Source organism: Toxorhynchites rutilus, chromosome 2 (assembly GCF_029784135.1).
Source record: "Toxorhynchites rutilus septentrionalis strain SRP chromosome 2, ASM2978413v1, whole genome shotgun sequence".
Taxonomy (NCBI): domain Eukaryota; kingdom Metazoa; phylum Arthropoda; class Insecta; order Diptera; family Culicidae; genus Toxorhynchites; species Toxorhynchites rutilus.
In genome coordinates this window covers 292,595,160-292,653,322 of record NC_073745.1, presented here as the reverse complement: position 1 = coordinate 292,653,322, position 58,163 = coordinate 292,595,160, and the positions used below count along the sequence as shown (strand labels likewise).

General features: G+C 39.9%; 1 protein-coding gene across 2 annotated transcripts; it reads right to left on the bottom strand.

The window, feature by feature from the left end:
* Positions 1-14,004: 14,004 nt before the first annotated feature.
* On the bottom strand, positions 14,005-51,160 carry LOC129771827 (protein anachronism). 2 transcript variants are annotated; one of them, XR_008742484.1, is made up of 7 exons: positions 50,569-51,160; positions 23,505-23,732; positions 23,321-23,448; positions 23,036-23,260; positions 21,564-21,642; positions 21,024-21,496; positions 14,005-14,854 (listed from the first exon to the last, which is right to left on the bottom strand). XR_008742484.1 is itself a non-coding variant. In XM_055775896.1 (6 exons), exons 1-6 carry the CDS (start codon positions 50,883-50,885, stop codon positions 21,100-21,102), a joined length of 1,374 nt encoding a protein of 457 aa, XP_055631871.1. In that variant the 5' UTR covers positions 50,886-51,160; the 3' UTR covers positions 14,005-21,099. The 2 variants fall into 2 exon arrangements, 1 of the variants encoding a protein (XP_055631871.1); XM_055775896.1 differs by having other exon boundaries at positions 14,005-21,496.
* Positions 51,161-58,163: the final 7,003 nt, after the last annotated feature.

Genomic DNA, 58,163 nt, shown 5'->3' with positions numbered 1-58,163 from the left:
AATCCCATAGAGAACCTATGGAGAATCTTGGCCGAGATGGTCTATGCAAACGGATGACAATTTGACAACATTTCCAGTCTCAAGGCAGTAATTCAGGAATATTGGGCTATAATCAATACGACAACACTTTAAAAGCTGTCTGACTCGATGCCAAATCGAGTTTTCAAAGTGATCCGAAATGGAGGTGGACATAATAAATATTAGCTACCGATTGAACTCGAAATTTGCCGCACAAATTTTCTTTTTTTGAAATTTTAGGATGCGGCTAAACGAATGTCCACCCTGATTCCGCATATTTGAATTACTTAGAAAACAAAAAGTGAATTTATACTTTTTTTAGAATGAAATCGATGAAAATAAACAATAATCGTCTTTTATGAGCAAAACTGTACATAGAATTGACTTATTTTTAAAAATATTGAGGAAAAATAGGGTGCGGCCAAACGAATGTCTACCACTGTATGACACAAAAAATCGAACAGATTGTGAATCTCAGAATCTAGGACGATACCAAGGTCCTTGATAATCATAACGCGGTTCAATGGGATATTGCGTATTTTATACGAAAATGTAACAGGCAATCGTTTCCGCGTGAACGATATGACTGAACATTTTGCTGGATTCAAAACCATTCTATTGGTCTCGCACCATTCAGAGAAAATATCGAGTTGTTGCTGGAGGAATATCGCATCATTGTCACTATTGACTGTGTGAAACAATTTAAACTCGTCCGCGTATGCAAATATGTGACACTTCACGCAAAAATTAATATCATTGAGATGAAGAAGGAATATGTAAAGACCGAGATGACTTCCTTGAGGTACGCCCGATGTGACCCGAAAAGAAGTTGAAACGGTATCGCCGATTTTCACTGACATCACACGATCAGTAAGATATGAGTGTGACCATTTTGAAAGAAATCTATGGAACCCAATGCGTTGGAGTTTTGCGACAGCGATGTAATGATTAATTTTATCGAACACGGCTGAGAAATCTGTTTAAACAGCATCGATTTGGTTACGAGACTGAAGAGAGCGGGCGATGAACGATAAGTACAACACCAGATTTGTGGAAGTAGACCTTTTAGGCACGAAACCGTTTTGTTGGTTGGAGATGTAACTGCTGCAGGCATGAGAGATAGTATCCAAAACTATTATTTCAAGTAATTCGGAGATATAACAAAGGCAAGCGATACCCTCTATAGTTGCTGACGTCCTTTTTACTGCCCTTTTTAAAAACAGGGTAAACGAAAAAAAATTTCCAAGCCTTCGGGAAAACTCCGCAGCGTAGTGAGCGATTAAACAATAAACTTAGCGGTGGAGATAGACTGCTGGACCACTTTTTCAATATTGTTACGGAATTTACGGGTACTCTCTGTGTGAACTAATTTATAATGAGAAGATGTATTCGTAGGGGAAGAAAAAGATAGACGTTAATAAAAGTCAGTCGATTATTGAATAGCAAACGAAGCTACACGTGTTTACTCCGTCGTAAAAAGATTCATAAAACGTGGTATAATCCCAACTTCAGTATTCCGTTTTGTCTGTGGACACACAGGTTATTCGCACCTGTGATTGGAGAAACGAAAAACCAATAAAGTGTCGAAGGTGACATCCTCAAAGCTATTGAAGTAATGTTCACCGAGAAGCAGAAGAAGGATGACGAGGACAGAAGGAATCTTATACAGAAGTTCGAGGAACTTAATGCGTCGGTTTCATCATCAGTCAATGATTTGCGAAAAGAAGTGTGCTCGTTCACTTCAGGAGTATGGAGTGGAATTGGATCACCTGCGAAATCAAATGAATGCATTGTCAGCATTAAAAGATTTCAGTGTAGCGTTAAACGCTATGCAATTCACCGGGAATCCGATAGGTCAAAGCTCTCCTCAGCCCACTCGACGTGAAAGCGTCCCCATTTTGGTGCAAATACTTCTGCAATGCCGGGTTTCAGTGGCAACGGTGATCAAACAGCCGAGCATAGAGAAATCACGGATGCAGTTGCAACTAACGTACGAACCGAAATACCATCACATGTAAAAATTACTCCGGACATATACGATGGAAGTAAAAATTGGTCTGATTACGTTCTATCGTTCGAGATGGGAGCCGATATCAACGAATGGTCTATGGAGCTTCGAGCAAAATATTTAGCCGCGATGCTGAGAGGCCCTGCACTCGAGGTCCTCCGAAATATCGCGCCAGAGATTCGTAACGATTATTATGTTCTCAAAACTACTCTAAATCAACGCTTCGGAGATGAGTTTTGAAGAGGACTACAGCTGCGGTCAAGGCAACAGCAACGATCACGAACTATTCCGATGCTGTCAAAAGACTTGTATCTTCGGCTTACCATATTTGTCCTAATGATCTTGATGATGCTCTTTTATCGACGGTTTAATCGATCCTCTTGTCCAAGACCGAGTTCGGCTAGCCAACGTTAAAAAACTCGACGAAGCGGTTCAAATGGCTCTGCAAATAGAATATAACCGAAATGCGACCAGATCGGCCCAAAAAGCTGTCAGATTAGTAGCATCAGCTACAACCGAAAGCGAACAATCGTTCAGTGATGCATCGCCTCAGGAAAATGTGATCGCGTCCTAAGCAAGAGCTGTAGGTACACAAACCAGACCATTTCGTACCAATACAAAACTAAAAATCGATCGGGAAACGATCGTTCGCCGGCTTAGTGGGGCATAGGTCGGCAGAAACTTAAGCTCCATCCAGCATCTATTACGTTCACACTTTAACGCGACATCATGGCAGTTATCTCGCTTTAATTAGTATAGGAGGTAAACCGTGCGAAGCAATTGTTGATAGTGGAACAGCAAAAACTCTCATCAGCCGAAATTTCTATGAGAAACTGGGACAATTGATCACTAGTGTTAACAAAAAGTTCATACGGACCGTATCTGGACAATTAATACCAGTTTTGGCAGAAATCACAGTAACTTTCGCGATCGGACACCTTAATGTTGACCACACAGCTTGGGTCGTTGACCTTCCAGAAGACTGTATCCTAGGGAGTGATTTCTTGGCCAAAAATGCTTGTAAAATGGATTTCGTGCGAGGAACGTTACAATTCCTGGAGACTGGTTCAATTCCGCAGACGCGATACAGCATAGATGAAAGATCCTTCCCAGCTGTGCTCCTAAGAGACGGAAAAATCCCAGCCAACTGCGAATTCATTGCTCCTGCTAACTGTGTTGTGGTCCACAAACGCTCATGGTTGAAGAAAAGATAAATAACTCAGAACTCGTCATCGCGAGGACGATTTCCGACGCAGCACATGAAATCGTTCTTATTCGGATGCTAAACACTTCAACGTCTCCTGTCATTTTAAAAGCCGGAACAATCGACGGCGAGTGCCACCCGGTTTCACCTTCGAACGTCTTATGGATCTGGTGCTAAAAGGAGTCCCTTGGTGTACATGGACGACCTAATTGTACACTCAGAAAACTTCGAAGGTCACCTTGAAAACTTGGCTGCAATCTTTAAAAGATTGCGTATCGCTAATCTGAAGCTAAATCCAAATAAGTGTACCTTGCTTGAGCACACGGTGAGATTCCTGGGACATACTGTTTCTTCGGGCAATCCTCGAATGGTCACGTCCAAAAGACAAAACGAAACTGCGAAGTTTCATTGGAATCTGCGCTTACTATAGGACATTCGTGAAGGATTTTTCTCCATAGCGAAGCCACTACATCAATTAACTGAACCCAAAATGAAATACGCCTGGAGCCCAAGCAGCGAAGAAGCCTTCGTGAAATTGAAGCAACTACTAACAACAGCTCCGGTCTTAACATTTCCCGACGGACAATCATCCTTTATTCTCGATACCGACGCAAGTTGTTACGGAATAGGAGCGGTTTTGTCCCAGATGCAAGATGGGAAAGAGAAAGTCATCGCCTACTACAGTAAATGTTTGTCAAACGTAACGTAACGGAACGTAATAACTGCGTGACCAGAAAAGTACTTCTTGCTGTTGTGAAATCGGTAAATCATTTTCATCATTACTTTTATGGACGGCAATTTCTACTCAGGACCGACCACGCTGCCTTACAATGGCTCCGCAATTTCAAATGTTTGGAAGGGCAGTTGGCGCGCTGGGTGGAACGCCTATCAGAGTACGATTTTCGATGTGTGCATAGACCTGGACTGAAGCATCGCAACGCTGATGCACTCTCAAGGAGACCCTGTTACGATACCAGCTGCCACCATTGTGATAAATTAAAATCGAAAAATCAGAACGAGCTGGAGGATTGTCGAGTGATTTACAATGGAGGACGTGACTTATCAGCAGTTCAATTAGCCGATGTCGATTTAAAATTAGTTGTCGGATGGGTGAAGGCAGGACACTGAAAGCGGACGATATTGTTGGAATTTCTACTATTTGCAAGTCTTATTGGAAAAACTTCGAAGTCCTGGGAATCGTAAATGAAGTCTTGATCAGTAGATTTCATAAATCAAATGGAACATTCTTTTAGACAGTTTTACCAAAAACTTTGGTACCTGAAATTCTAACAAACATACACAACGGTTTGACTGGTGGCCATTACGGTGTCAATGAGACTACATCGAAGGTTAAAGAAAGATTCTATTGGCCTGGAATGTCTCGTGACACAAAATTATGGTGCATGCAGTGTACAATTTGTGCGGCTAGGAAAGGTCCTCCAAAACCGATTGCGAGGAAACTTAGAACCATCACTTGTCGGGGAACCATTTGAAAGACTCGGTATAGACGTTCTAGGTCCATTGCCTGCCTCTTCTATCGGAAACAGATACATTCTGGTAATCTGTGATTATTTCACCAAATGGCCAGAAGCTGTAGCTCTCCCGACTCAAACTGCCGAAAGCGTTGCTGAGGCTCTGGTAGCAACTGTTGTTTCGAGATTTGGCGTGCCTCGTAGCATACATTCGGATCAAGGAAGAAATTTCGAATCAGATGTCTTCAGAGGTATCTTAAAGCTTCTAGGTGTTGATAACACTCGTACTACAGCCTTACATCCACAATCTGACGGTTTAGTAGAAAGGATGAACATAACGCTTCTGGACTATCTCGCGAAATTTGTCGATAAGGACCAACACAACTGGGATAAGCTTCTACCCTTTACGCTAATGAGTTATAGATTACAAACCACATCATTAAAATGGCTATAACTCGGTAAATAATGGGATTTTAGAAAACGTTATTTCCAAGATATATTCTCGATTGCCTCAAAATCAGAAATATAAAGAAAAAAAAATGATTTTTCTCAAATTTCTAGACTAGAATACTGCCTTAATGTATCTCGAATATCGAGTGAATCTACCGAATCATGATTTTGTCATGGCTGGAAAACATAAGTTTATTCCGTCCGTTACCGCTGGATGCAAAATAAAGCTAAGGCCAGAGCTCTGCATAGTCATAGTCAACTGAGGATAGTCAGTTGACTATCTGACTGACTATATCCGTATTCAGTTAGTAGTGACTTTTGGCTTCTTCACGCAGTTTCTCCGCCAGAACGACTAAACAGTCAGCCGGGCGTTTAGTCGCTATCTCCCTCTTCCGACTCGACTATATCATTTCATTTTTCCCTCAAAACGAATTCGTTCCTCTCTTTCTCTCTACCATGTACGTGTGCATGCATCGATGTTCGAGTTCAACGTGGTTTGACATACGCTACAGGTGAACTAGATTATTTTGTATCGGACACGAAAATTACTCACACGAATGAAATAGTGTGCAGAGTATGTGCGCTATTTTACTTGCTATTCACTAATACTAACGCGAAAATCTTTATAGCATACTTGATAAATGTCTAAGTTCGTTGGTTTGAATTCACGATGGGTAGACAATAAACCTTCTCTTTAGCATCAGAAATGATGTTTTCGCTCCTCTTTATATGGACGTAAAAATAAGATTGCGTTCGCGGGTATAAAATTTGTGTCAGGGGGAAATGGAGGTGGGGATTGAAGCCAGCTAATTGAAGTGGTAGATTTGTATTCATTAGTCGCGTCAGTTAAAATGACCACTGACTGGACTAGTTCACCAGTCATCCTCGCTAGTCAACGCTAGTCAATTAATTCTTTTGTCAAGTCACTTTTTGTTGGCGGCGACTACCGAAGCAGTTCTAGTCGAAGCGAAGCTACGGAGAGTAGAGTCGGTCTTCATTTTTCACCTTCGAAGATATCGGGCCCTGGTACCAAGTTAAAAATATTAACATCAAACAAGGAGAGCTTTTTTGGCATATAACAAGAGGAGCGCTATCGCGATCCCCCGTATTCAAGGGGTTAAAAAAGATTTTGAATTTCACCCACCTTTTTCACCAACCTAATATTTTCTGATCAATTAGATCGTTTTAAGGGAAAGACAAATTTCTTAACAACACCAAGCCAACCCACATCTTTATGCTCTACGATCTGATGTGTATCATACTGTCACGTACTATATCGTTTCAAAGCGAAAAGTGAAATCTTGTACCGAAGAAGAATTGGAGAACTATATGAATTGAACACGAAGAAGTAAGTACACTCAACTTCTTATCCTGTGGTGTGCTTAGAGATGGAAGGTCCGAATATTTTATCAATCAATGAAAATTTCTTGTTGGCAAGCGTTAGCGGTTGGTTGCTATTTATCAGATCGTAGTTTCCCTGGATAATGGGTAAAATCACCTCCTGTGCCTCAAAATATGCACGAAACAAACTTTAGCAGAATCCGCAGCTCTCAAGAAATAGACCGATCAATACTGGGGCTAAGCAGATGACCAAAGATGATTTACTTTTAACACGTTGAACCCAGCGTCGGTCCCTAGGGGACTAACGGTGACAAACCGTTGCATTTGATAATGCAAGCGATCTCTTCTGGCCCGTGTTCAGTATTCACCAATATTCACTCGGATGCAGTAGAAACCGATACGCGTTGACCATCGAGGCACCCCGGGAATAACTTTTAGCTGCTAGTCGACGTGGTTCATGAATTAAAAAAGAAAAAAGGGGCCAAATCAGAAGTTCTTTTTCTGACATGTTCAAAAATAGTGGTCCTATTTCCAACCGAATATTTCCAACACCCACGGCTCAAAGCCCGAAGCGATGTAGCCACCTTCCCCCCGATATTTTAATAAGCGTATCCGGCGGACTCAGAGTACTTGACGATGTCCACTTTCTTCTCAACGGGATGGAGCACCCATTATGCACAAACCGCAGTTGCTTTAGTGTTTTTGCCATAACTTCCGCAGTTCAACTGAAAGCGCTGTCAAATTTTGTTTCAAAGCTCATGAGATTACAATGATTGACGATGCACAAGTGGTCTCATCACCAAGTGTTAAGGTGAACACATGAAAAATTGGTATAATTTGTCCTTTTTAATGCAAGCGTTATTATAGAATGTCAGAAATTAAAGAATGTTATTACTATCTGATTCACCACTGCAAACACATGTCCTACCTTCATTCATTCATTTTATACTTCAACTATATGTGTTATTAAAACAATCGGGTTCAATGTTTCTGATAACAATACAATTTTATTCCAAATATTTTTAGTTCAGTAGTAGTATAGCGTATAGCTTCAAGCTGGAAATCAAATTCGTTTACAATTTGGTTACATATAAATAGTGATATAATTACAATAACAGTGCATATCAACCAATCTCGATCTCTAAATTCCGGCTTCGAATGAGTTTCTTTGAATTACAAACGACGCGTACGTCGTTCAACGTCCGATTTTCAAATATGTTATTTTTCACTATAACAGTCGCTACGGTTACATTTTCAAGTGCAGGTTTGCTGCGATCGTGGCAACATTCCCCTCCTCGTGAGGCTGAATGGAACCCTCAGGCTCACTACAACTAGCTACGTCCAGCACAGCCAGTTCGAAAACCGGCAGTCGAAACAATCCACCGTATGTTTGAATTAGTGCTTGCCTAAACCTTTCATCTTTCTCTGTTGTCACCTCCAAGACGCGTTCACGTAAGTATCCATTCCTTCTGGTTTCGTCATAGAGCAACTTGGTACGCCTCTTTGGAAACTGCAGATACTTCGAAACCCACTGCCTCTGATGTTGGACTAAAGCCCAAGTTAACCAAATTATTTCAGTTTTCATCTTCACCATTACATGTTTGATCAAAGTTGAACTTCCCATGATGCAGTAATACGGAGTCAGTGCCTCATGATTCAGGGAATCCAACGACAGATCAGTTGATCGAGAATCGACAGTCGCTTCGCCTTCAACCACTAACGTTTGCACTTTTATTAGGCTGTCAAAAAAGTCCTGCGGTATTTTTTTTGAATTTTCATTTGTTCATAAAATTAGTTACAATCATCTGTTTTAAGTCAAATATGCGCCGTTTTGTTCGATGACTTGTTCCCAACGAGATGCCAACTTCATTATACCCCTGTTATAGAAGCTCGCTTCCTTATTGGCAAAAAACTCGGATAGCCAATTTTCACAGGCCTCTTTTGTGGCTAACTTCTGACTACCTAGCTCGTTCGCCATGGACAAAAACAGGTGGTAGTCACTTGGTGCAAGATCCGGACTATACGGCGGATGCAAAAGAACGTCCCATCCGAGCTCCCGGAGCTTCTGGCGCGTCACCAAAGAAGTGTGTGGCCTGGCGTTGTCCTGATGGAAGACAATGCGGCCTCTGTTTATCAAAGATGGTCTCTTCTTCATGAGTGCTACCTTCAAGCGGTCCAGTTGTTGGCAGTACAGGTACGAATTGAGCGTTTGGCCATAGGCAAGCAGCTCAGCATAAATTTTATTGGCAGCTTGAGATGCATTTTTGCCTTTGTCATAGTAGTACTGTAAAATATGTCGGATTTTCTCTTTATTTTGCTCCATATTTGCGACACTATAACTCACGAACGACTTAACCAAACAAAACACTGTCAAGGACTATATTATAGCGCGCAAAAATACCTTTCCAACAAGCTATAGTATGACTCGATACAATGAATACAACTAGAACTACGCGCTTACAACGACACCTCGCGGAAATACCGCAGGACTTTTTTGACAGCCTAATATTTTTTTTGTCTGACCATCGACTTGCTGAGTACTTTGCTCATCGATCGTTGGTGTTACTCTACACAGTGAGTTTGGTTCTCGAATTTCAAGTGATCGTCCGCTGGTATCGTTCGGTTGTTTATTGTTGTTGTCTTTTCATTGCAATCTGCCTTCGAAAGGGTGAGTTTCTGTATCTCTTTTCGCGCTAAGTGTGCACCACTGCTACCTCCAGATTTCTTGCGCATCAAACTGTATGCAAAACGGATCGCAGTTTTGGATCTGCTTTATGCGATGTTGAGATTCGATCTCGACGATACTTCATGGTGGCCAACAGCTTCATCAGCAAGCGACTCCTCCAGCTCATATTTCTCTCGGGTATGCTTTTTCTGCAGCGCTAATTGCCTCTGTTCCAACTCTAACTGCTTCTGCTCCAATTCCTGCTGTTCGGCCAGGCGTTTGCGTTGCAAATCTGCCCTCCGACTTGACGTAGTCGTTCGCATCGAAACTGGCATCAGCGGTGATGAACAACGAGGACAAATCCAATCTTTTTTTTTTTTTATAAATTCGTTTATTTTCATAAATGTTCGGCTCAGTTACATAAGTTTAAAGGAGCCGAAATCTTAAATATATTTTTAAAACTATATATATATATGAACAATTTTCTTAAATCTATGGTTAGTAATGTGGGAAACCGATTACTCGTGGTGGACTCGAGATTAAAATAAAAATAAAAGGGTGACATTTTCTCAGGAAAAGGATGGGGTATAAGGAAATTATTACAATGTTGATAATCACACACACTCAATTCTTAAATCTATTCGTACATCTGTTGTGAATTTACATTTCATTCTCCTGTTTATAGCAAGCGGACCAATTACTCACAAAGGAAGAAATGGAGGGTATAAGGATATAAGGATAATCACACACGAACATCGATAGATTTAAGGAAAACATATATTTGGGGCATGTAATCAAGGTCTAACCGAGCCAACACATCTCTCACCGGCACATTGGGCTGCCTTCCTCTAGCCCGAAGGGAGTTCTCTAAATTCGATCTGGCAACAAGATACACCTCACACGACCAAACAACGTGTTCGATGTCGTGGTAACCTCGGCCACAAACGCAGATATTGCTGCCGGCCAGATTGAAACGAAAGAGTAGCGCGTCTAACGAACAGTGATTGGACATGAGTCGGGAGAAGGTGCGAATAAAGTCCCGACTCAAGTCCAGACTTTTGAACCATGGTTTGAGGCTAACATTAGGGATAATCGAGTGAAGCCACCGGCCCAATTCATCTTCGTTCCATTTGCGTTGCCAGTTAGCGATGGTATTTTTACGGACTAAAGAGTAAAATTCATTGAAGGCGATTTGACGCTGATAAATATCGCCTTCAATCGCACCTACCTTTGCTAATGAGTCAACCCTCTCATTACCCGGAATTGAGCAATGAGAAGGGACCCACACAAAGGTAATGACATAATAGCGTCTGGATAAAGCACTCAAAAATTTTCGTATTCTCTCAAGGAAGTACGGCGAGTGCTTTTCCGGCCTCACTGAACGGATAGCTTCGACAGAGCTAAGACTATCCGTTACAATGTAACAGTGTTCAACAGGTCATGAGGCGACGCTGTCCAGCGCCCAATGAATTGCTGCCAATTCAGCAATATACACTGAGCAAGGATTCTGAAGACTGTGTGAGGTGCTAAAAAATTCGTTGAACACTCCAAATACTGTGGACTCTTTTATAGTGGACCCATCAGTAAAGTACATATTATCACAATTGATACCCCTATATTTTTCATCGAAGATCGTTGGAGCGATCCTCGATCGTTGGTAATCTGAATATCCATGGATATCTTGCTTCATGGACAGATCAAAATGCACAGAGGAATTGATGTAGTCAGGGAAACAAACACGGTTGGGAATATACGAAGAAGGATCAACCTGCATGGAGATGAATTCATGATATGAACTCATGAATCCGGAGTGAAAATTTAGCTCGATCAGCCGCTCAAAATTTCCGATCACCAATAGGTTCATGACCTTACACCGGATGAAGAACCGAAGAGATAATAAATTGAAGCGATCTTTTAGTGGGAGTAGGCCTGCCAAAACCTCGAGACTCATGGTATGCGTTGAGGGCATACATCCCAACGCAATACGGAGACAAAGATACTGAATTCGCTCGAGTTTAATTAAGTGTGTTTTGGCAGCTGATTGAAAACAGAAACTGCCATACTCCATCACTGAGAGAATAGTTGTTCGATACAACATTATAAGATCTTCGGGATGGGCTCCTCACCAGGTGCCGGTAATTGTACGGAGAAAATTTATTCTTTGTTGGCATTTTTTACTCAGATACCTAATATGGGCCCCCCAAGTACATTTGGAGTCGAACCAGACCCCAAGATACTTGAATGACATAGCATGAGTGATCGGTTTACCCAAAAGTTGAAGCTTTGGTTTTGCTGGTCTATGCTTCCTAGAAAAAACCACCATCTCTGTTTTCTCCGTGGAGAATTCGATCCCTAGCCCAATGGCCCAGGTTGAAAAATTGTTCAAAGTATCTTGTAAGGGTTCTTGTAGGTCGGATTCTGTTGATCCTACGACAGAGACCACTCCATCATCTGCAAGTTGTCTTAGGCTGCAATTTTGTGTAAGGCAATTTTCGATGTCGCATACATAGAAGTTGTACAAAAGGGGGCTTAAACATGTGCCCTGGGGGAGGCCCATGTAAGAGACCCGACTTACTGCCGAATCTCCGTGAGAAAAGTTCAAATGCTTCTCACAAAGCAAGTTATATAACATATTATTCAATAGAGGCGGCAGACCCCGAGAGTGTAATTTGTCTGTCAAAACCTCTATTGAAACAGAATCAAAGGCCCCCTTTATGTCCAAGAATACTGAAGCCATTTGTTTTTTTCCGGCGTAAGCCATTTGAATTTCTGAAGAAAGCAACGCAAGACAATCATTCGTCCCCTTGCCCCTGCGGAACCCATATTGTGTATCTGAGAGTAGGCCATTCGTTTCAACCCATCGATCAAGGCGACACAAGATGATTTTCTCCAACAATTTCCGTATACAAGACAGCATTGCTATTGGGCGGTACGAATTGAAGTCGGACGCGGGTTTTCCGGGTTTTTGAATAGCTATAATGCGCACTTGTCTCCAATCATCTGGAACAATATTATGCTCCAGAAACCGATTGAATAAATTCAACAAGCGATGTTTCGCCACATCAGGGAGGTTTTTTAACAAGTTGAACTTAATTCGATCCGATCCCGGAGCAGAATTGTTACATGAAAGAAGAGCAAGAGAGAATTCTACCATCGAAAACTCGGAATCAAGATCGCACCTATGTTGTGGTATATCTCGAACAATTTTTTGCACAGGAGCGGAATCAGGACAAACCTTCCGTGCAAAATTAAAAATCCATCGATGTGAATATTCCTCGCTTTCATTTGTTGAAGAGCGATTTCTCATGTTTCGAGCCACTTTCCATAATTTTTTCATTGACGTTTCTCGTGACAAACCTCCCACGAAATTTCGCCAATAAGCTCGTTTTTTTCCATTGATCAAGTTTTTAAATTGATTTTCAAGGTCCAAATACGATTGAAAATTTTCAATGGTTCCACGTTTCCGAAATGCTTTGAATTCGATTTATCCTGATAAAGCTTGTAACATTGGCTATCCCACCATGGATTGGGAGGCCTCCGACGAATAGTGGAGCCTGGGATGGGTTTCGTTTGAGCGCGAACCGCGCTGTCATAGATCAAACGAGAAATGAAGTTATACTCCTCCAATGGAGGCAAACCATCTCTGGAATTGATGGCTAGAGCAATCGCGTCCGCATATTTTTTTCCAGTCAATGTGTCTTGTGAGGTCATATGTCATGTTTATAGATTCAGAAGAATTAGACCCAATGGTGATGGAAATTTTGATTGGCAAGTGATCACTACCGTTGGGGTCCTGGATTACATTCCACTTGCAATCTAACGATAGTGAATTCGAGCAAAGCGAGAGGTCAAGAGCACTTGGGTTAGCAGGAGGTTTAGGTACACGTGTTGTTTCCCCAGTGTTCAAAAGTGTCATATTGAAGCTGTTACAAAGATCATATATCAACAGTGAACGATTGTCGTCGTACTGTTCCCCCCAGGCAGTTCCGTGAGAGTTGAAGTCTCCCAAGATCAATCGTGGCTCAGGAAGGAGTGAGGACAAAACCCAATCTTTATTCGCTATAGTTGCATCGACTCTGGCACACAGGAAACACCACCATCGATCACATTTGTCGCATGCAACATAATTCGTTCCATCCGCTGTTTTACAAACAACACAAATACTGACTTCTGTGTGTTCATCGTTTTCACGGGATGCGTCGAATAAAGATTTATTCGAGGCCATTGAGGTTGTTTTATCTTGAAGATTTGTTATTAACACGTTGATTGCCAACTACGAGATAACTCGTAGATTGCGATCTTTTTAAGGACGCCAACTACGAGTTATCTCGTCCTATGTTTACGTACCACTTTAATGAAAAAAGCAACAAAATTTTTTTTTTTATGATGTTCCTGATAGCAATACAATTTTAATCCAAATATTTTTAGTTCAGTAGTAGTATAGCGTATAGCTTCAAGCTGGAAATCATGGAAATCAAATTCGTTTACAATTTGGTTACATATAAATAGTGGTATAATTACAATAACAGTGCATATCAACCAATCTCGATCTCTAAATTCCGGCTTCGAATGAGTTTCTTTGAATTACAAACGACGCGTACGTCGTTCAACGTCCGATTTTCAAATATGTTATTTTTCACTATAACAGTCGCTATGATTACATTTTCAAGTGCTGGTTTGCTGCGATCGTGGCAACAATATGTAAAAAATACAAGTAAGTATACCTACCTCGTCGTTTCACTCAACTGTTTAATGTAAAATTCCTGCTAAATGTTACTCCAGTTTTCTCATTATCATCAGGTGCTGTGAGGTTCAATAGTAATGCAAACGCCAAGAATATTATTCAGTAAAAATGTTATTTCCGATTGCCGATACACAACTCTTATGTATGTGAATAACTCATATCTTACTGGCTAATGCCTTAAGCTTGATTAAAGCGTACCTAACACTACAGATCAGCACTGATGAAGATTTGCCTTACACATCAAGTATTTACATTTATTCGATACGTCACGTCTGCTTACTGATTAAAATATGACAGCTGGAAATAAATAATTAACAACTAAGAGATTTAACACTGGGTGCATTGTTCTGTATATACAAAAAAGTGTGTGCTTTTCCTGCGAGAATAAAAATAGATCCCTAAAACTAGAACGTTAAAGCTCATACTTGCGCATATTTTTCTTTCATATACCGTAATCAATGTAGATTGGAAAGCGGAAAGGATTCCTCAGCACAAAAATAAATTAATCTCCTAATCTATAGTGGAAACATAGGGGCTAGCTGATCATTCCAATCGATCTCCTTCCTCACTTATAAGCCTTCGCTTTCCGGGGAGAAAACCCAAAGCGTGTGCGTTTTCATTATTAGCTTCCCCTTCTAAAGGGATAAACATTGGCTGCGCTTACATCTATCGCGATAGTCTAACACTGTTTAAGTACATATTCTATGGAGCTCAGGAACTCTAACCCTAGGATCTACTCTGCTATTATATGCATATTATAATTTTCATTTTTCATATTCTCTCACTCATATCCTCCTTCGTGGAATACTTCGCACTCGTGTTCTTAACGTTTAATGCTCATGGTCATTTTTAACTTAATCAGCTTAACGATAGGAGTTTACAACTAAAATACACAACTGGAAGGAACTAGAAAATACTCTTTCGCTCAACGCTTGCACCACTTCAACGAAGCCTAAAGAGAATGAGAAAAAAAAACAATATTCCGATTGGTCCAGGTACTGAAGATGACTCTCGAAGCTGTTCTAATGTTTGCAATATTATTAACATCTCACACTAGGCGTTGCTGCTTTGGAACGATGTTCGATCAAAATGTCATGACCATGACGTATTTAACACATCACTAAAAAAGACGTCGTCAGTGAGAAGCACTGACTTTGGCGAGAGGAGAAAAAGGTAGAGGTCATTCCCTCGAGAGCTTCACAGTTTAAAGGGTTCAGGGGGCAGACTGCGTTCCCAATCATATGCTGCATGACAATCAGTCTTGTGTTGCCATAAGCCGTATGCGTAAAATTGTATTATAATCCTATCGGCATCAGGTGAATATATTTCCAAGAAGGGGCTTGAGGTAATTCGGGGAAGTGATTTGAATTTCGTTATAAAGCAGCGTTGGTGTTCTTGAGGATCTATTTGTGTTTCTCGGAAGAAATTCTGATTTACCAAGGATTCACGGAACTAACAACAGAAGATACAGAGATGCGAAAATGTTGAATGTTCCAAAACAAAATTGAAAAATGTCTTTTTCCCAAGCAAGCAAATTACCGAACATGAAACTATGAATACTTTAATTGGAACGTTCCTCAAATAAACAGAATCAACTTATGACATAAACTGATAATAATATCTGTATTTTCGTCAAACTTGTAGCATCGTTGCGTTGCGATTCACGTGATCTGTATTTTAACGGAAAAACTGTCTTCAAACTTTTCTCAAAAGTGAAGTAGAGCAATAACGAAAGACGACTCCATAATCACTATGACGGTTGTTGTTTGTAGTGTGTGTTTTCATAGAATCACAAAAACTCATGCGAACAGTTAAGGCTGATCGCGTGTACTGTTTTGATAACTGCGATCGAATACTCTACATACGATTCTCCGAATCATCTGCGGCTGGAGCAACTGCAAAAAAGGAAAATGCTGCTTCGAAGTATTTCTATTTCGAACTACTTGCCTGTATATTTGCAAAGCGGATTCCTACAGGTACATTAATTTGGAAGTTCGTGTTAGGGAAACACAGCTCAGTGGGGAAAAATACCCCCGACTTGCATGTTTTGACGAAGCGGATTCCCCCAGGCACCTTGATTTTGAAGTCCGTGTTAGGGAAACACAGCTCGGTGGGAACAAAAATACCTCCAACTTGCATGTTTATTTGCAAAACGGATTTCCACAGGTACATCGATTTAGAAGTCTGTGTTGGGGAAACCGTAAATAGGGCCAATCAAAGCTTGGCAGTTAGGGTGTTTAGATAACGCTTGACATTTTACAGTTATTCAATTGTTCATCTCATAAAAAATAAAATTTTATCAATTTTGATAGACGCGCAGAAATATTTCCTATCACTTTATGCAAACATCTTTCCAATCTGTTAAGAAATGTTCGAGTTATAAGCATTCGAAATACGGGTAGGGTTAGCACACAGATCGGCAGAACATATGTATGGGAAAAAGGAAGTTCTTCCAGTTTTCATGAATTTAAACCGTTTAGAGATTAGCGAATTGTAATGTATAGCATTTCAAACAAATCTTAGAGAATTTCCGATTCGATTGGTATGCTGTGGTAATGAGAATTCGTCCACAGGGAAAATAGTTATTAACGTTAACTTTATTTCATAAAAACGTGACCTGTTTTCAGATTTGCCACCCTTCCTGAAAGACGTAGTTCTACGTCAAAACAAATGTGTCGAAGCTGAATGTTTCAGTGAACAAGGCTTTGCCTCAGTTATTTTCCGACCTCAAGAAGGATATTGGTACTGTGATTCGCGGAACCAACACTCATGTTTCCAGCAGTAGCAATCCTCAGCGCACCTATGCAGACATAATTGGTAGTACTACGAAGCCGAGTCGAGAGGGTAATGAATCTGATCCCAACAGAAGCAAACATACAAATGGTTTCCCAACAAAAAGTCGAGGCAGCAATCTAGACTGAGGAAATTGTCGAAGGTAGCGAAATCCGATGAACGGAAGAAATATTTCATCAGGTGAACAGAGCCGTCTCGCTCCAGCAATAACAAACCTGTGAAGCTTTAGCAGTAAGTTAAATTATGTCACTTATTCGCAGAGAAAGTTATAATGAAAACTTGGTCAGATGCGAAGCACACAACAAAGTAGCCAATCTGTGCTAACCCGCTACTTTCGAATAGATACTTCATTAGGGTTCTGAGACCTCTTAGACCCAGAATGAAATAAATTTAAAACTTTAAAAGACAAAATGATCATCCAGATATTAATGCGGTCAAATTATTAGACTGGTGGAAAACGTTAACGAATCATCGAACCCTATGAGCGCTGTGATTGAGACCGATTCTCGGATGATTAAAATGCTAATGTAGCTGAGGACGGTCAACGTCAGGTGGGATCTCTGTAGGATTATAGAGAAAGTGAACATCCTCCGTTGTATCTACTGCTCTGAATACCGACCTAAAGCCTAACCGTGTCCTAACCTCTCGTTTTGTCCCAGATGTGCGGAGGGCCGTTAGGTCAACGAGGAAACTTCAGAATACAGAAAAAATGCATCCTTCGCGATAAACGGAACAGATGTCAACGTTTTCCTGAAAATAATTCGTTAGACATCTCGTATGCATCGTGTAGCTTGCGTGCCTTATTTATCAGAAAAGGTAGAGAAACGCAAAGCAGCAAATCGAGTAGCATCATCCTCTTCTTGCCATTCCAGGGATTCCGATACATACTTCTTTGTTGCGTTTACTCCAGGTAAGTTTTACAATGCCGAGGCTGACAACGAGATTTCATCGCGTCAAATCTTCGGACAGTAATACCAAGTATATTGTAAGGAACGTGATCCCGCACGCTCTGGTAATACTATAGGGGGAGGGGTGTCCCGAGGAATGAAGGTATAGAACAGGTTTCGATTATTATCGACACAGGATTTATTCGGAAAATTTACGTAGAATTTACGTAGCCGTTTATATTCTTTCAGACCATGCAGGGAATGCCAGCAACATTAGTAAGTTTGTTGAATCGGTTGACAAAGTTTTGGGTTCTAATCAAAACCCAGACGACCCAGACAAAACCCAGACGACCCAGAAGGCACAAGTCTAGACATACTTGAGAGAGTTCGCTACTGCTTTGGACTACAGCATACAGAACTGCGTTCCGTTCAGATGATTCTGATTCGATAGGATTCCACAATGAGGGAGAATAGCAAACTGATGCATTCTGAAGCGGAGCAAGATGTCTTTCTGTAGAACTTGTTCCACTATGAACGCCTGATTCAGTGAAAATCAACAGCCCGTTCAACAAGATGCGTCAAAAACGGTCGGCAATTTGGGAGGATTATATGGATACACCAGGAGTGGCCAAAGCGTAGCTCGTGTGCTACGCTTGAATGCTAGAATGATTTGCTACTCTTAAGCGCCATTCCGTGTGTTCTTTGTGCAATTTCGCTGGTTCAGGTCAATCGCGGAGATCAACTACGAAATGTACAGTCTACGCAAGCTCAAGCTCAAGCAGAAGCTCACATGTGAATTTTCAAACCATCTGGTAGACGGTTTCTAATGCAAACGCTAGTGAACAATCGTCACGCAGACCGTCAAAATTTCTTGTCTAGTGTGTGCTGGTTAAATGGACTACAAAAGAATTTGAGTGAATTTGCAAGACCTTCCCAAGTATTGGCGACTACAAGACATGAAGGAATAAGCTGATATTTAATCTATCGTACCCTATGGAGAGGGAGGAAGCCAGGCATCATCGAAATGAGCAACAAGCCTGGTCGTCCTCGCAGTGTTCGAACCCCAGAATTAAATCAGTACGAGAACGGAAACGCCAAAATCGTTGGCACTATGCGAATAAAATGGTCAATCAGCCACAACCACCGAGAATGTAATGCTTGACTTTATGGGACTCAGACAGTTTGAAAATCGTAAAATGGACGACTCACGGAAGAAAACAAGAAGAACAGGGTTACCGAATGTAAGGAGCTCCTCCGCCGACACTGTGATTCGCTGATTCTTTCATAAGATGAAAACAAATCGTGTTGTAGCAAAGTCTCAATCCACATAATGAAAGAATCTACGCAGCACTAATCCAGCAGATCCCATCATCAGCCTAAGCAGTTCCGGTTTGTGGTGTGATACTTTCGACAGTGTTTCTTCCTCTACTTTTTATAGAGAAAGCGGTTGAAATCAACGCCAATTACGACATTAACAACGAGCATAATGCAAGAAAAGCTCAAGCAAATTGGAATTGAATTATTTGACATAGAACTTGAACTGAAATAACGCATATGATACCATGTTGAGACAGCGAAGTTCCTCTAGGAACCTTAGGGCCATTGAAGAAGAAGAAGTCACAAAAGGTGTTTGCTATGAATTGTTCATCGTTCATCGCGATGTTCTTAAGAACTGGTTTCTCGTGGTCCAATTTGACGAATCCTTTTTAACATTTTTAAAAAGAAGCTCGAAGTTAAGTTCCATACCCGAAAGCAAATCCATCGGTCCTGGTTCATAGAACTTGGTATCGACCAATATGACTACGGATGAAATTCATCAATAGGGCGATTCCACAGTGTTCGCTGGAAGCTCTCACAGGTAATGCACGGGTAATCCGTGCTACGACAACGTATACGAACGCTAACAGCATGATACAACACGACGAAAGTGCTTCCAACAGCTCCAATTTTTAGGCGACGAAGCGACGAAGTTTTATCATTTGTAAAATTGTTTCGTGATAAGGCTCGGAAGGGCGTCTCCATCAGGGCTAAAAAACAAGATGATCGCGGTTTGTGGTAGTAGGTATGCTGTAACTGGTACCAACGAAAATGGTGGATACGATGCCTGTTTGGGCCGATGTTGAAGACCATTGAAGACCAATTGTGTTGACGATCTTGTGAATATACCGTGAGACGTGACTATGAGGGATGGTTTGATAGGCTGGACTGGTCATCCTAAAACGAGTGGTCTAAGTGGACTAAACTGCACAGGTGTGTAGTTTCGACTGATTTGACGAGCGATCTTGCGAAGGTTGGTAGAGTACAGCGTGATGCATCTGGTACTATACTCTGCAAGCACCAATAGGGTCTGGGAAAGTGGGACAAGGAGAAGCAATTGGTGCACAGGTATTTGTTATTAGAAATGTTGGGCTATCGACAACAACTGGAAAAACGCGGGCCCGAGAGCTAGATGATTAAGTGCTGCCTAAATTCAACGGATGCATTTTTATGAACGATTTAACATATGTTAAATTGGGCTTCAAAAAGCTTCCGGGACTGAGGTTTCTTGTAGCCAGAAACCGCGGAGATGTTCCCCAGAAATATAAATTTGTTAATACTAACAAGTTTGCCGGTAAACTGATGATCTTGGAAGGAATCTGAAACTGTGGTCGGGAGACTCTTGGAAGACGGAAGACGATTTTCATTACAACCAATAATATGAACAGGCACCTGTACATCAACGAATGCCTGAAAAAAACATGTGTTGCTGTTTATTAGGTCCCACCGATGTATCATTAAAGTTAAACTGAAGAAGGGTGGTAGAATAACTAAAAATGCTACTTCAATAGCCAGATACTCGAAAAAGCAGCCGAGAAGATTGACCAGCAACTTGTGCAGAAGTTGATGGCATGTATTGAGCCCAAAAATCGGATTTTCATTCGAAAAGACCAAACATCGGAAAATTCAGATTGTATGTTTAAATTACAGTACATACAGAACATTCACTTCTAATAAATGTTTGCTCTATATGTCATACGGATTCTGAGATATGTCCCATTGAGAGCGTTCCAACTCTAAATTGGCATGGTTTTATGAATAAAACTTTTTAAACAATTCTATGAGACTCGGTCGAAGAGAAACGAGCTGCCGTTTTTATTTTAAGAGAAATGCAGGAGTCTAGCCACGCAATACCCCAAACTGTGAAGCTATGAGGAAATATTTCGGAAACAGTACTGATTTCAACTTTAAAAAAAAACTGCACTCAACACCGACCATAAACAATCCATAATCACACACACAAGCTCACAACCGACAAAACAAAACACAAACACTAGACTATAAAATAATCGAATGGAATTAAACCTACACTGCTACATCTCTAATGGGGGAGGACGCCAAACGTTACGGGTTTGCAATTCCGGCCGACCAATGAATCGAGCATCTCTAATACTAGCTACTAACCGCTCTACACTCCACGCGACTCCACTCGGACCGCGGTTGCTGTTACCGCAGACGCACCATCTTTCGTTCCAGAACTTCAGATCTTCCGCTCCTCGAGGGAAGCCGAGGAGAAGTCATCCTCCTCGTCGCTGCCCTCCGCCGAGTCAGCAAACAAGCGGTGGTGGGTCAGATGGCGCTTCTTGTGTGGCTTGGTTAGCGAATGGTGCGAGTGAACCGACGGATGCTGCTTGATTTCGACCTCTTCCGTTTCGTACGAGTTGCCGGAGTTGGTCGCGGTCGAAGCGGCGGTTCCTACTGGATCGAACCGATAGCGAACGTTGTAAGCGGGAGCAGAGGGGGCGCCGGCTGATCCGTAATGGAACTTCGGACGGAAGACGCGATGGTGCGCGGGGCGCTGCTGGTGATAGTGATGGCTGGCGAAGTAGTGGTGCTGGGGGAACGACTTGTGCATCATGACGTCTATACGGGGGACGCTGAAAAAAGAGGAGCGATCAGCGATTGAGTTCTTGGGGGACGAGAGATGCTCCGGTTGATACTTACTGTGGCACATCGTCCATTTCATCAGAGGACCATGAGAGTGAGTTTCGGAAAAAGTTCCATGGAAGTACGGCTGCTGTTGCTGGAAGATTAGAAATAGTAATGATTAGTTCAAATGTAATTCAATGAGAGCGAACAATTAACTAGCAATAAAAACAATCAAATCAGCAGCGGCAGCAGCTCTTCGAGAAGCAATAATGTGAACACATAGCCAATCAAGACGGCAAAATCGCCTATAAGCAAAATCAAAACCTTCGTGCAATTTGTTAGTTCGTATCAAACGAATTGGAAATCGCTTTTCAACGATTTATTTAGTACAACAATAAAAAAAAATACACGACAGTGGAACAAACCAAAAACGCAACTGAAGAGGAATTTTGCATGATGACTTTCAGTTTACCTCATATCCGTCGGGCTGTTTAAATACAATTTCTCGTACCAACCACGAGACCTACCGTTAGAGACCATTTCGATCGTCGGAATTCAGGGACAGTCATTCTCGACCAGAGACCACAAACATAACATTCAGACACATTAATTCGCCGATTTCGGTGAGGGGCGCGTCCGAAGCGTGTAGAAGGGGTGTGGAGCGGAAAACGATTCGTCCGATATGTGAATGAAAATTCCACACCGGTAGCGTAAACAAAACCCAAAAATATCGTATCCCACAGACTCGGCAGGAATGAGCGGATGAGCAAAAAAACCGGCCCAAACTGCAGCCGCAGCAGTGCACTGGCATCGAAAATAATTACGATCGAGATCGCTGACGGTGGCAGCAGCGGAGGCGGTTGCGGTTGGTGGTGGAGACGTGAAGTTTTCATGTCTCGCATTCAGTCTGTGGATCACGAAACGCATCCAGAGAGCAACCACAGCTCCACTTGTTGTGGCTAGACCAAAGCATTCAGATGAAGATCAACCGGAGCGTTTGAAGAAGAAACACTTCGCGATTTTTCCAACCGCACAAACCTCTTAGTTGAGGGTTGTCAAACCGGGAATGTGGAAACAGAGCGGAACCGTGGGCGAAAATCTATCCGGGTCGTTTCAAATTAACACCGAATCGAACGAATATTAATTCGAGCAATCGCAAGGGATATTTAATACCACGCGAATGGAGGGTCTTCGGAATGGGCATACGAAAGTGTGACAAACAAACGTGGGAACAATGTGCCCCACTGGAATGTGTTTATGCGTCCGCCGGTTGAAGGCCAAGGCCCAATGTCACTACTACTTGTGAACGTCAGGGCTAGCAGGAAAATCGACGCCTGTTTACGTTCGGCACGATTTCCGCGATACCTGAACAACAGGGCTTCTACCGGATCTGGTTAACGTGATATCTAGACGCCAGTGACGCTAACCGAGATCACTATCGCGAAGGTCCTTTTACATTTGAATATGGTCATTTGAGGCTTGGAACTTAATATTCTTATGAATTGTTAGGAAGATAAAGAAAAAGCGAAAAAAACACACACACTTACCGTTTGATTTACTTGCCTCGGAGCAATCGGTCGATTGGAAGAAACGAGCGGCCGGAAGAGGGTTATCATCTTGGTCCTGAACGTCGATAGCGATTCCGAAATTGCGATTCGGTTTGTCCCATAGTTTCACCGCCAGCAGCGTATCCAAGGTAATCCATCCGCGGAAGTTACGAGTTATGGTTATGCTGCTACAGATTCGCTTCTTGCGCTCGGTCGAAGAATTGTCTAGGAGGGGGTGTGCGGAACATAAGCATTCGAACGTCGACTGGTGCAACATTGACCTACCTTTGCTCTTCTTGCGCCAGTACACGGAAACGGTGACGCGGATCATCTGCTCCGATGGGTCCTTGCAGTTGTCCGACTCCCGGCGATTCCATCCCTCCGTGGAATTGGCTGCCCCGTTCATGTAGAGTCTGCATCAACACAACAAGGTAAGTGACACTGCGTTGAAAAGACATCTAAAGCTTACCTCAAAATAGCCGTGCTAACCGAAGTGTAAGGCTTGCTGTGAGGAAGACGAAAGAACAAATTCCAGGTGTAATCATCCTCCCAGAAGCTTTGATTGGTATGCTTCGGCAGGTCGCACACGGCGGAAAATGCCATTTCGTGAGTGGCCCCTGCGTGTCCCAAGCTATCATTACGCATCAGATTCGACTCGATGTTATGCTTAATGTTGCCAATGATGTGCTTCTCGATGCTGTAAAAAAATAATAATATAAAAATTAGATAAAAAATATTCTTAAATTCATTTGCAACGAATAAACACTACGCCTTCCACAACCACATTTCATAGCGACCCCGCCGACGGAGACGTTCCCAGCTCCCAAGACACCTCGGTCCCGCGCGGGGCGTGGTTTAAATTGGTCACATCTGCACATCAATCTCATTCATACCGCTACCAGACAGTGGCTAGACGACCACGCAGTGAACACCTTCCCCCCGCACACATTCTCTATTGCATTTGTAAACTGCACCTACCATAAATAGTTGTCGCGGCCTACAAGCTACTACCCTCCAAGCACCCTTGTGGCTGCTGTTGCCCCTTCAGCTTCAGCTTCAGCAGTTGAGGTATTTAATGCTGCACTTTGAATTGTAAACTATCGTTATGCCTCTAATCCGTCCGCTGCGCCGCTAGACGAGACAGCCCCGGCCTTTCGCGGGCCAAACAGAACACATCTCACCCAAGTAAAAAGGCTGTCGTCTGAACTATACGACTCGACAGGGACGTATCTCGGTCGGCTTGAGTGCCGAGCGTGATTAAGCATAGTCGGTAATCTGTGCTGACAGATGACACCCCTCTGGGTTGGGATTACCCGCAACCCCGGGTTGATACCCGAGTCACGTTCCATGCTGTTCTACATAGTGATTGGTTGCATTAAAACATGTGATGCACTACGATAGTTTGCGGGGAATGGCTGTGATGGACAGCGTTACTATATCCGAGAGACGAGCCAGCCTATGGCTGACGGTCTCTGTAATAAAGCAAGAAGAGAAACTATATGCCATCCAACAATTTAGTTGACTTAGGCGAAGCGGGAGGGTACGGGGGAGTTTTGAGCCGCGCACATTGAGCACGTGAGAATAGCATACGGAAATGGCTTGTGCCGGTTTCGTACTTGTGAAAAGTGTTCACGAGAAAAAATAGATCCCATAAAATAAAACAGCCAAATGTAGATCATTTTTGCATGAGTTTTTCGATAAGGTCTCTCTGTAAGGGGTTCGTCTCTTCTCTGATAGTAATTGCCTGTCTTGGTAGATGTCAGGGAATCTACAAGACACGATTACATTTTGTTCGATTGTATTAATGAAAAAGGTTTCGACATGATCAACAATTGAACCCGAAGCCGCCGTGGAGGATGAAGGTATAGAGTAATGCGGGGCAAAGGTGCGCACCTAACTGTTGTCGTCCAATAACTCTTGAAATAAAAGCAAATAAAATTCCGTTTGCTTACCAAATTGTAACTATATATATCACCTTCGAAACGTAGTACAAGCATTTCTCGAGTTGTGTTTGTAATTGGACAAATACCTATTTTAATACAAAAAGACAAATACGCACCTTTGCCCCATAGTGGGGGCAAAGGTGCGAACCATACGGGGCGAAGGTGCGCACTTATTAAATTGAACTTCTGAGATGATTTATACCAAAAATAAATGCTTTATCATCAGAAGCGGGGAAAGCATCATTACTAAAGAGTGTAGGCACCGTCCAGTAAGCAGGAGGGGGTGTTCTGTGTTTTATGGGTGGATAAGAGTGGGTGTTATAGTCGAACATACCACGTGGAAATTTTTGGGAGGAAGGAGGCTGACAATATAAGATATCCGAAAATCTCCAGCATTTGAAACAGAATTCGTTTTTATTAATAAACTAGCTGACCCAGCGAACTTCACCCACCCACAATTGATATATTGATATAAATCATTTCGAACACTCAAGTTCCCACAGAAATTATTTTTATGTACGTAATCTATACTCGCGGTATATAATATCTTTTTTACATATAAACCTGATGCAGACTAAGACGCATCAATCCAAAAAATAAATCGTGAGGAACGGACACCAAATCATTTTTATTTATATGGATCAAGTTTATAAATACATAGTTACCTTCACTTGATTTATTTGAAACTCAATGTTGAAAAAAAACCATATTGATTTGAGATTCATTGTGAAAACATGAATATAAACGAAACATAACCGTTATTGAATTGAATGCATGGTGAAAATAAAAACATTTTTCATTTGAAATTAATTTTGAATTATTTTTAAGCAATTGTTTATTTTTATTCCTCATCTTGGATTTCGGTTCTGAGAATTCCGACGCTTTGTCTTGGAGCGCTGTTGCTTCGTTGAGCTGTTGTGGGGTTCGAAAAGACAGACGGTGGTTCCATATGAAGCTAGAAGCCCAATCTCTTCCTGCTAGTTTTGCAACTTTGTTGAATTCGTGTTGGAGGTTGTTGGCTTCCGAAAAATCAAACGACATGCGCCGTAAATTTTTGAGAGTCATACCATAGAAAACTTTGTCCAGTGGCCTGCAGATCCTCAGACTGCTCACTCGTGAATACCTATCTGAACCGCACTAGGAGCTTGCTGACACATTCCAGCAGAAGTAGAAATGTCAATAAAAGAAGATTCAAATCATAAATCACTTTCTGATATGAGCCTCTTCCTCAGAGCTGATTCAGAAATACCGAGGTCTGCCGCAATCCGACACTTCGAGACTCCCTCCCGAAGCCTCTGTCGGGCCATTTGAGCATTTCTGGAGTGCATTTCTTCAAATCAATTTTCTTTTTGGGGGGTCCGTTAAAAATCTTGTTGAAAACATTTTATAATTATTTTTCAGAGCAAAACGCTAGTGCGAGCTTTTACCCCACAGCCACTGCGCACCTTTGCCCCACAAGCAATTTTTGAACTAATCGAATTTTAAAAAAAAAGCTCTTGAACTTTTTCACAAAAACGAATACGCACTATAATCTACTATAGAATGTAGGTTTCCTTGACAGTGTAGTTTCGAACTTTCCAGTTATTTTAGGTAAGTAAATCGTCATCTCCAAAACTGAAAAAATTAGATCAAAACATCGCAAAACTCTCTTTACCTCATAACTTTTTGCCACTTTCATGAAATGCTGAGCTGCTGGTGTAATAATATATCAAACAACTACACTGTTGTCGAAATTTTATGCTCGTTTGCTTCAAAATGGCCAATGCGCAACTTTGCCCCGTGCGCACCTTTGCCCCGCACTACTCTACGGTGTACTGTCGGTGACAACAGCGATAACGCAATACTTTATGTTTCATCATATTTGAAATTGATATTGATGCGACTTTCTCTCAACTCTCCAATACTAGATACCAGTCTTGAAGGATTGGTGATGGATTAATATTTCGGTAGTTCCCGTTTGTTCAGAATTTTCTCCAAGATTCCATGGCTCACGCGATCCAAGGCTTACGTCATGAACCGCAAACCTTCGACATGGGGCGTTCATTCGTCGAGATGAGTTCGCAGTTCTTTTGATAACTTCATTTCCATCTTTGAAAGATTCTTAATGCCTTGAATATGAGTGCAACGATCAGTCGTTTGTTGTCGTACCTTTTCTTGAGAAGATGTAACGCATGTTCGTAGTGACCGTCTGAAATGGAAGCCGTCCATCAGGTCCAGAAATATCGTTTTGAACTTGGACTAACTTCAAAACTGTCCGTCGAACGTTGTCAAGGGGACTCGTATCACTTGATGCAAAACGACTGTTTGTGGTAGGGCGAGGATCCATGTTATGGTACTCTGAGTGGTACAATCCATTATCATTTCTTCAACCGTCGTAGATACCTCGTTGAGTCGTTCTTCGAAGACGGTGTATGTTTCTTCCTGAGCTGCATCACATTCCTCTTCAATCGTCACTATCACTCTGCTATTTAAACCGCGGAATTCGGTGTCGGAATTCTTCATGAATGTATGTAACTGGGCTTAGTTGTCATAATTCAGCCCGATGTTGGGAACCACAAAGGCGCCCTTTTGTTTCTATTCACAATAGAAACATATCCATTGTTCGCTGTTCGAGTTGCACAGGACGCTCTTATAGTGCGGAGTCAATTGCGCTTGAATGATTTCGAGGTTACACAGGAACCATCACGGATGTGAATCCCAAACCTTTACCTTCTAGATTGTCCTGTGGCCATCTGACTCATAGAACCAATTGTATAGTCATCGCTGAAGGGTGACAGCTTGACTCTCTTTGTCGAGTGGCTGCTGCAGGTGGTATTCAGAGGACTGTATACGGACTTTCCTTGAAGCCGATCAGGCTTCTGATGAGGTCTAATCGGTGTCCAAAGCCAGTGAATTCGATAAGTTTTGGCAAGGTATTTGAACCTGTGTATCGAAACCAAGGTTTTTGTCCAAACAAGTCGATGGACTCGAAGCTGTATGTAGTAGAATGCCTCTGGAAACGCATGCTGTCCTTCATAACAGCACTTAAAAGACCTGTCAAGTTAGATTTAGGGAATTACCATTGCGGCTTGTGGAAAGGATTGGAATCGTGTTAAAAAGCGGATCGCGAGGACCGCACTAGACGTAAATGAAAACGGATCACGACGACCACGATAATCGTATAAATTGAAAGAGGATCGCGACGATCGCGCTGGTATAAATTGAAAGCGGATTGAGACGACCGCGATAGGTTTAAATGAAAGCGGATCGCGACGACCGTGCTGGTATAAATTGAAAGCGGATCGCGACGACCGTGCTGGTGTAAATTGAAAGCGGACAAGACGACCGTGCTGGTATAAATTGAAAGCGGATCAAGACGACCGCGCTGGTATGAATTGAAAGCGGATCGAGACGACCGCGCTGGTATAAATTGAAAGCGGATCGAGACGACCGCGCTGGTATAAATTGAAAACGGATCGAGACGACCTCGCTAAGTTTAAATGAAAGCGGATCGCGACAACCGCGCTGGGTTTAAATGAAAGTGGATCGCGACGACCGTGCTGGTAAAAATTTAAAGCGGATCGCGACGACCGTGCTGGTATAAATTGAAAGCGGATCGCGACGACCGTGCTGGTGTAAATTGAAAGCGGACAAGACGACCGTGCTGGTATAAATTGAAAGCGGATCAAGACGACCGCGCTGGTATGAATTGAAAGCGGATCGAGACGACCGCGCTGGTATAAATTGAAAGCGGATCGAGACGACCGCGCTGGTATAAATTGAAAACGGATCGAGACGACCTCGCTAAGTTTAAATGAAAGCGGATCGCGACAACCGCGCTGGGTTTAAATGAAAGTGGATCGCGACGACCGTGCTGGTAAAAATTTAAAGCGGATCGCGACGACCGTGCTGGTATAAATTGAAAGCGGATCGCGACGACCGTGCTGGTGTAAATTGAAAGCGGACAAGACGACCGTGCTGGTATAAATTGAAAGCGGATCGCGACGACCGTGCTGGTATAAATTGAAAGCGGATCAAGACGACCGTGCTGGTATGAATTGAAAGCGGATCGAGACGACCGCGCTGGTATAAATTGAAAGCGGATCGAGACGACCGCGCTGGTATAAATTGAAAACGGATCGAGACGACCTCGCTAAGTTTAAATGAAAGCGGATCGCGACAACCGCGCTGGGTTTAAATGAAAGTGGATCGCGACGACCGTGCTGGTAAAAATTTAAAGCGGATCGCGACGACCGTGCTGGTATAAATTGAAAGCGGATCGCGACGACCGTGCTGGTGTAAATTGAAAGCGGACAAGACGACCGTGCTGGTATAAATTGAAAGCGGATCAAGACGACCGCGCTGGTATGAATTGAAAGCGGATCGAGACGACCGCGCTGGTATAAATTGAAAGCGGATCGAGACGACCGCGCTGGTATAAATTGAAAACGGATCGAGACGACCTCGCTAAGTTTAAATGAAAGCGGATCGCGACAACCGCGCTGGGTTTAAATGAAAGTGGATCGCGACGACCGTGCTGGTAAAAATTTAAAGCGGATCGCGACGACCGTGCTGGTATAAATTGAAAGCGGATCGCGACGACCGTGCTGGTGTAAATTGAAAGCGGACAAGACGACCGTGCTGGTATAAATTGAAAGCGGATCAAGACGACCGCGCTGGTATGAATTGAAAGCGGATCGAGACGACCGCGCTGGTATAAATTGAAAGTGGATCGAGACGACCGCGCTGGTATAAATTGAAAACGGATCGAGACGACCTCGCTAAGTTTAAATGAAAGCGGATCGCGACAACCGCGCTGGGTTTAAATGAAAGTGGATCGCGACGACCGTGCTGGTAAAAATTTAAAGCGAATCAAGACGACCGCGCTGGTTTGAATTGAAAGCGGTTCGAGACGACCGCGCTAGGTTTCATTGAAAGCGGATCGCGACGACCGCGCTTTGTAGAATAGGAATATGATCGCGACGATAACTCTTGATTTGATTGAAGCGGCTCGTGGCAACCGCAAATTTGAGATCAGACACGCTACAGCAGATTATGTAAAAAAAATGAATGCGGTGTAATTTCTATCAAAACTGGTAATGCAGTCATACCACAGATTCTACGTCAAAAGACGCTATAAATCGCTCATGAGGGTCACCGTACTACGGCCTTGTTTATAAGCATATTGCAAGAACGCGTATGGTGGTCTGATATGTCGAAGGATGCAGAGGAATGGTCGACCTCGTGTGCGGTTTGTGCAACCAGCGGGAAAACTGAAAGTCCACAGGTTAGATTTCAACAGGCCCCTCCTTTGTAATGAAGACGAACATATACAGTAATGTCGTGGGCGCGGTATTAATACTACTGTATTCCCAGCAAAATGGCCTAAGAGAGAACTGTACAGAACTGGTTAGTAAAGCAATGGTAACACCAGTTTCAACTGGGACAAACAATAGAAAGGAATCGTAGCCAGAATCGCAGTGCGACCCTCATAAATATACCGCGATGGAAGAGCGGAGTGATATGCTTATCCTGAAAGATGATAATGGTCACGTGATGAAGACACGTGTCACAGGCGAGATAAAATTCACCTATGGTGGGGTTCTAAAACAACGGTCAGCCTAAATAGAGACAGCGATAGAGATTCCACCAAAGGACAAGTTGCAGCTCAGGAAGACAATTCAAAACGTAACGAAGCACAGCGACCAATACGTAATAGACGTAATCCGGCTAATTTATAGAATATCGTTAGTGTTATGGAAGCAGAAGAAAGAATTGGATGGTAATGTAATGCTGCTTTATTAGAGCGCAGCATAAAATTTTTGGGGATAACTGAAGAAAGTCAAATTTTCATTCATTTATTCCCCAGATTCGGTTTTTTTAGAGAGAGGAGAGGATGTGTGGACTCCAGAATGCATGTTGACAGCACTGCCAGCTATAACTGTCTCGCCATACTCGTTCATCCCACCTTTTATGTATATCCCTCTCATAGCAACCCTTTAGCTCGGTCTGACAGCTCATATGATCACGGTACACGGATAATCGGGCTCTTACATGTTACAGCCATTGCAGAGGTAAGACGTGTTACCAAAAGCTTTAAACATTTCAATTTAATAATACACCGGGTTTTTTATAAGCACTATACTATTGTTTAATGAAGTATGATAAAATCTCCTCACTGAATCAATTATGCTTGATTAAGGGTTTAAAAATTCATGGTTGGACTGTTATGCCTAGAATATCTACATGGGAAAATTGAACTTGATGTTATTTTTTGGTATACATTTTTTTTGTGTTTTCCGAAAGATTATGCATAGAAACATCGTTTTATGAAGAAATAAGTGATCTGCAACACCTTCGCAGAATATAAATCTCATTGTTATAAGGCATTCGATAACAAGGTGTACACGTGTTCTGGTAAACTTTTTCTTATTTTTTTGAGAATTGGTTCGTTCTTTCAACCCAGAAATGAATGCATTAGCCCTGCTGAAAGTGTGACATGAAATTCTTGTACTTGAACCGATTTATTCGATATGGATCTACAAAAAATACATGGTGGGACAGTTATGAATAGAATATCAACATGGGACAATTTTTTTTCCCAATATATATATTCTAAAGGGTGTGTCACATCAAATTGCATCACGGAAAAAACGCTGTAGAAATTCGCCCAGTAGACCGATCCTTTTGAAAATTTTAGACAGTAAAATAAAAACTATTAAACAACTTTTGGCATTTTCTTTTTATTCATACTTCGAGCCCAAGCCCGTATGCTCGCACCTTTCTCTTTACCCCGTCCATAAGGTTCTGTACAACGTCAGGTTGTAGTTTTTTTTTAACAGAAATCCATTTTCTCTTGAAGTCCGCCTCCGATTTGACAACTTTTGGGTTCTTCCGGAAGGCCTGCTTCATAATCGCCCAACATTTCTCTATTGGGCGAAGCTCCGGCGCGTTGGGCGGGTTCATTTCCTTTGGCACGAAGGTGACCCGTTGGCTTCGTACCACTCCAACACGTCCTTTGAATAGTGGCACGAAGCGAGATCCGGCCAGAAGATTGTCGGGCCCTCGTGCTGCTTCAATAGTGGTAGTAAGCGCTTCTGTAGACACTCCTTAAGGTAAACCTACCCGTTTACCGTGCCGGTCATCACGAAGGGGGCGCTCCGCTTTCCGCAAGAGCAGATCGCTTGCCACACCATGTACTTTTTGGCAAACTTGGATAGTTTCTGCTTGCGAATCTCCTCCGGAACGCTGAATTTGTCCTCTGCGGAGAAAAACAACAGGTCCGGCAGCTGACGAAAGTTCGCTTTGACGTAGGTTTCGTCGTCCATTACCAGGCAATGCGGCTTCGTCAGCATTTCGGTGTACAGCTTCCGGGCTCGCGTCTTCCCCACCATGTTTTGCCTTGCGTCGCGGTTAGGAGCCTTCTGAACCTTGTATGTACGCAGGCCCTCCCGCTGCTTGGTCCGCTGGACGAATGAACTTGACAAATTCAGCTTATTGGCGACATCCCGGACCGAACTTCTCGGATCACGTCTAAACTGCTTAACTACGCGCTTGTGATCTTTTTCACTGACGGAGCATCCATTTTTGCCGTTCTTCACCTTCCGGTCGATGGTTAGGTTCTCGAAGTATCGTTTTAGTACTCTGCTGACCGTGGATTGGACGATTCCCAGCATCTTACCGATGTCCCGATGTGACAACTCCGAATTCTCGAAATGAGTGCACAGGATTAATTCACGACGCTCTTTTTCGTTCGACGACATTTTTCCAAATTTACGAAAAATTGACAGTGAAGCATGGCCAACGTGATCTATACACTCTTATCTGATTATCTGATTATAAGCTGAAGATATAATTCCTAAAAATTAAATTTCTACAGTGTTTTTTCCGTGATGCAATTTGATGTGACACACCCTTTATTAAGGCACATGTGGCGTTAGCCTGACGGGGCCGGGAGTCCAATACTTTGACAATTTTTGTCTTACAACTATGTTAGTAATATGTAACCGATTACTCGCGGTTGGCTCGAGGTTAGTATTACAAGTGTTCTCATAATTGGTATGTTGCAGTCTTCGATGCTCTGTACGTGTGCCCGACACGGGATACTTCCTATTGGGATGCAGCTGACCATTAATCAGCAACGCCCCCCTAGTCTGTACCCCATATCTAGCGTGGTGCGTCTTTCGACGTTGGACAGATCGTCTTTTTTTATCTGTCCAACATGGGACAATTGAACTTGATATTGTTTTTTTAAAAGCTCGGAACAAACTATATGGTTTTTTGTGTTTTTCCGTAAGATTATACATAAAGACAACGTTTTATGAAGAAAAGTGAAAATCGTCAAAAAGTAACATGGGACAACTATGCATAGAACGGCAGATCAGTCCCTGGAAATTTTCAATTAAACACATTTTGAAAATAAAAAACCCCTTTTCGAAGGTATTCGAGCGCATGTAAGGAGCCAAAAATTTGTTTTCTCGATTTGATATATAATACAATTTACAAGTATCCATCAATACATCATATTTACTTCTCGACAGAGGATTCAATTTTATCGTGATCAGCACTAAGTCTAGACGCTTAAAAATGCCTCGGTTTGCAACGACGATCATCCCCGCGCAGCCCTGCTGTTGGTTTCCAGACTTGGTGGCTAGCCCATGATCGTATTCACGTACACACGCGTCAATCGATCATCTGTCCGGGCTGGCATAACACTTGAGCATTCAAGTTCAGTTGCTGTCAGAATAGCTTCTTTTGCAACTATTGCGAACATTCAGCGCTAGTTCATTAGAATGCTTTTTGGTTCATTTCCAGGTATTTTCGGAATAAACAGTTTTGACCCCTTCAATGTTGGAAAAATAAGGATCAATAATTCCCTAATTTGCTATGGCAGCCTGAGCGCTATTCCAAAAAAAAAATAGATATCTGATTTTTTCTTAACAGAAAATTCTAACAGAAATAAACGTTCATTGTTTATTATTGTCATAATTATAATGTTATATAATATAATTATTAAATATATTATGATCTTTGTAGAAGAATAAATGATAGAAGAGGGATGAAAGGTTAGTGAATGACCGGTAAAATAAAACGTGAAGCGAACATCAATGTTGTGGTAACCACAATACAACCCTGAGTCTCCGTCGAAGCACTCCATCCGCGCTCTTCCTAAACACTTCAGCGACCTTGACATTGAAACTGCATCCCGGCAGACATATTACCGAATCCATACAATGAAGCTAAAACGGCGATGGCGATGATGATGATAGTGTCTCGGTGACGATGATGCTCTCTTCCCTGCAGACTAAATACGCAAAGAAGAACGATTACGGCTGGGAGGAGGACGAGACCAGCATATGAAACGGTCGGACAGAGGCAAAAAAAACAAGCAGTCGTAATCCAGTCTCAGGCCCAGCAACCGAGCCGAGAACACATGTATGCACTCAGCCCCCTCTCGGGCACCTTCCCTTCTCTAAATCGGGTATCATCTTCTGCAGCACCATCAACATTAACAGCAGCAGCAGCAACAGCAACAGCAACATCACAACAAGACCAGGCGGGAGCTACGAACTAGGAAGAAGACCGCTAAGTATGTTAATAAAAATCACGCTGTCTAGCCGCCGTCTGGCTCAGGGGGATTTTTCATATGCTCCACATTCCACCATCACTCTTCCTCACTCTCACCCTCTCCCTCGAACCCCGTCTGACGGACGGCCTATGCAGGACCGTCTCACCTACCTCCCCTTCGTATCGCGGAAATGCAGCGGTTGGCCAGATGGTGGGACAGGGAACCAAGCGAGCATCAAATTGAAAATAAATCACACTCACGGCCTGTGCGCGCTGCGTTCGATAACAACACGATCCTTCCCGGGTTCTCAGCATGGGGCTTGGGAATCTGCAGGGTGTGGCATTGGCGATGGGTATGGTATTATGCAAGCGCGCGGTGTCTCACTGACTGCTTGGGACGGAACAGGAATGCCGAGCAGATAAATGAACAGATTGACGATGAAATTCGCAGACTCGTTAGTATGTGCTGCAGTACACACAGGAGGGATGTTTTTGCCGCCGTTGTTTTCGATTATTCTCAGCACAGAAATTAGAGCAAACGGGAATTGTTTTTTTTTTGCTGCTGCTTCTGCTGTTGCAGCCACTGTTTAGAAGCCGTCTGGCTGTGGGACAACAATTTAAATTACGCTGGCGTTCAAGGTCGGCGCGGTATGTGTTTTGGACGGACAGACGAACTTGTTCCGGAGACGTGTTTACCAGATGGAGTCTCGCCAGACGGATGGTGTAATTGATTTCGGAATAACAATTTATGCCGGCCGGCATTAATTGGGGCGAGCTTCTGTGTTGATTGCACTGATTATATAACGCACCGTGTGTAGGAGATCTGCACCGTATGGCAATCAATTTCAATTAATTATTTGAATTTTTTTTCGGTTTCTTTATCAATTGGTAAAACACTCGTTTGTTTACATTTAATTGGTTTTTTCCTCAAAGGTCATATGCAACTGACTATTTTCACCTGCGATAAGGAAGTTTACAATATTGTAACGTGACGGTGCTCCAAATCGGTCCATCGGGGTAGTTGCAATAAGAAATCTTCTGTCGTATGATTTTTAGCAAGTGATGTGGCAAGAGATAATTGGAAGCTACAAGGTACGACAAATACGGTTAGTGTAAAAAAAAAACAAATCAATTCTTCAATTCTGAACTCTTTGTTGATGAGTGGACTTATGTTTTGGTTTGGAGCAAATGTAATTTCCATCACCTGCTATGAATCGATACCAAGAACATCTCCGTTGATATGTGTTCTTTTTTCAATTGAAAAACTTTTTTTTTTGTGGTAACACGTTTGGATATTCTACCAAATAAACCTATTCATTAACGAAATTATTCTTGCTGAGACTCTGTATAGTGAGATGTATCACATTACATTAGTATCATAGAAGCCAGGTATTTTCGGAATAAACAGTTTTGACCCCTTCAATGTTGGAAAAATAAGGATCAATAATTCCCTAATTTGCTATGGCAGCCTGAGCGCTATTCCAAAAAAAAAATAGATATCTGATTTTTTCTTAACAGAAAATTCTAACAGAAATAAACGTTCATTGTTTATTATTGTCATAATTATAATGTTATATAATATAATTATTAAATATATTATGATCTTTGTAGAAGAATAAATGATAGAAGAGGGATGAAAGGTTAGTGAATGACCGGTAAAATAAAACGTGAAGCGAACATCAATGTTGTGGTAACCACCCATTGAAAGTACCAAACATTGGATATAATGAATATGTTAAGAAATGGTGCTTTCCAATGTATTGGGTTGCCAGAGTAATATTGGGTTATATGTGCAACATTTTGTTCCACAACTGTATATGGTTTAAATTGATGAAAATTGGAAGCATTCCCATTTCCTCACGAGCAACTTATCGAAGGGCAATGAAGGGTAAATTGTAAGATGTAAAGTCTCCGTGGACAAAGGAAAAGAAAAAGAACGAAGAGGAGCACAAGAATGAATGATCAAACAATTATCGTCAAATGATTCTACAATAAAAAACATTTCAGGGCGACCAAACTGGTAGAATGGTTATTTCAAAATTTTCGTAGCATTATAAAATAATATCCGCATCTATTAACAAGCAACTTGAATTAAACTATAGCGTTATTCTACGTCAACAAAGCGGTCGTGTCTTGAACACAACCTTCTATAATTTTTTGACGTAGAACTACGTCTTTCATTAAGGGTGCCAAATCAGAAAACAGGTCACGTTTTTATGAAATAAAGTTAACGTTAATAACTATTTTTGCCGCCAACGGATTTTAGCGATTTACATACTAAACGAATCGGAAATTCCCTAAGATTTGTTTTATATGCTATACATTAGAATCCCCTGGTTTGTAAATGGTTAAAATTCATGAAAACTTTAGGCGTTTCCATTTTCCCATACATTTGTTCTGTCCATTTGTGTGCTTCTCCGAACAGAGCTGTCAATTACGAGCAACTTATCGACGACCAACGAAGGGGAAATCGTAGGATCGTAGGTTTCCGTGGAAAGGAAAAGTAGAAGAATGAAGGGGAATACTTGTCTAGAGTATAAACAGTGGATCTCGCTGAGGCAAACTTTCATTCGGCATCAGACTGTTGAACAATCTAGTTCACTTTGCTTTCGCTACGCTTCGATCTAAGATTTGACCCCACCAGTGGTAATCCAACTTGGATATCGTCGTTTGCTTTTTCTGTTCGTTATTCGATATTCGTATCGTGTGTTTTTCTTCCCGCGTCATAAATTGGACGTTTCGCGTAGTGTGTGATGAGCAAGAAGAGGGAGGCATGAGAAAGTAATGCAACTCTTTTTGAGGCCAGTAATATTAACAGAAGCGTTTCTTTTGAGAATAGCGCAAAATGATGAGAAATGTTTATATTCCTAGTAGTTTCAAGACACCAATGTATGGCTCTGTATGCATGCTATGGCGAACGCTTGTTTGGCGCTTTGTTTACGTTGTACGAACGATTACGACATACGATCAGCTAGTGTATTGTTTTAAGAGGGCAAGAATGAATCATCAATCAATTATCGTCAACTGATTCTACAATGAAAAAAAAACATTTCAGAGATTATTTTACTAAGAAGTTGTTCCGAAAATTTCACAGCATTATAGAATAATATCCGAAGGTATAAACAAGCGACTTATATAAAACAACAGCGATTTTTTTTAACGTAGGACTACGTCTCTCAATAAGGGTACCAAATCACAAAACAGGTCACGTTTTTATGAAATTATGTTAACGGTAATAACTATTTTCTTTACGAAAGAAATCAGATGATTTACATACTTATAGAAAAGCATTTTCTTTGAGATTTGCGAAAACTCGGTGTCAGTCACCGGTGACTGACGTGGCAGTCAACGTGTTAATTAAGGCACGTGTTAATTAACATGAATTAGGGTTTTTACCTGTTACTGAATTTGAACGAAACGATTGCGTCAGTGAGTGTTATTTTATGTGAGAGAATTTAATGATCTTTTTCAATAATTTGAATTTCAGTTGCACTGGAGGAATCATGTATCTTTTTCAGTTACAAAACGGGGAAAATATTTTATATTCGTGAAATTTTCGTGTCAGTGCGGAGTTACCGTAAACTGGGGGCGAATTGATCACAATTTTCAGAAAAATGTGAATATTTCCGAAAGTTTTTGTTAGATGTATACCCAATTATTTCTCAAATCAGTACTGGTGCTAAGGCCACAAAACTTTATAGAAAGTTCTGTTCAAAAAAATCTTTAAGCGTTGATTTGGAAAATTTTTAGCGTGAAATTTCAAAATGTAGCATCAGGGTGAAACTGATCAATCTATGTTTCTCAGGTATTCTAGTGTCATATACACAAAAATGTATAGAAAAACATTTTTTTCTTCACCTGCGGTCATTTAAATGATAATTCAAGGGTTTGAGGACACAAAAACCTAATTAGATCCACCTAAAAGTGTGGTCATGCCTTTCCATAACTCGATCCAAACACTAATCTGCAGGTCATCCGGAGACCATTTGTATTATCCTAATGTGGTCAAAAACCCTTGAAATGGTCACCAATGAACTAGTTTTGACAAACCAAGACGTTCAATATGTCGCATGAGGGGATTCGGTGGTGCTTTCGTGGTGCTTTTTTGTAAAGTAGTTTTTTCTCACTTGTTTGAATAGTAATTACAAGTATTTTCATTACTTATTCAACTCATCAAGTATCGGCTAAAAGTGAATTAATATGTTAAGCGTCTATAAATATTGTTTTGATGTGTTGAAAATTTGTTTCTTTACAATAGTTAAAAATTGAAACGAAAATGCTATTCAGAAAAATAATAAATTTTTATGCAATTTAATAAGTGATTCGTTGAGAGCCATTGACAAAAATAACCTTCAGATGATTATTGAACATGTCAGATTAAAAAAGTTGAAGATTAAATTGGATAATACCTCTGAACATTTATGTTAGTATTCAGTAATACGTTTGATCAAATTTACCCCGGTGATCAATTTGCCCCGGAAGACGGTATTTAGAAGATTTGAATGAATTGTGAAATAATGTTGGAAGTGACAAATAGCGAATTGATTTTCTATATTTTTCGCCAGATGAGAGGTGTTGTGAATTTAGAAATGTGTTCGGACTTATTGGTAACCTTTTCCGATCAATCATTGAATTTTTCGTGAATTCGAACATTGTTCCCGGGTCAAAGGTGGCATCAAACCACAGACCATTTGAAGCCGGATTTTTTTGAAAAAGGTATTTTCCAGGAGTGAGAGCTGTATTGTTCGGAGGGTAATTGAAGGTAAAGATTTGTTCTGCATCGTTAGTTGTAGCAGCCATCACCGCCACAAAACCGAAGGATACTATTAATTTGAGGATTATATCCTCGGGAATATTATCTGTTGGGCGCATGTGATATGTAATGTTGATAAGAGATACTGAAAAACTACTTGGACATTCAATATGTTTAGTGTTTCAATATCGCTCTAGACAGCGAGCAATCAACAGTACATGTTAATGCTTAGAGTCAATTTGACGGTTCGCTCAAATTTACATTTTATTACTTTCCGAATCGTTCTCGACCATCGATACAAGCATGTAAGTATGTACAAGGGCCCTCGTCAATGCTTCCAAGTATCTGTACCACGTCGATAACGTGGTCGTTTCTTAGACACCACGCTTACAATTTTTATTGAGCATGAAAATAGAGCAACAATGTATTGAGTCACCGTTAATGAGGTACAACATGAATTCCAGTAAGTTAATTATTGAGTGACGTGTCTTTGTAGTTCCCTGTTATAAACTAGAAAAAAATATTTTGATGTGTGCATTAGCTCATGATCATACTAGGTTTTTTAGGTTTATAGATTCGAGAACGAAAGATCTTCACGGTATGGACATTTTCTCGACATGCCTTGGGATTATATTTTTCTAAACGCATTAATTTGGGTACTGGTTTTTGGTTTGTAATGATAGACTTATGCTGCACACACTAATCAGTTACCGTGTTTTGAATATCACATTAGCAACCATTATTTAGTTTTATTCCACAGAAAATGATGTAATTTTCTCATATTGTAAAATTTCTCAGCACGCAGCAGATTATAGTTTTTTAGTACTCAATTCAGATTAATGAAGGAAAATCACGGAATCATCAGCTTGCTGGTGCGTTGGAGTCAGGGCGGGTGGAGCGGCTCTGCTTGCGAGTGGCGAGTTTCTGTTCTGGCGTTTCCGGGGAGTGGATGAACCTGAAACTATCGAGAGCCAGAGCAGAGGGTCAAATAGATATTTATTACTATTATTTGTAAGGAAAATATCCTGACCAACGATATTCCTTATCGTATTTTATGGTTGCTAAATTCGGTAGATTTTTTTTGCGACTGCACAATAATTTACTGCACGATAATTTTGACATTTCTCTTTTCGTTTCTTAAGAGCTTTGGACCCTCTTCTCTGGTTCTCGATAGTTTCGGGTGCTTTTTAGACATGCTATTGTAGAGATCCGTCATTCGCGGGTGGAGTTGTTCCGTCTGTCTCGCATTTTGACGCATTGGTCGGCTGATGATTCTAATATGATGGTTTTATAACTGTCATCCAACAGAGGCGAATGCCACATTAGGCAAAGTCTCTTTAAAAATAAATAAAAAAAAACTGTCATCCATGGTTATTAGGCAAAGAAAGAAATGGATGAACTCCTAATCACAGTGATTTAGTTTTCACCGTGGGATGGCGTTCGTGATCAGGCTCTGTGTTATTCGAGCAAAGTAGTGTAGATGAATCGTATTGAGAAATGGTCTTAAATATCAACTATTGAGCTTGATTTTCTATTTTGAGTTTTTACACTTGGAATCTTAGATTTTGGTTTTCTAGTTTCAGTTTTTGAATTTTAGTCCGATAAGAATGTATATCTTCTTCAAATCCCATTTTGCCGGATAGTTGAGAGTTCGCGTTTTCAGAATCACACCACATACAGCAGTGAATCCTGATTTTTCTTAACCATTCCCACTAACAACTATCCCTTCCATGATAAACGCTAGGGAACCACGCTATAGAGGCGACCCTTCTGGCCTTCGGGCGACGAATATCATACTAACATTCCTTCCCTTCCCATGGTGACTGTAAGGACGTGGCCGGCGTCGTTATTGACCATTTAAAGTTTGAATCACCGGAAATTGCACAACGAGAATGATTTGCTAGTCCCAAGCGTCATTCTGTGTGTTCGTTGTGCAATTTGGTTGGTTCAGGTCAATCACTGAGAGCAACTACGAATTGTACAGTCTACCCAAGCTCAAGCTCAAGCTGGTTTTTGGTTTGTGATGATAATTCTTAAACAAGTTCGGCTGAAAGCATTGCTTTCCAATCATGCCAGACATGGAGCATGACTTCATTCGGGTGATACCAATAGTGATTCAATTCGCTTGACTCAGGTTTTTTTTCGATTCACATTATTGCATATGCTTAATTTTCATCACCCGTCATGATATGTTTAAAAATCGCCTGCTTTCGTTGCGTTCATAAAATGAGTCGCAGATGGAGGATGCGATTCATTAAATGCTTTTCGGTTAAATAGTGGAAAACATCGACTCACACCGTGCATATTTAGAGACAGATCCGATTAGTGATGCCTGTATAGAACAAAACAAGTCCTCGCTGTGGTGAAGATTCGGTGCGGACAAAAATAAGATACCAATAGTTTGAATCATCGTCGTATCAAATTTTATATTTTTTCTCTGTTTAGTAATTCTTCAGAAAATAGGAAATCAATGTATGGATCACAATTTCTCTTGGATCCAGCTATTGAAAGTTTTAATCAATTGTATAGACCGTTGCATCGAATTAAAAGTGCATCCGCTGCCAAAATTGTTCATAGCAAATATGAAATGTGTGTATTATAACAATCGAAAACACATGTTAGAAATTACACATCACATTATCGAGATACCGAAATACTTCCAATTTGTGACGACACACTCTACACCGATCGCGAATAAATAGCCGAGATGAAACCGCCGTACCCCTTGGGATTAAATGCCTGGTGAGCCTGGTACTTGAGTGCCGCATTTAGCCAGCTGATTCACATATGGCAAAACTACGTAACCGCTAAGCGACCGAGATGTACAGCCTAGAAGAAAACACACCTACCAACAGTTATTTTGAGAAAAACCTTTCCCGGTAGCCGCACCAAGTACCTACGTAGGTAAGTACTATTTTCATTGATGAAATGAACATATCATAGAGCCGATTTCAGTTCTACGTCAGCATCCGCTCGTTTTATTATCTTCTTCTAGGAAGTAAATGACAATTGTATCTGTTATCCTCCCTCGCGCCGTTCAGAGCGCTTCAGTCCTATCCGAGGTTTGACCCAAATGACTTGACAGACCGGCTTCCGAAGTGTGGCCTAGTACGCCACTCAGCGATCGACAACGATCGCTCATGGTGAAGCACCACCGTCCGAGTGACAAGTTGTTGACATAACATGACTTCACGGCTAATTTATGATCGTACCGGTGGCGAGTGGCCGAGCACACCACCGCCACCGGCTTGGTTTTATGCTCTCGCGGCCGATGAAAGGGAGAGGAAAAGCGTGAACACCGCCGGCCGTCCCGTCACGCAATGGTTGTGTTTTCTTCTGTTACATTGGACGGGACGACGAGATCGGAGGTAGTTCCCCGCCGGGACACGCGCTTCCCGCTCACTAGCAAATCAAGCAAGCATGAACTTGCATGTCGACCTTTTTTTCGCACCCATTTTCTACGCCATTTCTTGCGCTGTCAGATTGGATTAATTAGAGAAAATTGAACTAAAATTCTCTAGCACGGGTTAAACTTCAACAGCGTCTAAATGTCTGCGATAGTTGTTCGAGTGGAAAATTCCACCCAATTTTTTGTGATTTGGAGGGCGATCTTGAGCGCGTGCTGGCATTTTGCATTCAGATCGTTTCAATTAGATGGAAACTATTTTGGGCAACAAAGTAATATTTCGAACGTTTGCAAACGATCTTGGCTCAGATAGTTAGCAATTAATTTCGTGGTTTATTGTGGTCCAATTCCGTCGCTAGAAAGTGATCTAATTTTTTTTATGGAAATTCGGAAAGTTGCATCCCATTTCAAGAAATTATGAAAGACCCTCAAACATTATCACGATACTTTCTAAATCGACTACACATTTTTAGAAAATGTCGAATAAACATTCAGGACTAAAACGATATGTTCATCTACTCAGTTGAAACATTTTCATTGCATCTCCTTTATGCTGCTTTATTAGGTACTTATTGTTTCGGCTTATCTGGCCTTTCAGCATTTAGAATTGCCGATTAGGCACCCATATTCCGAAATCCGATCGTATTTGAAACTCGATCGATTGTTGCGTTCTGTAATCCGTTCGTCTCAGATCCAATCGATGCTAAATGCGGCAACCTTGCCTTGTCGCAAAACAAACGTCAAAATAATTCATCCGTATTTATAATTCAATTTACTCTTCATCAAATTAACAGACACGAAGGCATTTTTGAATTGTTAAAAATCGAACGAAATTGTTACTTTGTATTATTTGAATACTCAGCGCAAGTAGTCCTGACATTTGCTTAACTATTTTTCTGTATTTTTGCTTACATTATAACAAAAAATCGTCACAAACTGACACAATTTTCTGAAATTTTTCATCAGCATATAAAAATGAATTATCTAAAACGTTACATAGCCGTTTTTTGATATCTCATTTTTTCGATTTTTATGAGCTTCTAAAATTTTTCTTGAAAATTGAAAAATAATTTTTAGCAAAAATAACCGCCATTTCGGAAATTTTCCGTTTTTTTTTCAAAAACCCCTATGTAACACTTTAGGTATTGTCCTAAAGTTTCAGAATATTCGTTGGAATTCGTTCTGCGACACCCCGTTGCTTCAAAACCGATACCACCAGTAAGGTACTAATCATTATTCATGCACTCATAAAATGGAAAATTCATCTTCAAAAATACTTTAAACAATCATCAAAACACCCGAACACTTCATTTTATTCCTAACATCCGAAAAAAAAATCACATTATTAATTATTTTTCGACCTTCCAGACAGGGGTCCCCCCTTGAAATACTGAACAGATTGCATTGGTATGCATAGTTGCTGGTTAGCCGTTTATTGCAAATATGTGGGTTATACGTAAAAGGTTAATTCAAAAGGAATAAATACAGGAATAATATCAATTTAATATATATCAAAATTATTTCTTGCTTATCTGACCCAATTGGATAACGCGTACCCGAGTATTAATATCACTCGGGTAGAGATCATCCAATATCGACTCCTAACAAATTAGTAACATTCGAATTTCTACAATTTGTAGAAATGCATTCCATTAACAATGTAGCTTATTTTGGAGATATTTCTAAAGTTTAGGCATTGAAGAATATACCCTAAAACGGAATTTCCTATAATCCCATTGTCTATCGAGTTATAGCCATTTTAGTGATGCTATATCTTATCTAGTACGGCCATAACAATTAACTTCAAACGCGTTTTTCTCTAAAAAAGTTTTTTATCAAATCTGGCGTACACGATATATCAAGTTCTACTGAACCGATTCATGTAGAATTTATATGGATACAATCTGCATGCATCTCTTTATCGCATGAACCCCTTAAAAGATTTTTTTTAAATTTTACTATTTTAAAAAAATCGGGAAACGTAAGAAAAAACGTTTCAAGACGTTTTGAAAAACAAAATCAAACGGCCGCCATTTTGTCAAAAAAGATGTTTTTGACTTGTTCGAGGTTCATGCGATAGCGGTATCTTTACTGTTTCAGAATCTGTTCGATTTTTTTGTACGCCATGGCACAACTTTTTTTTTAAGGCCGTCACTTCATCAGCTCGTAACTATTCTAATTATGGATATTTTTTCTTCGTCCAATTGTTGTTTGATTGTTAAAAGATAGATGAACAAATAATGGTATAATGGATAGTAAAGATATTATTTGTTTAATTTTACGGAGCTCCTCAGACATATGGTAAACAAATCGCTTCGACACATTAGAGATTTTGTTCTGGTGTCATATAGGTACTTTAAGTTGTGTGGAAATGTCTGATCTTGTTCCAAATAATCATTATTCGCAACGATTTTTTATGAAGATTTTTTTTCGAATTCGTGCTATGACTATGAAACTTATAAGAGAGAGAGAAATAATCTGGCAAATAAACAGTGAAGCTTTTAATTCACCGATGCCCGCAATTTTTTTTTAGCTGTGTAAATGACGAAAAATAACTTTGTAAGTAAATAAAACCAGATAAAAATATATTTTTCTTCTGTAAATCGTGAAATTGTGTAAAATAAAATTAATAACGTTTTATCTGTGCATTTCACCGTTTCGTTTCTTCAGGACATTTGCCTTAACAGAGCGTGACTAAACAAAGTAGCCAGTTATTTAGGTATCGCTCCGAACTTAAATATGGGTTTGTTCCTGTAATCTATTGACGAGAGCTTAAATTTTTTTTTGAACCCCTGCATTCCTCAAAAGTACGAGATCGTTAATAAAAATGTGCAACGAAGCAATTCAAGAACACCGGTTATACGACTGCAACATTTAAAAAAAGTAGAATCATAACTTTGAATTATCTGGATAAGTTGTTCATATTTCACAAAGAATTTTCGAATTTCAATCTGAAATAGATATCTCTAGATATATCTAGATATTATATAGTTGTATTATGCTAAACAGAATACATATACCGCTTTATCTCAAATTTCGAACACTTAAGCTTTGTTTGCCATTTAACAGCGTCTCATTACTCAAAATGGTACTGTTTCGCGAAATTAATTTGGTTTTCGAATACAATAAAGCATTTTTTTCACTTGACAAATACAACAAAATTGATTTATAAATACATATTCATGATAAAAAACTTAAAATATGTATTACATTTGTCTCAATTTCCGAACACCATTTTTGTCAATGACTCATATTCGAAACATTTTCGTCTCAAATTCCGAACAGCAAAAATGCACTTTAAAAAAAGCATAACTTTTGAACTACTGGACCGATTCAGATGTTCGATATATCAAATTTAATATTTAATCCAATTAGCTTGTCTTTTTGGAAAAATGCTCGCAAAACAACTGGATTTTGTTATCGTAATTATTGATTCGTTTTTTTATGGACAACATAGTTTCGGGATTGAGGGCGCTTTATTTTGTATATTTTTCCTTGAGAACTGATTTTCTTTAAATATTATATCCAAAAATCAGAAATGTGATTTTTATCATTTTTGAGTAATGATTTTCAAAAGTCTTCGGTCATAGGTTAATGACCGAGAACTTTTCCACTTTTTTCATAAATGATTTTTTTTCAAGAAAGAAGAAGAAGAGAAAGTATCAAAAATATAGTGCCCTTGGTCCCGAAACCACGTAAACTATAAACAAAAAATTGGCTGTACATCAAAAAGTACGCAACGTTAGACGTTTCTGATGCTTCCGTCTGGAGAAAGAGAAATAATTATATTTTATATTTATAGATTTTATAGTTTTTATATTTTATATGAAACACCTGAATTGGTAGATTTTGAGAGCAGAAAACTTATAAGTTAGTGGTTTTTATGTTGGTAATATTAATTTTATCCCAAAAATTGCATTATTAACGTGATTGTTTCATAAATTAAAATGAAGCTCTCTAAACGCTCTATAATTTGTAATTTCGCTGCAATATCATTTTAAACAATTCCTGGTGAGTCTTCTATTAGAATCTTTAAAACCACGATTTTGTCTCCATTGTACTGATAATAACCAATTAACTACATATACCTGTAAATGATGTTAAAATGTAGTCTATATTCCAAAGAATGTCAGGACTTACCTTATTTAATTATTTATAACATTAAAGTTTAGTAAATTTACATTCAAAAATGAAGTGTTCGGAATTTGAGACAAAACGGTAATTTTATTGACCACTAGCTAACCCGGCAAACTTCGTCCCGCCCAATCGCAGAACTATTCATTGATTGATCCTCTAATCTACCCTTTAAAATTACCTTTTACTGTAACATTCCTAGTACTTCTAGCAAAACTCGACATTATAATATCAGATTATTTTCAGACACAATTCTCGTTCAAGATATTTCAACCACTTGCAAATAACATGTTTCTTCGTTACGTTACATGCTAAATTTGGTTTTATTTGCTTGATTAATTCTCGAGTAATGCAGAAATTTGTGTTTCATTTGTATGGCAGCCACCCCCCCCTTAGAGAGGGGGGTGGAGTGTCTAACCACCATAGAATTATTTGTTGCACCCTGAAACCTCCATATGCCTAATTTGGTTTCATTTACTTGATTAATTCTCGAGTAATGCAGAAATTTGTGTTTTATTTGTATGGCAGCCACCCCAAAGAGAAGGGGGAGGGGTATCTAACCACCATAGAAACATTCATTGCACCCTAAAGTTTCCATATGCCTAATTTGGTTTAATTTGCTTGATTAATTCTCGGGTAATGCAAAAATTTGTGTTTCATTTGTACGGCAGCCCCCTCTAAGAGAGAGGGAAGGAGTTTCTTATCACCATAGAAACATTTATTGCATCCTAAAATCTCCACATGCCAAATTTGGTTTCATTTGCTTGATTAATTCTCGAGTAATTCAGAAATTTGTGTTTCATTTGTATGGCAGCCCCCCCTTTGAGTGGGGGAAGGACTGTCTAACCATCATAGAAACATTTATTGCACCCTAAAACTTTAACATGCCAACTTTGGTTTCGTTTGCTTGGTTAATTTCCGAGTAATGCAGAAATGTGTGTTTCATTTGTATGGCAGCCCCCCCTTAGAGAGGGGGGAGGGGTCTCAAAATATCACGAAAACCTTCCCCGGCCCCAAAAACCCCTACATACCAATTTTCATGTCGATCGGTTCAGTAGTTTCCGAATCTATAAGAATCAGACAGACAGACAGACATCACTCCATTTATATATATATATAGATAAATAGAAAAATTTGATTTAAAACACAGATGGTGGAAGTTGTTTTCAATTTAAAAAACAAAGAAATATTAAAATACAAAAATATGTAACTGTTCTACAGTATTACAGTTATAAAAGCTTAGTAGCTAACAGGTTGAGGTTCACAAAATGTCTAACATTCACATTTCAATAACGTTAGTTAGAAAATTAATAGTAACATCTGAATCAATTAATTCTTGTTTTTTATTGAATTTTGAGCTGGGAATCTACACAACGTTCACATTTTATTAGGTTAGATACTAGTAAACGAACAAATTCGAGCCAACATTTGTGGAAAGTTTTGCTTTTTGTGTTCAATTCAAAGAAATATCCGGCTGAAGCGCATCGGATAACTGTTATTACCTATGGTGAGACCACTACTAGCGTAAGAACGAGTTGCGATTGATTTCAACGCTTCTGAAGAGTTGATTTGAGTTAGCACCAAAGACAAAAAGCATCCCGCTGAGGTTACACGATGAGGAATCACAATTGAAGGCACTACTTCTCCTTGGGGATCTAACTTAAGCGCAACAAGAACTAGTAGAGGTATTGAGCGTAATTCAATAAGCAATGTTGTATCGTTTGGAAATTACCAAAAAGCACGAGAACTTATGAGCTGTTTCAAGCATCTTGAGCATTTTATACAAGTCTATTTTAGATTAGAGCTGGAACAAAACAACATTTCTTTACCAAGCCGATGCCAGATACAAAAAAATATGTACATCATAAGCAAAGATTTTCATGGGAGGGGAGAGTATTTTGTTTCTTCTATACCAGAAATCCTCTAGTATGTAAATCTTTGATCAATTTTTACTATTAGGCATAATATATAGAGAAGTACTCAAAATACGCATGAAATTCACCCTTTGCACAACATTTTTTCTGCAAGGGAGAAATTGGTACGAGGAATTTTACTACACTACTTCAATATGAGAAAAAAGTAAGTGAAATACACAGAATTCTCTCTGAGTTTTACAGAAACCCTGTTCTGTTGAATGTGTATTGAATAGGGACTTTTAAAAATAATAATATCTATATTGTAGATAAGAAAAATAATCGTTTCTAGCATTTATTTACACTGAAAAACCCAGAACCTACTAATGGTCCCAAAATCATTTGTGTAGTCATCAATTACAGTTGGTAGTTCAACCTAAACCTAAACTGGGAAGAAAATAACTTATTTTTTTATTTTTCAAACGATACCTGATACAGAAAAATAAGCACACTAAAAGTAACGATTACAAAGGAGTGTCTTATTTGATGTCTTTTTATCAGAAGACTTTGACTCTTAATGATTTTCATAATTTTTAATCGCTTTTAATGTCTTTTAATCATTCATAAAAATCATGAAACTACTATGTCTATATATTAAAAAAAATGTTTTGAGAGCAGTATAAAAATCCTTTTTGTATCTATTTATTCGAACATTCAAATTGTTTTACTTGTTACTCGTTTTCTTAGCAAATCAAAATCTTAAATGAATTCCGCAAACATCAGTTAACATTGTTCGACTTTCAACTGCTACAATGTAAAAAAACAAAAAAAAAACGAGTCCACACGTAATTCATTACTCTCCGATCTAATATCATGATTCAAATTACCAGATGCAACACGTTTCTGACATGCTTCAACTTTGATTGCAATTTATTGCTAATTATCATTGTATCAAATTGTATCTATTTTGTATATTTTTTTGGTGATTGCCTTGCACCGGCTCAATAACCAAAAATTTGTGATAGATGAAACTAATATAAATTCATCAATAACAACACTTTTGTGTTCCTATTAATTCCTGTTTGTCGAATAGGTGAAAACTGGTAGCGAAAGATATTATCATTCTAGATTACTGCAACCAGAATCAGACAAATTCGAAAAGATTTCAATCTTGTAAAAATTCACTATAAATTTGAACTTAAATCATTTAAAAAAAAAACCACTGGAATATTTTAAAATTGTTCATATTGCTCTGCTTTGCTACATAAAACCAATGTAAAAATCTAAATTATTTTCCGCTTTCTAAAGCTAAACCTAAATTAAAATTCTCCAAAAAAATATTGTTTGAAGTTTTAACTTCTGAAGAAAAACAATGAATTTGTTTAAATTATATTTCAAGAATCCTAATAGAATTAAGCTAAACGTCTAAATGATCCAATTCAGATGCGTTGGTGTACGTAAAAAACACAGCCTTTGCATTCTCTATGTTTTTTTTGAAAATTATGCGCGACAGCGGTCATTTTTTCGCCGGGTGCAGCCGCCTTGGAATCAACGCATCCATACCGGCGTTTGTTTTTATTTCCCTGCAGTTGTGTTCTTTTACGCTGACTTGGTTTCCCGTGGAAAATATATATGAATTTCTGACTCAAATTCTGTCTTCTTTTTTTTTGGTGTATTCCGTTGTCCGCACAAATTATATCATTTAATTTATCAACTTTCGCTAGCGTATATATTCACTTTCGCGTGCATTTTTCGAACCGCACGCGAACGCAGCGGGTTCTAAAAATACCGGAAAACACCGGAGCGAATTCATTTTTCGATGGGCATGCAGATTTGGCGCAGAGTATACAACACAGGAAAAATGCAGACGAATAAGAGTATGGGAAAACAGTACTTACACCTTGCGGTTTTGCACGTGGCTCGAGATGTTCGGTTCGGTGGCACTCTGCTTGATCGCCATCGGTGCCCCGGCGCGTTGCATGTTCTTTTGGGCGGCTGCCGCACGCAAGAGTTGCTGTTGAAGCCGGACCGCCGTGATGTTGATCTGATTGCGGAGCAGATCGACCCGCTCGCTCTCGGTCAAATTGTCAAAATCGAGCACCTTTGACTCGGGGACCAGCATTTCGTCCATAGTGTCGTACGAATTGAACGGGGCACCGCTGGTCACGAGAACCTCCCACGAACACGTTACCACGAAAAGTAGCAAGAACTTCATCTTGTCACCAACCAATAATCTTAAGGATTGTCACGTTGTCCTAGTGGATATTTCAAACCTATCACTCGCTTCGCACAGATTCAATCCGGGAAAACACTTCACTCACCGAATGACAATCATCAACTAAATTAAATTGAATATCAGGAATTTTTTTCTTTAATTTCTGTAATCTCCGATCGCCACTGGGAAAAAGTTCAACAATATCTTGGAAGAAATGTTTCTCCGCAATGGAAGAAGTTTTGCACTATTGCTGCCGCTGGACACTTGCGTTGTCAAGAGCTATGTACGAAATGATTTCTGGTAAAGGAGGTATTATATTTATACGAGAGCCGGAGCAGAGTGCCGACCAACACATACTCCCAGAAGGCAGAGAACACAGCCAAACCGACCGACCGTCCGTCGCGGCGCGGCTTATGAATATCATAAGATATAAGATATAAAGGTGTGTTTCGAACTGAAGAAAATATGTATGAAAAACAGTGTACCGAGCTTTTACGCCACACTACCGGAGAAAGAGAGAAAATGCTAAGTAGGTACTGCACGTCACATACGCCACCGTTGAGAATTTTCAAACACCGTCAGGACAACCGGTTGCGGATGGTGGGACGATTTCCCGAGGATGCCTTCGCGAGAAGACGAGTTCACGTCGGCGATATTGGTGGTGGCGACGATGGATGCTTATCAAATGTGGAAACTGTTGGGGTGTGGAAAAAATTTCGCAGTATTCGTACTTATTCATTTTTTGTAACAGCAATTAATCTCATCCAAAATTATTCGGCGATAATTTTTCTTTTAAAAGTTCTGAACATTTGAATACTAACATTATGCCATCATTTATTTTCCCACTCACTGAGTTCTGTCTATACACGGTTTTTTTCCTTTATAATTACTTTTAGTATCTGTATCGAACATGTTGCACAATATCGTAGGTGGTAAAAATTCAGTACTGTTAAGTTAAAATGGCTCCATTTCCTCATACAATTATCAAAACTGGTTAAACAGTAGGAACATAATAACTAGTTCTGAAATATCTCATAATGGAATTGTCCACAGATAATAATTCAAACAGTTGATTATAAAATTGAAAACCAAAATGCTCAATATTCAGTCGATAATCCTTCATTCTTTCGAATATCAGAAAGTTTTTCAATATTCAATCCTATGTTCATGAGGATTTCTACAAAAATGCTTCAACGTCCTTCCAGACGGCCTTACGGCAGTTGTCCAGAACCTTGCCCATTGTACGCTTTAGCCACTAACTACTGGAGGATATTCTCCGTTCGAGCTTTCCCCTTCGCGTAATTCTTCTTGATGAACAGAATAACTTCCGGCAGGCACTTCGTACTATATACAGGTCGGACTCGATTATCCGGAGTATGGATTTTATTTTCACTCCGGATAATCGAATTCTCCGGATAATCGAGTCAAAACAATTTTTTTTCTTTATTTGTTTTTTTTTTGCATGTATTTTTCGTTTTTTGAAAATAAAAGAGGAATTTGATTTTTGATCCCCTTAACACCCCTTAAAGCCAGAAAATAATCTAACAGGAGGTGATAGACGATCATATTTGATGAAAAAAATCCTCCTACGCATATGTTCGAATTTCAACAATGACAAAGTTACAGAACTTTTTTTTTGGTTTCGGACTCTATTGCTTCAAACTGGCTCTACACTAAAAAGTACGCTACGGAAGACGATTCTGATGCTTTCATTTGAATAATGAGAAAATTTAGTACAGGATATAGTAATGGAACAACTAAATTAGTGAATTTTAATAACATTTTGGAAGTAAAACACTTAAAAGTTAATAATTTTTCATGTGCTATTATTAATTTTATCCTAAAAATTTATATTAAACTAGATTGTTTCTATCAATTAAAATGAAGATCTTTAACCGCTCCACAATTTGTTCTTCGACGCACAACTTCTATCTTTCTTAATTTGGCTGCAATATCGATATAAACAATTCCTGGTGAAAATTCAAGCAAAATCTTCAAAAATCACTATTTTTACCCCACTGTACATGTAATAGCCACTTAAACTTCACCTTAACGTTGAAAGGTTACATTTCTTCATGAAATAAGCCATATTCGAAATATAAAAAAAATATTTTTTTCCAAACTGAATATAATCGAGTCCAAAATTATATATAATCGAATCACATATAATCGAGTCCGACCTGTACTGTATTTTGTTCATTTCATTTGATACCAATATTGAGTGGATTGCAAAAAGTACATAGTCGACCATTTTGTGGTGGCGACCTTTTCGAATTTATGTTGTTCATAGTGTAGTGTATTCTCCAAATCACGCCATTCAGCCATTTTTTTGCGGCGGCCAAATTGAATTTTTCAAGATTGTGGAATACGCAGTTTTATAATGACAGTAGAATTAAATGTATGTTCCAAATTTTAGATCAATCATTCAACAGTAACGGGGTCAATTTTGTATTAATATGGGACAACCAAACAAACATTCAAACATACATAAAAAAAGGTCAAGCTGAATGAAACCATTCAAAAAGTAATTAGTTGTTTGGGGACTGCGGCCATCTTGAAATTGGATTTTTCATTATCTGCTATGTTCTACTAGTCGAGAACTTTCTTTTGATACATTTTGGGCATTTTTCATAAATAACTGTTTTTTTTTTTCATTTGATACCCATAGTGATGGGGTTCTGAGAAAATATGTAATCCGCCATTTTGTAGTGGCCGCCATCTTAGATTTGCATTTTTCATAAATAACTGCATTTTACTAATCAAGCCCTTTTTTTTGATACCCATATTAACTATTCAATATAGAATTATTATACAAATTATTTAAAATTTCCGAAAATCAAAAATAAAATACTCCGGATAATCGAGTCTAAAATTCCGGGTAATCGAGCCTCCGGATAATCGAGTCCGACCTGTATCTGTATCGTTCATAGCCAGCTCTGAAGGTAAGAACAGAGTATTCTTGTCTCCCTGTGTCGTCTGCCAGAGAAGGATCTTTTTCAGGAACACGGTGTTAGAGATATAGTTGATGTCACCGCTTATCTATTGGGGGGGGGGAGGAATTGACAGTTTGGCATCGAAAAAAAAATTCGATTTTCCAAATTTCCTCTCTCCTCGGGAAATCGTCCCACCATCCTCTAGTTTCGACATATGTTATGTGAAAAATCCGCTTTTCAGAAAAAATATTAAAAATATAATATAGGGTGACCATTTCCATTTTAGGGTTGTTCGAAAAATCATTTTTTCCTCTTTTTCCCAAAAATGACTGTGTTCAAAAATGTATTACTTTTGAACTACTGGACCGATTTAGATGATCGACATATCAAATTAAATCCAATTAGCTAGCCTTTTTTTTGAAACAATTACAAATTTTTCAATTAATTGGATTCTAGTCGTATACATCCAGTCTAGTCGCATAGAAATATTGAACAAAGACTGAAAACATGATAACTTTGAAAAATCATAACTTAAAAACGAAAAATAACACATCTCTGATTTTTGGATATGTTATGTAAAAAATTCAGCTTTCAAGAAAAAATATAAAAAAATATGGTCCCGAATACACGAAAATTGGTAGTTTTGGTTTTTATCGCAAAACATTTGACCCTTACTTTTTAATTTTTTCATTAGGGTGACCATTTCCATTTTAGAGGTGTCCGAAAAACCAACTTTCTTTTTTCAAAAATTCATAACTTTTGAACTTCTAGAACTTCTAGACTTCTAGAACTTCTTTTTTTTTTAAAACCTACAATACACCTGCAGAAAATTCGAATTATGTTCTCGTTATTATTGATTGTATTCGTTCTTTATTGTTTTCATAGTCTCGGGACCAAGGGCGCTATATCTTTTTATGTTTTTTTCTGAAAAGCTGAGGATTTTTTACATAACATATGTTGAAACCAGAAGGGCGTTTTTTTTCGTTTTTGAGTTATGTTTTTTTCAAAATTCACCGTGGTATGGAATCTACATGAAGTTCAACTTGAGAAATTATTTATAACGTGTTATTATAACTAGCCGTTCTCGAAATAAACATATTTTTTTTCTATAATGAAAATAGTGTTGAACAGGCCTGTAATGCGACACGTATGATTGGACATTTGATCTTCAATTGGACATTTTTCTAAATATAACTTTGTGCAAGTTTCTACAACACGATAAATTTTTAGCAGTGTTTCCAAACATTTTTCAGTTATTTATGGTGTTACAACCAATTTTTTATACTTTAATCATATCATTTACATATCATTACACTTGAAGAATAACAACAGTTAATAGTAAACAGTTGTTATTCTTCAAGATGGTGAATTCTGAATGAATGAATGTCAGTCTCCGAAAGTTGAGTTCATTTTACTAGATTATATATTTTGCACACTTTCTCAATGGCTATTTGTTAGACTTTCACCGATTTTCCTGTTATAACTTGTTTTTCACATTGTGTTTTTCGTTTGTGTTGTGTTTGCCCAATTACATGTCACAATCGTCTCTAATGCGGCATTGAGTGCCTCGGGATGTCCAATTAGAGGCGAATCACTGTATTAAGTTGAATATATTTCGAGGATATGCCATATGAACTAGATTTAAAATGTTATTTTATTACTGATTTTCCAACAACTTTGTCAAACACCATATTTCAATATCTGGATTTCACTGGCAATGCCAGTGACATCAGCGAGTGAGTAATTTGGTCGCGTCCACAGCTCAATCCGTAACGAAGACATGTGATGACACAAAACAAAGAAGAAGAAGCGATGTTCATTGCCCCAAATAGAGAACGATACTGAAAGTTTGCCTCAGCGAGATCCAATTTTCATACTCTAGGCAAATATTCTCATTCATTGCTTGTCGATAAGTTGCTCGTTATTGACGGCACGGGTAGGAAAGCTCACAAATAAGCGAAACAAATGTATGGAAAAATCGAAATGCTTCTAATTTTCATCAATTTAAACCAATTACACACCAAGGGTGAATTTCCGATTTGTTTGGTATGTGAATCGACAAAATCTGTTGGCGGCAAAAATAGTTATGACCGTTAACTTTATTCCATAAAAACGGGACCTGTTTCCTGATTTGGCACCCTTAATGAAAGACGTAGTTCTACGTCAAAAATTCTACTGATTGTTATTCACGCCTGTTTATCCGCGAGAGGAAGATCGTATGAGTGTGCATGCTGGTCATTATACACGGCTATAATTCAGAATGGATATGATAGTGTCTCTAAATAGCACCTACAGTGACCGGCACAAAGAGATAACCATTCCAATATAAACTAAAATTTGAGCGAAATTTATGTATTAAACTATTCATGATTTCAATTAATGATATGAAAATAAAACTCTAAGGCCCGTTTTGCCATAGAAACATCGTTGACTTTCTCTCAAAAATGAAAATAATAAATGCTGTTTTTAAATCGTAGTTTACTTAGTACATAAGTACATAAGAATAGTTTACTGAGTATTTTTCATTGGTGTATTCCTCGATTTTGACACTTCATCCATCGCAGACATATATTGCAGAGCTCTATAGCCAACTTCGTGGGTTTTTGAAGCTATGAAAATATTGATTGGATGCAAAATTTCAATGCAGGCCCGAAATCTTGTTCTGCCTGACTTTAAGCGTAACGAATCTCAACCGAAAATAGCTGTGAAGTATGATGTAAGCCATGCAGCAGTTCCGAATGTTATTCTGAAGCGTCAACAGCTTGGAAGTGTCTCTGATCTACCGGCAAGAGGATCAAAACGCAAAAATGTTACACACACGGTCCTGATCATCCACGAGCTCAAAAAGAATCCACGCACAATCATTCGTACAAAAAACAAAAAAAATCTGACAGTACCATTCGACGACACATAACGGAACGTGATTTGAAGAGCTGTTTTGCGAGGAAACAACCAATGATCAGTAAGCTCATCAAGAAAATACTCTGGAGTTTAAGAAGCGCTTCATCTGGTCGGATGAGACGAGCTGTTCAACAATAAATGGCGGCGAAAGTGGGATGGGAACTCCAAGACAGACAGCTCCAACCAACAATGAAACACGGTGGTGGAAATATGATGATTTAGGGCTGCTCTCATGATTTCGCTTGGAGAATTTGGCTCAAATCAATGGGATTATAATGCATATGGATATACAGCCATTCCATGGCAAACCGATATAGTGGTTCTCAGAAAGTGGTTTCCGATATAGTGGTTTCGTGAAAAGTGGTACTGTTCTGAATCATATTCCAGACAGCTTCATATATCGGACACTCTTTAATAATAACTTAAATGCTGAATGTAACTATAAAATTAATAGTACAATTGATTCTTCAGATTCTAAGCAATCAATTGTGATGTTAATTTTGTAGTTTAGCATTTCAGGTTATTATTAAAGAGTATCCGAAATATTAAGCTGTCCGAAATAAAGGGTGTGTCACATCAAATTGCATCACGGAAAAAACGCTGTAGAAATTCGCCCAGTAGACCGATCCTTTTGAAAATTTTAAACAGTAAAATAAAAACTATTAAACAACTTTTGGCATTTTCTTTTTATTCATACTTCGAGCCCAAGCCCGTATGCTCGCACCTTCCTCTTTACCCCGTCCATAAGGTTCTGTACAACGTCAGGTTGTAGTTTTTTTTGAACAGAAATCCATTTTCTCTTGAAGTCCGCCTCCGATTTGACAACTTTTGGGTTCTTCCGGAGGGCCTGCTTCATAATCGCCCAATATTTCTCTGTTGGGCGAAGCTCCGGCGCGTTGGGCGGGTTCATTTCCTTTGGCACGAAGGTGACCCCGTTGGCTTCGTACCACTCCAACACGTCCTTTGAATAGTGGCACGAAGCGAGATCCGGCCAGAAGATGGTCGGGCCCTCGTGCTGCTTCAATAGTGGTAGTAAGCGCTTCTGTAGGCACTCCTTAAGGTAAACCTGCCCGTTTACCGTGCCGGTCATCACGAAGGGGGCGCTCCGCTTTCCGCAAGAGCAGATCGCTTGCCACACCATGTACTTTTTGGCAAACTTGGATAGTTTCTGCTTGCGAATCTCCTCCGGAACGCTGAATTTGTCCTCTGCGGAGAAGAACAACAGGCCCGGCAGCTGACGAAAGCCCGCTTCGACGTAGGTTTCGTCGTCCATTACCAGGCAATGCGGCTTCGTCAGCATTTCGGTGTACAGCTTCCGGGCTCGCGTCTTCCCCACCATGTTTTGCCTTTCGTCGCGGTTAGGAGCCTTCTGAACCTTGTATGTACGCAGGCCCTCCCGCTGCTTGGTCCGCTGGACGAATGAACTTGACAAATTCAGCTTATT

Coding starts and splice junctions, on each gene's coding strand:
- LOC129771827 (XM_055775896.1), bottom strand. CDS start 50,885: ATGAAGTTCTTGCTACTTTTCGTGGTAACGTGTTCGTGGGAGGTTCTC. Junction 23,733..50,568: donor CACGTGCAAAACCGCAAGGT/GTAAGTACTGTT, acceptor ATTTTTTTACAG/CATCGAGAAGCACATCATTG. Junction 21,497..21,563: donor GAAATGGACGATGTGCCACA/GTAAGTATCAAC, acceptor CTCTTTTTTCAG/CGTCCCCCGTATAGACGTCA.